Below are 72089 nucleotides of genomic sequence, written 5' to 3'. Positions count from 1 at the left end.
AACATCAAACTACAGTCAAAAGAACTAAAAGTGATAATGGACTTGACTTTTTAAGTAAAGACTTAGTTACTCATTTCAAGCCTTAGGTATTATTCATGAAACTTCTTACACTTACACACCACTACAAAATGGTATGGTTGAAAGGAAACACATACATATTCTTGAGATTGCTAGAGCCCTTAAATTTCAAGCTTCCTTATCTATTTCTTTTTGCATTATGCATTCTATCGCATATATATTATTAAATAGCCCACCTCTTTTTTTTGTAAAACAAAACTTTTTTGAATAACTTTATGGTCATCCACCTACTTTGTCCCATATGAAGGTCTTAAGTTGCTTGTACTATGCTACTATCACATAGTCATAAAGATAAGTTCACTCCTACAGCCACCAAGTGTATTTTCACAGGATATCCTCATACACAAAAAAAGGTATTTGTTATGTGATTTAGCTACTCATCATACATTTATTTTTAGAGATGTGATATTTCATGAAACCATTTTTCCATTTCAATATGTTTCTGCGTTATTTGAACTTATTCTTGCTATTTTTGTTGTTGATCCTGTTATTCTTGATGACCCTTTGTCTTATGCAATTCCATTTGATTCTATTATGCCTTCTAATAATTTTGCTGAATATTTTGTTTCTTCTGATTCTTTAGTTCATTCTCAGTTCAATGTATTAGAAAATAATTACATTATTTTGGAGTCATATTTGCCTTTAAGAAGGTCAATAAGAATCTCTAAACCTCCAACTTAGCTCAGTGACTATACTTGCAAACTGGTTGCTTCTCAATTTGCACAATTTTTGCCAAGTTCAGGTTCTAATTCTCTTTTCAATTCTCATTCTCATATTCCTTATTCTCTTTTTTCATTTTATACTTCAACCAATGTTAAACCTTCATATCAAGCCTTTCTCACGCATATTGACTCTGAAAAAGAACCAAGTACTTATGTCGAACCTATTTCTAATCCAAAATAGATTGAGGCAATGCAAGATGAACTTGCCACCTTGAAAAGAATGGACCCTGGACCTGGACTACCCTTCCACCTGATAAGATGGCTATAGGGTCTAAATGGGTCTACAAAATTAAGCATAGAAATGATGTGATTGTTGAGAGGTACAAGGCTCATTTAGTGGCCAAAGGTTACACATAGAAAGAAGGAATAGATTTTCATGAGACATTTTCTCCTGTTGCTAAAATGTCCACTGTTAGAACTTTGTTAGCTATTCCAGCTGTTAAAGGATTGCTCTTTCATTCAAATGGATGTGAATAATGCTTTCTTGAATGGAGATTTATATGAAGAAGTGTAAATGTCTTTACCTCCAGGCTCTTATTCAAACCATTCAGAGAAAGGGGCGAGGGGGGAATTAGTGTGCAAGTTGCAAAAATCTTCATATGGTTTGAAACATGCTAGTAGGCAGTGGTTTAAGAAGTTATCTGCAGCTATTTTAGCTGATGGTTTTGTGAAGTCCAAATGTGATTACTCTTTGTTCACAAAAAACACAAAATTAGGTCTTGTTGTTATCTCAACGTATGTAGATATCATTTTGGCAGGTGATAATATGATAGACATAAAAGAGTTAAAGCAATATTTGAAGTCCCAATTTTTTTTAAAAGATCAGGGAGATTTGAAATATTTTTTAGGCCAAGAGATAGCCAAGTCTTCTGTTAGAAAATGTATATCTCAGAGGAAGTACCCATTGGAGTTACTAGTAGACACAAGATTGATAATAGCCAAGCCAGCTCCTACACCTATGAAGCAGAATTTAAAACTTGATAATGAGAATGGTGATTTATTTGAAGATATTGCATAATTCAAAAGCTTGTGGGAAGGCTCATTTATCTCACAGTAACCAGGCTAGACATATCATTTGCAGTGCAAACCTTGAGCCAGTTCATGCATGCTCCAAGAAAATCTCATCTTGAAGTAGCATTCAGAGTACTGAAATATTTGAAAGGGACACTAGAACAAAGGGTGTTCATGTATCCAACAAATGAGCTAAAGTTAAAAGCTTGTTGTGATTCAGATTGGGCTAGTTGTCTAATGAGTTGTCTAATGACTAGAAGGTCCATAACTAGTTATTGTGTTTTCATTGGGAAATCTATGATTTCTTGGGAAAAAAAGAGATAAAACATTATATCCAAATCTTCAACAGAAGTAGAATATAGTTCTCTAGCAAATTTAACTTGTGAAATAATATGGCTGTAGAGATTAATTCAGGAACTTGAAGTTAAAGTTGTAATACTGACAAACATTCATTGTGATAATAAGGCTGCAATAAATATAGCTCATAATCCTATTTTTCATGAGTGTACAAAGCACATAGAACTTAATTGCCATATTATGAGGGATGAAACTCAAGAAGGTGTTATTAGAACAGAATTTGCTCCTTCAAAAGAACAAGTAGCATATTTACTAACTAAGGCTCTTAGTAGGTAACAGCTCCAGTACTTAGTCAGCAAGATAGGGTTTTTGAACTTGTTTAAAACCCATCTTGAGGGGGGTGTGTTAGAGTTTTTACTCTAGAAAATCTTTGCATATAAAGACATTTTTCTATATTCTTCATAAATCAATCAATGAGAAGATTCTTTTTCTCTCTTAAATCAGCTTTAACAAAAGCTAAATCTTTAAACAATCATTTCAATCTTCTTATTCCTTCATGACTAAAGGGTTGCCCTTCTTTTCCCTTCTTGTCTTGGTTTCTTTTCTCAAATCAATAAATTTTAGTTTACCATTTAGCTAAAATTCTCTTTTCTCATATAGGTAACACTTACTTTGATAAATATTTTATCCACATATCTTATTAGTTTTTAATAAAAATTTCTAGTCACTCATGCTCATTTTGACATTTTTAGAGGTAAGAAAGGGAGGAAAAAAAGAAGCCAAAAAAAGAAATTCCTTTATCTTTAAAATTAGTTGAAACCTAACTAAGACTTTCCCTCTTGCTTACTCCATTAGAGAATTAACACTCTATAACATAAATTGGGACTTTAAGAAAGTTTGAAGAAAAAGAAAGGGAAGAAAAGATGTAAGGGTTTGCTTACCTCTTTAATGGCTAAATACTATCTCTCTATTTATCTCATTTTGGCTAGCTTCAACACTTACACAAATGAATCTCCTTTAATTGCTCAAGAATGGGAAAAAGAATAAGGTTTAAAAATGGAAGCAAGAGAGGAGATAAAGTAGAGGCATGAATCTTTGGTTTTGGAAAGGGAAAGGCAGAGAAAGAGTCTTGAGAAAGCTTATAGAGATATGGAAAGGAGGAGAAGAAAAATAAGGGAAAAAGTGTGGAGAAAGTTGGCTAGCTCTCTCTCTCTCTCTCTCTCTCTCTCTCTCTCTCTCTCTCTCTTCTATAGAGAGAGACGAAAGGGGAAATTATAACTTAAGCCTTTTTTATTCTTTCTTTTATATGTTCACTCTTGGTTCTATCATTCATTTTGTATAACACCCTAAATTTTATATTTCCACCTTTAATTAGCCACCTATAGATCTTTAGAATTCACTGATATAACATTATTCAATCATGTATAATACATTAGGAATTTCAAGATGTAACTTAGAGATTATTATAAATCAATTTATCAAACTCATTTGTCCAATTTGTAGCTTAATCTAAGACTCTTTGATGTGGCTTTAACATTTTGGTTATGTACTGCCAAATGCTTTATATTTTTGCATGGCATGATGACCATCATCCTCCATGATATGGCTACCATCCTTGGTTTGATAGTCCATGGTAGAAGGACTAGCCATGCTTCAATTTTGAACACTCGTGATCATTTGAATCTACGCAAGGATGAAAAAAGCATCATGTGAACATACTTTTCTTGGATCAATAATTAGTTCAACCATGCATCAATATAACCTCCATCAAAAGAAAGAGCACACCACTTCTATTATATATCTCCTCTGCAGATATATGTTTGGTATTCCCCCTCTCATAGTCACCAATTCATATTCCAACCTAGTATGGTCTTTTGCTCTTGGAGAAGTTTATGACTTAGCCACACAAGTGCTTTCTCCTCTTTATCGAGGTATAGGAGAAAATGATGGTAGAGTAGCATTATAAGTAGGCTTTGAACCTTGTTTGCTTCCTCTTCTCTCACTATTTATAATTGTATTAAGCATTTTGTTCAAGCCATTCTATTTCAATGGCTTGGACATGTGGTGCCATAAACTAGAGATATTCTTTGACACATTCTTCATGATTACAGTATATTCTAATTCTGATCACCTAATTAAGTTACCTTTTTAAGATTGCTATTGTGGTCCCTTTTATTAACTTACGATGCTTTAGGTGCCTACATATATCTACCTTCTTGTGGTTACACACATTTTCAAATCAGAACCTAAGATTAAGTCTGTGATAGAGTGGTATGTTATGGTTATGTGTTATTCGTAAAGAAAGGATTTTCCCTCTAACATCGTTAAATATTGTTGATGTAGTAGAAAATTTACAAAAAAGTGGGTCCCGCTTAAAATTAAAATTTCAAATCAATTAAGGGCATTTACTTAAATTTGTGATAAATGAATACCTATGGTTTCATTCTATTAGCAAAATGAAACTTCTTCATTAACACTATTAAATTTTAATGATGTGGCATTTAATAAACATAAAGTATTTTTAATTATCATAGTGGGTCCCACTTAAACTTAAAATTTTAAAAATATAATTGAAAAAGGGGGAGGAACCGGCAAACCACCCCCTTGCTAACCCGTTTTCCGTTCCTCCTCTCTTCTTCCTTCCCTTTAGCAACCCTTCCCTCACTAACTTCAATGACATCCCAACCCTCCAAGCAATGGCTAGTAACCGTCAACAAGGCAAGATCAATGCAACAATGGTGGATCAATGAGAAATGAGAGGAGAGAGAGTGCTTGATAAAGAAACAAATCCACAGAGAATCACCGCCTCTAGCACCAAAAGCCCTAATACCCACCACTATAGCCTCCTCACCTTTTGTCACGACCCAACTCTATGGATCGAACTGGCACTAGAACTTAGGCTAGCATAAAGTCTTTGAAATCCATAGTAAACCCTACTGCTTGCAAACCCATGACTAACCCTAAATTCAAGGCCCAAAATATAAAATAAAATAAAATATTATAAATCAATTTGGACCAATTCAACCCAATAACCATATGAAATTTACAACTAGGTAAGTTCAGCTTAACCTTGATACCTAACATGCATAAACCATATAATACTATTAATTAATATCATATATTTATAAAATAGTGTCATAGTAGAGTTTTGGGAATAAAATAAATAATTAAATAAACTAATAAATAAATAAAAATTTCTAATTAACAGTATTGTACCCCGCGAGAAAAATTGCAGGTTAGACTCTGAAGAAAATTACTTATCCTAAAACTTAGAAAAAATTATTGAATAGGAGTAAGCATTTGACTCAGTGAGTTTAGATATTAGTTTTCCCTTCCTGCCGAATCTCATAATCCTCTTCCAAGGAGAAACTTTGAGGAAAACTCTGTCACCCACTGCATACTGAACATCTCTTCTCTTCAGATCAATGTACGACTTCTGACGGTCTGATGCAGTCTTAAGTCGACCTCTGATCACCCTGATCTTCTCCTCAGTCTGCTGAACAATTTCAGGTCCAATCATCTTTCTTTCACCCACGTCATCCCAACACAACGGGGTTCTACATTTTCTGCCATACAAAGCTTCATATGGAGGCATCCCAATGCTTGATTGGTAGCTGTTGTTGTAAGCAAACTCAATCAAAGGCAAGTGTGTATCCCAACTGCCCTCAAACTCAATCACACAAGCCCGTAGCATGTCCTTCAAGATCTGAATTACCCTCTCGATCGGCCATCCGTCATGCGTGGGTGGAATGTCGCATCGAAGTTCAATCTAGTTCCAAGGGCTCTCTGAAGACTACCCTAGAATCTAGAAGTGAACCTAGGATCTCTGTCTGACACGATAGATACTGGCACTCCATGCAGTCTCACAATCTCATCAATGTACAACCTGGCCAATCTGTCTAAACTATAGTCCATCCGGACTGGCAGAAAATGAGCAGACTTAGTCAGTCTGTCAACAATAACCCATACTGCATCATGACTCTTCTGTGTTCTCGGAAGTCCCATCACAAAATCCATTGTTATTCTTTCCCATTTCCATTCTGGCACTGGTAGTGGATGTAACAACCCAGTTGGCACTTGATGCTCTGCCTTTACTTGCTGACAAGTTAGGCATTTGGACACAAACTCTGCCACATCTCTCTTCATACCCATCCACCAGTAATGCTCCTTTAGCCCTCTATACGTTTTTGTACCACCAGGGTGCATGGAAAAAGGAGACTCATGTGCTTCCTTCAAAATGATTTGCCTCAAATCCACATCCTTAGGAACACATATTCTACCTTGGTGTAGCAGTAGACCATCATCTCTGATTGAGAATTCTGGTTTCTTACCCTGCCGGACTTCTTCTAACAGCTTCTGATACCTTTCATCATTCTGAGCAGCCATTCTGATCTGATCAATTAACACTAGCTGTACATGCCATGCAACTGCTGTCTGCCCCTCATCATTAATCTCTAAACTGGCATGTAATGATCTTAACTCATGTACCAAAGACAAAGGAGTAACCCATCGACTTGCGATAGTCTTGGGACTTAAGGCGCCACCACAACATTAGCTTTCCCAGGCAGATAGTCTGTCAGATAATTATAGTCTTCATCAACTCTAACCATCTCCTCTGTCTCAAATTCAACTCTTTTTGGGTGCCCAAATACTTCAAACTCTTATGATCTGTATAGATGTAGCACTTCTCCCCATACAAATAATGCCTCTAGATCTTAAGAGCAAACACAATAGCTGCAAGCTCCAAATCATGTGTTGGATAGTTCCTCTCATGCGGTTTCAGCTGGCGTGATGCATAGGCAATGACATTTCGATCTTGCATCAACACACAACCTAACCCATTGTGAGAAGCATCATTGTAAACTATATATTCTTTACCCGGTGTAGGTAAAGTCAGGACTGGAGCTTCAGTCAAACATCTCTTCAATTCATCAAAACTTTGCTGGCATTTGTCCGTCCACTGAAATTTCACATCCTTTCTAAGCAACTTGGTCAATGGAGATGCCAACATGGAGAATCCCTTCACAAATCTACGGTAGTATCCAGCTAAACCCAGAAAACTGCGAATTTCTGTGACATTTCTGGGTGGCCTCCAATTAAGGACAGCTTCAATCTTACTTGGATCTACTTTAATGCCCTCTTCTGATACTACATGCCCCAAAAAGGATATCTCCTTCAGCCAAAATTCACATTTCGACAATTTGGCGTATAGCTGTTTCTCCCTCAAAGTCTGCAGTACAATCCGCAGATGTCTGTCATGCTCTTCTGCATTCCTCGAATAGACCAATATATCATCGATAAATACCACAACAAACTGGTCGAGGTATGGTCTGAAGATAGTGTTCATCAGATCCATAAAAGCAGCCGGAGCATTAGTTAACCCGAATGGCATGACCAAGAACTCATAATGGCCATAGCGGGTTCTGAAGGCAGTTTTAGAAATACTCTGCTCTTGTACTTTCAGCTGATAATAACCTGATCTCAGGTCAATTTTGGAGAACACATTGCATCCTCAACTGATCAAACAAGTCATCAATACGGGGCAATGGATATCTGTTCTTTATTGTCACCTTATTCAACTGCCGATAATCAATACACAAGCGGAGAGTGCCATCCTTCTTCTTTACAAACAATACTGGCGCTCCCCAAGGTGACACACTAGGGCGAATAAAGCCCTTGTCAAGCAACTCTTGTAATTGTATTTTCAACTCTTTCAATTCTGCAGGTGCCATTCTATATGGCGTTATGGAAATTGGGTCCACACTAGGCATAACATCAATCTCAAATCGCACCTCTCTTTCGGAGGTAACTGCAATTCATCAGGAAACACATCCGGAAAATCACATACAGTAGGGATGTCCCTTAGTGCTGGACTCCCCACTTGGGTGTCTATAACATGTGCTAAGTATGCTTCACACCCCTTTCTGATCATTCTTACGGCTAGTGCAAATTAAATGATGTTTGATGGCGATAAATGCCTCTCCCGTGTATTACCACATCACCGTACAAAGGAGACCAAAAGTGGTATCTTCAATCTACAAATCAATCATGGCATGATGCCCGCTAACCAATCCATGCCCAAGATGATATCATACTCTCTGAAGGGCATTTCAATCAAGTCCGACGGAAAACATGTCCTTGGATCACCAAAGGACGCTTCTATAAATTCTGTTGACCTGCACTTCTTGTCCTAACGAACTAGTTACTAGCACTTCAAAATCCATTTGCACACATGGAACAACAAGTGAACTAACTATGCTAGCACTAACATATGAATGGGTTGAACCGGATCAAACAACACAAACACATCTTGATCGAGATAGAGAATGTACCACTACCACATCGAAGTCTCACCTCTTCTCGCTATCTCATAGTGTAGATTCTGGTGAAGCACTTCCTTGTCCCGATCGACCAATGCCTGTTTTGCTGAGCGGTGCTTCTACCTTTGCCTCTTCCTCTACCAACTGACCGTGAACCTCTGAGAGCAGGACTCTGAATAGATCCCTCGGCAGTAGTAGGAGCTGGACTATATCTCAGAGCACTAGTACAGTCTTTAGCTATATGGCCCTTGCCTCCGCAGTTAAAGCAGGCTCCAGTGGCCCAGTAACACTTCCCCCCATGAATCTTGCCACAAGTCTCACAGGGGCGGGCAGAATGTGAACCCTGCTTGACTGCTGACCAGACCTAGGGGGTCTCTGTCCGGAGAATCGGCCCCTAGCAAATCTTCCACCTCGACCCCTGCTGGGTCCACTAAACTTCTTTCTCTTTCTAGAGGTAGCACCAGAACTTTGTTCAACTGATTTTTCCCCCTTGTCTTTTTCTGAGTTCTCAGCTTTTTCTGATTTTTCTTTCCTTGGGGTTGCTTCTGATTCAATCCTCTCCAATTCAAGTGCTTGAGACATAAGTTCTGAGAAGTTGCTGTGTCGAAATCCCACAACTTGCATCCTTATACTGGGCTTCAAACCCGTCTCAAATCTCTTGCATCATGCCTTGCTGGTAGTAAGGAGACTCCCCGCATAGTGACTCAGGCGGGAGAACTCCCTCTCATACTCTGCCACCGATCGGTTCCCTTGTTTCAAACTCAAAAATTCTTGCAGTTTCTGGTCAACATATGCATCTGGGATGTATTTCTGTCTGAACTCTCTGATGAAGTCATCCCAGGTCAGCACTGGTGGTTCAGCTAAGCTGTGGGGGATGGTCTTCCACCAATCATATGCATCCCCTTGCAGTAGAGACACGAAATACTCAAACTTCAGCTCATCTTGGCAGTGCAGTTTCTTAAACACTCTGTCAATTCTTTCAAGCCATTGCTCTGCCTCTAAAGGGTCCACTATACCCTTAAATTCTGCAGCCCCATACTTCAATAACTTGTCGTACTGTCTGGCTGAAGGCAGTGGTTGTGCCACAGGTGGTTGGGGTGGAGCTTGAGCAGGCATACCCCCAGCCATTTGCTGAAACATCGCAGCCATCTGCTGTGCGAATTGTGCAGGGAACTGCGGCATTTGTGGGGTGTCACGACCCACTAACATTCGGTAAAGTCGGGCTTCCTTGTGCCTCGGCTTCAGATCGCTTCAATCGAGCGATCCCCTTCTTCCATTTCAGTCTGAAGTTAGGGTATCTCCTGAACAAGTAACACATGGAGATTTCCCTCCGTTAGTTCATATTTATGATGTAATGCACGGTATGTAACAAATATGGACATTGAGCAGTTGTACTTAACAAAGAAGGACACAAATTTATATTTAAAACATACTTCAAAAATTTTGCTCTGATACCACTAAAACATGTCACACCTTACCCCTCTGTAAGGCATAACATGATCCCGTAGAATACCTAATGAATTACCGAACTTCACCTACCGATAACTCATTAACTACCCTACAAAGGATTTTAAATCAATTTTCTTACTTTTGTTAAGTGGTGTGCATTGTCTAATAGGCATTTAAAACATTTAGTTAAAATTAAAACTAGTTAATATTTTTGGTCCATTTTAGTTTTCCGCAAATTCTATAAAAATTTTGACAGAGTTTCCTCTGTATTTTGAGAAAACCGTTCTTCAAATACCTGTAAAAAGCACTTCTAAAAGTTTTCCTCAACCACTACTTCGGTTTCACAATCAAACTCAATCAATTTCACAATCATTTCAATAAATTTCTCAAGTTCAAAATTCAATAGTCCTCAAGGTACAGTCAATCAATTTCATACATTCATATTTCTTTAAAGATAAACAATTTATATATTCATCATACAAAAATTTACATTAAGAAAATCCAAACTAAAATTTATTACAAATTTTATACAGATTTTGTACAAGCTGCTCAAAACCCATCTTCACATGTCCATACATTTCTGTGCATTACATACATCAAAATAAATATTTATGATCAGGGTATAAATTATACCCGATAGCTTCAAAGCAGAACGATCCTCAATCCTCGCAGCTCGCCATCGCTCCTCTAGTCTCTATCCGCAATAAAGAATAGAAGCTATCGCTGAGTACTAGGACTCAGTGGTGCACAACATACTAAAATAATCTTTATGCAAAACTTAAATCATATTTATTCAAAAATTTGACTAAACATGAGCATTAAACACAAAACATAAATTATGAGATTTTAATGCAAACCAAGTTCATTTCAAAGTATCAAAACACATTTCATAAAACCCATAGTTAGATCATGCCATTCGAAACAAATAGAATCTCGATAGCCAGAGGCTAAAGAGAAATCACATCACAAGGCTAGCTAGCTCAAATATATGGATATCCATTCACATCCTCTTCTACTGGCACACCTCAACACTTCTCCAGAGAAGGAATCAAAATTCGAAACTAATTACCCCCACTAGTCGTGCTAGTGAGGTGTTCAAATATATGGTCATGACACTGTGGTTTCAAAACTTATCTTAACAATTTACTAAACATTGTCATTTCAAATATACACAATAACTTCCAACAATTTAAGTCAAAACATCATAACTATTGTCACAAATAAATTCTCAATAAGTCAAAGCAAATGTAAAATACATATTTCATTCACTTTATCAACACATTTTAAAGCATAGTGATGTTGTGCACAAACCTCAAACGAGTCGTCCCTTAGCCTCGACTCGGTTCCTCGGGTTCCTTCCCGATATTCTTTTCAACTGAAAAACACAATTTTACAATGTTTCAGTACTAGAACTTAACACAGATCCAAAATAAATTTAGCTTTACAATTACCTAGCTCTAACGACGTTCTTTAAATTTTGTGTTTTGGGTTACTATTCACTGCACTATTCAAGTCAAATAGTTGACTTGAATAAGACTTAATAGGTATGGGAACTCCAACTTCACCCACATACCACATTTTGGTCACTAAACTTGTTGGTTTTGGTCATTTTCTCAAAGCTTAGGTCATTTTGGCAAAATTGCCAATTTTCGGTTTTGGTGCTCCGAAGTTGCACTATTTCATTGGTCGGTCTACTGTTAGAATTTGACAAAACTTCCTTCATAGAAAATGTTCCTTATTGTCTTAAGTGTATTCTCATTTTTGGATCACCTCAATCGGAGTTTTGTAGCTCAAGTTATGGCCAAAATAAGTTTACTGTTCACGTGTACTATTCATACTGGTATTTTGGGTTCTGGCAGATTTTGATCCAACTTTGGTCAGTAATTTGATTAAGTTAAGTTCATAATTTGGTCTGACTTTCTTCATATGAAATGTTCTACTATGTCTTAGGTTTCCATCGGTTCAAGAATCGCCTAAATCTGAATTTTCTAGAGAAAGTTATAGCCATCCAAACATTACTGTTCAACTGAAAATCTGCAGAGTTGCAGGTTTGGTAACTCAACTTTGCTCAATTATTTGAATGGGTTAATGGAATAATTTGGGGTGATGTTCTTCATGAAAGTTTTAGGTCTATATGCCCTCTAACCCCTGGCCAAATTTCAGGTCAATTTGACCTGTCTAACTCGAGTTATGACCAACTGTTCATTTGGTCAGTTTGGTGCAGTGGCAGCCTGCTATCATTTCACTTTGGTCAATTGTTTCACCAAGTTTTGGTCAGTTTTTGGCCATGGTTCCTTAATGAGAATTGTGCTCTTTTATGTCTATTTTCATCTCCAATTGGTGGCATATCAATTGGACTTGTAAAATTTGAGTTTTGGTCCTTCAAAGTGGGTTTGGTCATGCTGCCAGCAGCATGACCATTAACCTACGAATTTGGTTTAATTTCCTAACATTCCCACACAATCCATTTGGTCATAATTGACCATTATTTCACTTCACAATAGGTCAAACATGCCATTTATGCATTTCTCCAAATTTTGGTTCACTAACCCTAACATTCAAACCCTAATCTCACTAATTCATTGTGTTTAACTACTTTTAAAGCCTTAAACCATAATAACTCAACTGCTTAAGGTTCATATACTCATTTAAGTCAATCAAACCATGAAACAATACCCTCATACCCATGTTGGCTGAAATATTTATGATCCCTTATCTTAACATTTTGTTTTAACTTTCATCAAATTCCAACTTAATACAAATAGTTAATCATTAATATAAAGAAAAATTTAAGGGATAAACACTAACCTTGCTTGGAGGGTTTCTAGGCTTTACTTCCTTCAAGTGTTTCTTCTTCTTTTTACTCTCTAATGCTTCCTCAACATGTTAAGAGAATTTTTTAATGTTGGGACTTTGTGAATTTATGGAAGTAAGTAAGGAAATTCAAGCTTTCTAGTCCTTAAAAATGGTGGAACAAGTGAGTGAGAATGAAAGGGAGAGATGGGGCGGCACAAGGGTGAGGAAGATGACTTTTTCTCTTTTTTTTTTTCTTTTCCTTTATCTAATTTAATTTATGGAAGACCACAAAAAAAATCCTAATTAAATAATTCAATTTATTAATTTAGTTATGGCATCATCCATGATGTCATAACTTTTGACTTTTTCATTTTCATCTCTTTTTCTTTTTTTTTTAGTTTTTTAATTTAATTCTCAATTCCGAAATTTTCTTTTCTCCGATTTTATTTGACAGTTAGGTCAGGAGTCAGCTCTCGGGGTCAATTGACCAAATTGCCCCTCACCGGTTCATCCCGATTTGCAAATAATTCTATATTTCTTCCGGCTCCCTGACCTAATTATTTGACTGGCTTAACAGTTCTTTTTCGTGATTTTCTTTTGTCCACTGTGTTCATAAGGGTCCTAAGGACCGCAGCTACTTTTTACGGTTTGAAATTTGAGTTTAAAACGACTTGCGATGTTCAGGAGGTCACTCATCGCTGTGACTCTCGGCTCGTTTAACTTCTTATGTTCTGTTTTTCTTATTTATAGTCAACTAATTAAACATTACTAATTATTTGTGTTTATGGCTTCTTAAGTTGTCTTAAGTGTGGTCCTAATCCCCTTAATTATCCGGACCGACACCGGTCACCGGAACAGTGAAATCTACCAGGCTATGCAACCGGGAGTGTTACAGGCTAAAAGCCATGAAATCACAGAATGGCATAATGCCATGTGCAATACTGCTAACTGAACCCTTTTGGCATGCCAAACTATCCAAACCAATCTTGTTAGGTATACTAGGGCATTTGTCACTTTGGAATCTTTCAATTTTTGAATTTCAAATTTTGGTGTTACTATTCCTTTCATTAGTCGACAAAAATGTTGACTTTTGTATAGAAAATAGGTACATTGGTTTTAACACTCCCAACATACCACATTTTGCATTCAAAATTTGTTGGTATTGATTACCAATACCATTTCTAAGCTTACAATTAATGGAGTAGAATTTTTAGTTTTTATACCCTATCTTTAATGTTCCATTAGTTACTGTTGCAGTGGGAATTTGAGAAAATGATAAACATGAAAGTTGTTCCTTATTTTGTCTAGTTGAATTTTTTTTTTTTTTGAATCACTCCATTTGGAGTTTTGTAGCTCAAGTTATGGTCCAAAAACCACAACTGGCCGGATTAAAAAATTTCAGAACTGACCATATCTACAGTGCAGTAAACAGTAACTCCATCTAACTTAGTGCATAATTTGGGGTAGGTTCCTTCATGAAAGTTGTTGGTCTATATCTCAGCTTGTTGCTGGTAAAATTTCAGGTCAATTGGACCATTCTACACTGAGTTATGGCCAAATGAACAATCACTGTTCATTTGGTCATTCTCAGCCAGTTGCGAGACACCGGGTTTAGGCAAGTTTTTGGTCCACTTGGTTTGGTCTTTTGGGCATGGTTTCTTCACCAAAGTTGTGCCATTATGTGTCTAGTTTCATATCCAATTGGCAAAATACCAATTTAACCTACACAACCCAAGTTGTGACTGTCCAAACAGGCTGGACTTACATCCAAACCTGCTGCTCTCACTAGGCAACATACCAAATCAGTTTTCTAATGCTATAATTCACTCCAAGTTATGGTCAATTTCCCTCAAATGGTCACTAATTGACCATTAGAATGTTCATTCAACATTACATAAACAAAGTCCAAATTTCTCTCCAAAACCCTAATTCGCCATTCCAATTCACACAACATGCATTAGTTAAACACACTAATTCATTATCAATATGTATATACACTTCAAACACCATTTCTATTCCACTCTAAGCCCATCAAAACAATCAAATCCCCACTCCCAATAGGCTGCCGAAATTTACCTCTACCCTAGCATGCATAATTCCCTTCAAATCCCACAATTTCTTAGCCTAACTTAGTGCCTTAACATGATTATCCAAAGAAAGAAAAAGAAAGATGGCACTAACCTTGTTGGAGCTAACTCCCAAGCTTGCAAAAACTTTCTTTTCCTTCTTCTTTTTGCTGGTTAGAGAGAGTTTAAGGTGCAAGGAAGAATTTTTGTGAAGTGATTAAGTGAGTTTATAGTGAAACTTAGTGGGGTGTGAAGCTTGATGAAGTTTTAATGGAGGTTTGGGTTAAGGGTAAGAATTCGACTGGTTTGAGGGAGAAGAAGGTAGATGGTGTTTTGATTTTTTTTTATCTCAATTTTCTCTTTTTATTAGTTAATTAAGTGGTTGTTTAAATGTAATTGGTGGAAATTTTTAAATGACATCATAATGATGTCATAATTTGCAATATATTTTATTTTATTTTCTTTTCTTTTCTTTTCTACTAACTTCAAATTGATTTTTCATCAACATTAATTCATATTTTATGTCATATAATTTATGTACTTAATTGGACAAGTTGGTCAAAAATCACCTCTGAAGGCGAAATGACCAAAATACCCCCCGTTTGGCTTAACGGGCCAAAATTGTCTGTACCGATTGAAAAATTTTTCTATGTATTTTCTTGGCATTCTAATGCCATAGGAACCTCAATGACCCTTCTCTGGAGTCCCAAAAATTATTTTATTATTTTTCCCCTAGGTCTAGGGCTCCTAGTTGCGAGAACCGCAACTTCTCACTAGGTTACCCATCGCTAGGGCACCGGCTCATTTAACTTGGTTGTATTTTATTTCTAAAATTTTTTTCTAAGTTTTTCTTATTAATATTTGAGTTAATTTTAGTTTCTCACTTTAGTTTAAATATTTTTCCGGACGTTCTAGCTGTCCGGATCGACACTGGTCACCGGAATAGTAGAATGTACGGAGTTGCTACCGGGAGAGTGTTACAACAAGATTCTAGCCTAAGTTCAATCATCCAAACTCTAGCTTGGGTCCCTAACTCCTTTGAAGTCCAAACAATTATTTCTAGTACTTCAAAAATTATAAAAATATTCATGGAGGTCCTCTACCTCATCCTTGTATTAACTAAATTCATTTTACTTAATTTTATTCAACTAAGAATATTTTACAGATTCAACCAGCTAACTTAATTAAGGCAAAAACTCTACAACTTGAGTTAGAAACTACCTTTGCAGATTCTGCTACTTGGAACGTGTTCAGAACATTTGAAAACGCTGGAAATGACTATAAACATGATCACCTTCTAAGATAGCCTGTCAAGCGGTCAGCCTAACCCAAAAACTTAGTCTTGAGTGCTAGTGAGCTATAGCCAATCTGATCACACCTAAACGAAGTCCATAAATTGTTAATAATTATTATATAATTATATTAAATTTATGGGCATCGAAAAAGCTCAAAAATCTCACTAAGAGATTTAGACTGTCTAATGATTGCCTTTTTTAAATGGTGTCCGATCAGAACGGAGTTGGTCCCATCTCGAAGGTTTTATTTGAGTCCATCGGTAGTCTCATATCGTCGATCCAATGGTCAAATTGGTTGAAATCGACCATAGAAGTTTGTGTATCTCTCTCCTCGATTTGTTATATTCCAATGATGATGGAGAGTAGGGTTGGTTGGATTTGGTAACCTAGAGAAAGAGGAGTTGAACTTTGGTGGTTTGGCTTCAATCCGACATTAGAATCCCCAGAAAATAGTAAAAAACCATTTGGCTTCCCTTGCTCATTTCATCAAAAAAGCACGTCGGCTGCCACTGTTCATTGCCTAATGAGCTTGCGCCTGTGCTGCTAATGGTCGCTGGAGGGTCGCCAGCCACTAGGTCTGGCCAAAGGATAGTGAACGGAGAGAGAGAGAGAGAGAGAGAGAGAGAGAGAGAGAGATGCAGGAGGAAGAGAGAAGGAGATTTTGGGGATGAGGGGGTTGTTGGTGGTTTTCAAAATTCAAGGCTATTTTTTAAAAAACTTTTAATTATCTTTTAATCCTGAACTTTTCATAGTTTTACAATCAAGTCCAAAATACTTTTCGATTAAGTCCATCCTATTTAAATTCCTTTAAAACAATATTTTAAATAAAACAACACTAATAATAATCTAATTCACAACATCTAACATTTATTCTTTTTAATAATAATAATAATAATAATAATAATAATAATAATAATAATAATGAATATAAAATTTAACTTTAGAAAATAATCATTTAATTTAAAATTAAAGATTTGAATTAATTTTTATAAAATATGTTTAAAAGAAATAAAAAAAATATTAAAATAATTATTTATGCAATTTATTAAAATTTAAAAATTGTCAGGGCATTACACCTTTGGATGAGCTTATGAGTTTCAACAGCTCATGGATTGGTGTTGATTTAAGGGTGACCAAACTAGACCCATGAACTTTACCCGCCTTTCTTTTAATTGCCACCAACTATCGAAGGCCAGGACCCGCTACGCAGCCTTTCCACCTTTAGACGAGCTCGTAGATGTCAATAACTCACTCATTAGCATTGATTTGAGGGTGACCTGAATCAGACTTGCCTTTCTTTTATATTTTATTTTTAATTTTATTTTCAATGGAACTCCTATTATAATTAAAAATGATTTTAAATGATATTTAATGCCACATTATCAAAATATAACAGTGTTAATGAAAAAGTTACATTGCCAACAATAAAAATTTAAGGTCTTTTTTCTCACAAAATTAAATTAAAGCCCTTTTTTGAAAATAAAAAGCGAAACTACATGACAGTATTTGTAATTTTTTCTCATTTTTAATTAAATATTAATATCACATAATCAAAATTTAACGTTGTTAATAGAAAAAACTCACTTTGCTAATAGTAAAAAAGTCCTATTTGCCATAAAATTAGTTTAAAACCTCAGTTGTAAGACGTGCAAAACTACAAAACACTTTTTTTTTTCCTCTATAGATCATATTGTAGCTTTTATATTTTGAGCAATCCTTAGGATAATTTTTTTGGTGTAAACAAAATTTAATAACCATAATAAAAAAAAAATTTCAATAACAATCACAAACAAAAATTAGTGCCTTGTTTGGGATTGCGTTTAGAGGGTTGAAACTATTTTACTGAATAAAAATATCATTTTAGAAGCTATTGAAAAAAAACAGTTTGAGAAAAGTTATTTTATTATTTTAGTTTTTTTATTACTAAAACTTATATAATTTAATTTTAAATTATTTTTTAATACTCTCTAATTATATATTTAAAAAAAAATAATTTTCTCAACAACAGTTTTGACAATAATGCCAAACAGGCTCTTAAATAACATTTAGTATCTAATGCTACTTCATTTTTATTATGAAAAGATAAATATTTTCAGCAAAAATTTTAGTGTTAATGCTACATCGTCAATCATTAATTTTTTTTTTTAAAAAAATTATGTATTTAATGTGTCCTTAGTTAAATATTCCTATTCGGGTGTTTATAGAATATAATATTTTGTAAATTTTATTTGTTTAACATAAAAATTGAAAATATAATTAAATGTTAAAAGGTATGGCTGTTAGAATTGGAATGGACTGATCAATCAGATTAATTTAATAGAAAATTAAATTCAATGAAACCCTCTTATTTTGTCGATTAGAATTGATCTGAACCGATAACTAATGAACAATTCTATAAATTAGAATTAATAGAATTATCGGCCCAAACTTAATTTAGTGGTCAAGACATCGCTCATCTTTTATTAATTGTGTTATAAATTTTTATTTATCAATTTTTTTATTGATACAAATAACTTTATTATTACGAAAATTTTATTTTAAGTTTTTTATTATAAAATATTATTATTTAAATTTAAAGCTTCAGTTAAAAAATTCAAACTATTTTTAAAAAAATACATTTTAAAATACAACTAATTTAATTTTATTATTTATTTATAAAATATATAAATTAATTATAATGATACATTATTATTTTTTTGAGAGATTATTAATTTTAAAATATATAATTAACATTTATTTGATAATATAACGATTAAATTTGGGTTGGATGTAAAATTAAACCTTAAAACTTTAATTCTTTATATTTATCAGTTGAATAATTAGGTCATGTCTAAAAATTTTGGTAAAATATAAGTTAATCTAAAAGAAAATAGAATAATTTATAATTAAATTTAAGGTATAGTAAAATCCATAATCAATCCATGATATGTTTTTTAATAACAACTTGGTCCTTAAATTTTAATTTTATTAACAAATTAGTTCCTACTTTTTAAATTGACTGTTAATTGTATTTAAATTTAAAATAATATCATTTCTAAAGTTTTATTTTTTTAATAAAATATTCCTGAAAGTTTTATTTTATAAGAAAAGTAGTGCCTACATCTAAATTTATATTTAAATAATTATTTATTTAATATTTAAATAATTATATATCTAAATTTTATATAACTATTTAAATAAAAATAAATAAATATTTAAACATAAAATTTAAATATAAAAATTATTTTATTAATAAAATAAAATTTTAAAATCAAATTAGTTTAAAGTGAAAAGCAATAGATGATATAGAGTAATTTGTTAATAGAATTAATTTTTGAAGATTAAAACTATTACTTATTATAGATTTTACTATACTTTAAGGACTTAATTGTAAAATATCATAAAAAATGCTATCTGAAATTCAACGGGGGAGAGTTATTATCACCTGCCGCAGAGACTTTCTAAAATAGTTGTGAGCCTATATGAACAGTTGCTACTTGCTACTAAATGGTCTTGAATCCGTCGAGGAAGGAAGAGCGAGAAGGGGAAATTAAAAACCTCCAGTGCTGAAACGTTTGTTTCTCTCTGTGTTCCAGAAATGGAGAGTTTTAAGTCTCACAAGGCGGAGATGATAAGCATCGCCGTCGCACTCTTGGCCATCGGTGCGGGAACCGCCTACTATTTCTATATCACCACCAAGAAACCTAAAGGTATAAACTTTTCCATCTCTTTTGCTCTCTCTCTCTCTCCGTATGTATATAGTAAACATTTGTGTTTGCATATACGTTTGAAGCTTTTGGTTCTTGGGGTCTAATGATAGCTAATACTGAAGAAAATTTCCATTTATGGTTTTTTCTTTTTATATAATTAATTTGGATAGGAAAATTGACTTTTATGTGTTTTACGGATTGTAGGTTCTTCCCTTTTGGAGATTAGTTATGTAAATCATATGTTTTAATTTCTGCTAAATTATGCTTATAAGTTAATTGGATGCTAATTTATGAGATGTATGAAACTAGAAGAATGGGACCAAAATTTGTTGGGATTTTGTTATAAGATGATATGAGTTGAGTAAGAATATATGTGCTTATGTTGAGGCTTAGGGATAAACATTGATATTAATCAAAGAATGAACATTTGTGTTGAATCGTAAGATGAGAGAAAGGTATGGAATGTAGCCCATGGGATGTGAATATGGATGATGAGTTTTTAAGGGTGAACTTAAATTACAAATGGAACTAGTTCTTATTATATTGTCTTTCTAAGGTACGTTAGTCAACCACATCTAGACTTGTTAGCTTTGTTTTCAAGTGGAAGTCATACATTTCTTCAAATGATAATATTGGTACACTCACTTAGGCAAAGTCCAAATGCAGTGAAATGGATTATGTATTTCTTGTGCTTAAGCTCAAAATATGCGAAACTTGTCATATCATAAAAGTAAAAAAGAAATTGTTATGTTCTGGGAAAAAAGGTCTATTTTCAGAGGATGTGAATATTATTTTCCCTATCATCTACTTGGGCAGCTTACAAGAAGAATATGCAGCATCTATAACATTAATGCTATAGGTCTTGATCAAATGAAATATGACAATTATATAGTTTAAATGAATTGAAGAGGAAAAACAAAAACTATTATTATAAATGGATTTGTATGCATGAAACTAGCAAAGTACAAGGAAAAAGCAAAGGAAAATAAGTTATGACTGCAGTAATCATTAGAAAGAAACCCTGACATATGTTTTATTACAAGAGAACCATTTGGTTCCATAAGGATGGTTTTATCTTAGAGAAAAGGTGCTATCCCTCAGTCCATTTAAGAAAAGTCAATTACTTAAAACTATGTCTAATCTTGATTTTATGCAACCAAAAGATTTGTTTGATTTTGTACAGTTTGATCTGCATTTTTTGTTGGTTGCTTTTCATTCTATAATTGAGGTCTTATTTATAGAACTAGGTATCTCAATCATATTACGATTTAAGAACTCTAATTTAATCTTTATTAGGAATACTAAATGAGATAAATTAAGAAATAATAGACCTAATAATAATACAATTTCTAATAATAAAAACTCTTTAAATTTCCTAATTCTATAATAATTAAAATTCCTAAATAAAATTTTAAGTTTCCTATTCTGCATTAATAATCTTTCCAATATACAGCAGAAGTTATGTCTATTTGTTTGGCTGCGTCTGAAACTTCACTAACCAACTTCACAAGTTGATAGGTTGCTTGGACCCTGAAAACTTCAAGGAATTCAAACTTGTTAAGCGCACCCAACTCAGTCATAATGTAGCTAAGTTTAAATTTGCTCTTCCCACACCAACTTCGGTATTGGGACTACCAATTGGACAACATATGAGTTGCAGGTTTGTTTTGTGATTCACTTTGTTTTGTACTTATCTATAGCTGATGCCTTTGTTTCTATCATGCTAAAAAAAGTTATTTTCTCAACAGAGGAAAAGACAGTCTTGGTGAAGAAGTTATCAAGCCATATACTCCCACAACTTTGGACTCTGATCTTGGTTACTTTGAACTAGTTATAAAGGTCAACAAATACTACAGTTTATCGTTTTATATTTCATTTTGTTGTCACTCAATTCCTTTTGCCATCCTCATTTTATTGTTTCATATACATAGATGTATCCACAAGGAAGGATGTCCCACCATTTTCGAGAGATGTGTGAAGGTGATTACTTGGCTGTGAAGGGACCCAAGGTAAAACTATTTCCTTTCTTGAGTCATGCGTTGATGCCATTGGATTTTCCATTTATTCTATTTGACTTTTTGCCTTAATGAATTCAATTTTGAACTTGCTCAAGCAATTTCTCAGTGCTATAAAAAATGTGGTTCCCGCTTCTCAGCAGAGATTTTTTGTGAATATGTTTATTTTTTCCCCGCAAACAAATAGTCACAAAGCTCATCCATTCTGAGTAAAGCTGCATCACATTTTAATTTCTCATCAATAAGACAAAAGTTAAAACTTTTGAATCTAACAGTTATGTCATGCTAGCTTGATCAAGTAGGAAGCAAAGCAATCAAGCGATTCAAGCCAGCTAAAAGATTTTCTCTATATATCAGCATATGTCTATATAAAACTAGAAACAGTTGATTCATTCCATTAATGCTAAATACATTGGCTGAAAGATCATGCAACTTAAACATTTAAAGTAACTAAAAGCAACTATGTTAGACAAAAACCAGAATATAAATTTATAGGACTATTTTTACCATATGTATATCTATAGTAAGATTGTAGCCTTGGCTATAAATCTTATTGATCTTAGCCCTTGAAATTTCTTGAAGGCCTTAACCATTGGCGTGGCCTTTGTGGGAGAAATGGAAAAATTGAACTGCATAACTTTTTCATAATATGAAAGGATGAAGGAAAACTGTAATGAAGAAAGACAACTAAATAGTAAATACATATGATATTTTCAAAGAAAGGAACTTTCATTATAAATTGATGAAAAGAAATGCTACGTAATTTGTTAACCCAAGAATCACGCTTGAACTGTATCTGATATTTTGTGGGTATGCCAACGCATATGTAAGGTGAATCTAAGGAGGTATGTTGTAATGTGGAGGAATATAATTGTGAGATGCTGGCATACTTATATGCTACATCCATCTGTAGGGGGTTAAAAAAAAAAAGGAAAGAAACTGAAAAGGAAAAGATACACTTAAATATCCACTGCTAAACAAACATTAACAGTCAACTAAGGATGAGTGGTAACCAATACAGTAAAACTTAGCTTATTGGTTGATGAATAATTAATATAACCTTCTAGTGGAATTGTAAATTAAAATAATAAAATTTCACATAAGCAACATAATTCCTAGATAGATATGTTCACATAAGCTATATGATTTTCTTGTTTCCTGCATATTCTATTTTGTCCAGGATTTAAAATTGGGCTCCTAGCTAGAATCGACTTACTAGTGTTATTTTAAAACCTGAAAGCTCTGTTGATTCAAGACGGGGGACTGATTGATTTCTTGTCTTAACAATGGTTGACAATGAAGTTGTTTGAGTTATGGCATCACAAGTAAAATAATATTGAAATGTGTGGAAAGTATGGTAAATTCGTAGGGCTTTGATGAATAATCATGATTATTTTTCTTTAGTGGCTAGCTTTTATTATTAGTAGGGTTTGAATTCATAAATAGGCCTGCAACCGTTTTGTCTGATGGTAAAGAAATTAATATATAGAAGTGCAACTACTTATTGCAAATGGACAAGAGAGGATTTTTATTGTTTTTCATATTGCAAAAATCCTGTAGGCTTTTATCTGCTATAATTTTTCCCAAATGCACTTTGTTCAATATTAAAATTTATTGTTGAGGCCAATATTAACCTATATAAAATATTACTATAAAATACTATTACATATGCTTTAAGATTTCTTGATCCCATATGAAATAAATATTGTGCTTCATCAATATAAAATGAGCTTATAATTTCTTTTAATATTTTTAATTTTGAGAGATATGCATAAACATAATGTAAGAAAAATAAAATTTTAATCAGCTATTGCTTAAATCTTCTTATCTGCTCATGTTAAATCATTTTTGTGTGAAAAAAAAAAATCATGATTTTCTGAAAATATTAATTATGAAAGAAATTATCATTTTGTGAGATTTTCTAATTGGTTACAACACTTTTTGATAACAATTTGATCTTAGTTTTTATTAATTTCATGTAGTTACCAACAACATTTTAATATTTATTTTAAATAAATTTGTTAAAATATTAAAAAAAAAATTCCCTGAAAAACTTTTGTGTTTTTTTGCTTGGTAGAAGTATTTATGGGTTAATTATAACATTTGACACATGAAATCTGGCTAGTATTGAATAGGATCATGAATTGACATTTATTTGAAGGTCATAATTGCTTAATTCTCTCTCTGTCTCCATATCTTTTTATTCCATGTGTTATTATTTGATAATGTTCGTTTGACCCTCAAATTTATTCTCAAACCCTAAGACTCCAGCTTAATGGCTTTATCACTCCTTTTTCTTCTGAAGATTGCTAATAATCTTTTGAGTTGTGGAGCTTGTTTCTCGTCATTTGCAGAAAGTCTTTCAGACAAGTTCTATGAATCCACTCTAAACCTCAAAACTTTATAATTTTGTTACCATAACTGTAAGATTGATCTTAACAGTTCCAATTCATTTATCTTTCCTTCCATTTTTGTTTTTCTTCAGTAGTGCATTGATTGGAAAAATTAAAACTTGACATTTAGTTTATCCAACATTCTTAACTGTTCATGTCTGATTTACTTTGGTCAAATTTATGCCGAGTTGAATTTTTTCAAATCTCTGAATGGTCACTTTCTTTTTAGAAAAAATTTAAATTCATAATTTATCAATCCTTTAAAAAAACTCGTGTAAAGATTGACATATTTATGTGATGCTTCTAGGGGCGCTTCAAGTATCAACCTAACCAAGTTAGAGCTTTTGGGATGCTTGCTGGGGGTACTGGAATAACTCCAATGTTCCAAGTATGTGATTAGAAATGGCCTTTCTATTTTCCAGTTGTAAAAATCATCATTTTTTACTTAACAAACACTTTTATTTCTCTTTTTGGTTCCCATAGGTTACTAGGGCCATAGTGGAAAATCCCAATGACAAGACCAATGTACATCTTATTTATGCCAATGTCACATACGAGGACATTCTTTTAAAGGTAAATCTATCCCTCTCTCCCTCTTTCTCATAAGAATTATTCATGAATGCCAAATCTGTTAACTAAAGGCATACCATGGCTTTTTTGTTTTCAAATATAGATGTATACCTACTAATCTAAAATATTGTGTGTGTGTGTGCATGCCATATACGTATGAGACAATATTTAAATGTAACATGTCAAGAATATTACACCATAAGAGTCGGAACAACAACGAATTTCTATATAAGAAGAGAAGGGGCAAAAGTAATTAAAGTTCATGAGATGGAGACATATGCATTGGGTAAAATGTGAGAAAAAGCGACTAGGCGTGGTTTCATACATGCATAAAAGAGCAATTACTCCACCAGTAAGCCTAGGAAAGTGAATATTCGAAAGAGTACTACAGTGATGAGGAAAAGTGATGCTGCTAGCACTAGCAGAAAGCTCTGCTGGATATAGTATCCTAAATAAGTGTATAAAGACATGTTTCATTATTAAACATTTAAGGGAGATTGGATAGGGCAAAATTGGTTGTGTATAGTCACATATATAGCTGTGATGAATCTTTGTTAACATATGTCATGTAGGCAAGGATGAGTTGAATCAGGTCCAATTGTCAATGTGCCTTGTTTTGGAATCCTTAAGAGCAGTGATTGTAATGATTATGTCTTGGTCTGGAATCTTTATTATTATATATATTCTTTATCATATAAATTTATATAATGGAGATTAAATATCAATTTTTTTTATTTTAACTATATTATTTAAATTATTTTATCATTTTATGCCTCTCTTCTTTATAATTACCCTATTTATTCTTCTAGATGCAATAAATTATGTTTAATTTTTTAACATTTTATTTGACCACTATATATATAGTAAAAAAAAAAAAAACTATTGTCAATCATAATTATTTAACATTTAATGCTATAAAATTAACTTGTGATATTATTATTATTATTGTTATTATTATTATTATTATTATTATTATTATTAAAAAAAAGCAGATATTATCCCCTGCGCATCACACTGATACCAGACTAGTTAGATTTAAGAACAAGAGAGGGAACATTTAAGGCAGAGCAAACTTGGGAAAACAGCTGTGATGAATATTCTAGGACTCAAAAGGTCTCAAATAAATTATCGCATAACTTCGTTTTGATTTTATATTTGTAGGAAGAGCTGGATGACCTTGCAAACAATTTTCCTAACCGCTTCAGAGTCTACTATGTTCTGAATCAGGTATATGTATTTTAATTTCTATTAAGCTCTTAGTTTCCCTTTTCTTTTGTATTCTCAATTTCTTGTGATGCATTTTGTTCTCCTAAATTTGTTAAAATGGTTATGGCAGTTGTATAAGCTTTTGAAGTCTTTTTAGAACTTCTAGTGCTCCAGTAGGGGGTATAAACTAGGTAAACCTAACTTAACGAATACAGTAGAAATTCAGGATTGGGTGAGTGCTGTCTATATGGACTATGGAGGGATGCTGCTAGGACTGTCATGCAATTGTTGTCATTCTCTCTTCCCTTTTACTCTTACTCTCTCTCTCTCTCTCTCTCTCTCTCTCCCCCCTCCCTCCCCCCCCTCCCAACCCACCTCTCCTTTTTTTTTTTTTTTGGTTCTTCTTTGGGTTTGATTGGAAATTCTAGCTCATCCTCAAATTTCTCCTGCATAGGAGAGATTCAGTTGATCAGAAGAATTATCTAATTATCTCCAATAAGATTACTAATTTTATGTAGTGAATCACTATTTTCAGTCTCCAACGAGTGAATTCAGGAGTTTACTTCCTAAAATTGCTTATGTAATGGCTTTTTCTTTTTTTCCATTAAGCATAAATTTAAAGGGAAGCTGTACCATCCTTTATCCACTCAACAGCTTCCTAAATGAAAACATGTATTGGGATGATTAGTGCATTATTATGTTTTATAACATATTTTGTATGACCTTTAGGCCTTCCAACTTACTCAATAGTTTTTTGGTCTAATTTGTAATTAATTAATTAAGTTTGGAATAGACTTAGGCTATGGACATGTTAGTGCCGTCGACATCCTGGGTTGAAGGCAGGTATTCTGTATTGAATACAATTGATTGAGCTCAGAGTTGAGTTTTGACCCAATTCACAATGCTGGGTGCATGCTTAGCCCAAAGCTTATGTGGTCTTAGCGAGTTAACATTGGCCCATTTTGTTAGGATCTCTTTCGCTCTGTCTTTCAACTACTTTTCTCGTGAAACCCACTTTTACTTGAACGCATTTTCTTAGATTGATTCTCTTATATGGAATGTGACAATTTTACTATAAATGCCTTATTACATCAAATATACTTACAAAGTATCATATTATGAAATATTATAAATTATCTAATTATCAGGCACTACAAAGAAGTGACGTTATAGTTAAACTTAACATAATACTAAGTAGGTATTTGGTACGAGGTTAACAAGGGATTATTATTACTTTTATGACTTTTAATCCCTCATTAATATTATTTGGATACTTAAAGAGATTAGATTAACTTTTTACATCACTAATATTTATGCATTATTAAGAGGTTAGATGTTAACCTTGGGGGAACAAAGATAATACTTAGCCTCTTTAAAAGTTAAAACTTACAAGAATGATATTTAACCCTTAATTTTTTAACTTTCTATCAAACGTATCTTAAGCATAACATATATATGAATAAGATGTTTAAAAAAAATATAAAAAATTATAAAAAAAAAAACTGGCTAAAAGACCATTTTGCTTTAGTGAAAGAACGAACCTGTGTTTATAACTAAATTTTTATGTTTATTCACGTTTTTTAAATATTCTTTCATCTATAATTATATTATTATTAAAATATATGATATTAGAATTAAAAAATTATTAGCATAATATTAGGACCAAGGTAGGTCGAGCTTGTCCTGTCGGTGCTGCACTTGCCTAAGCTTGAGCTCTTATCTGGTCTATATTTGTTGGTCTGGAGTCAGCCCAACTACAGCTCATATAAAGATCATCATTTGTTGTCTGCTATTCATAAAATGGCCAAGGAATATTTGTGTAAAAAAAAAATCCGATGAAAACTACATTGATTTTTAATATTCAGGCAGTAATAACATGTTCCTAAAAGCATATATCGCAATATTCTTGTTGTCCTTAAAGGTTTTATTTATTCTATTATTATGAAATTAATTACAAAATGTTATCTTCAGCCTCCTCAAGGATGGGATGGTGGCATGGGGTTTGTATCCAAGGAAATGATTCAAACCCACTGCCCACCACCAGCAGCAGATGTTCAGGTAACTTTCAGAATGCATAATCCCCTTCGTTCTTCCTCATATTTATTGAAAACAAGTAAGACAAACCTTTTCCCCCCCTTCTTTTAGATACTAAGGTGTGGTCCTCCACCAATGAACAAGGCCATGGCTGCTCACCTAGAGGCTCTTGGATACACTTCCCAAATGCAGTTCCAGTTTTAGGCATGTTGTGGAGCATTGTCATTCTCTAACCATTGTGGTGTTAGTTTCAGACAATAAGGACACAACAAAATTCAGGTTCTTCTTATAGGTTGAAGAGGTCTTCCTAATTTTCAATTCATCATAGTTGTGATTGATAAGAAATGAATGTTTACCATTGAAATTGCAGGTGACAGGCACCCTTCCTTCTTTATTGTTATTTAAGACATTGTTGCCCCCTTTGCTTTCTTACTCCATTTTCCCAACAGAAATGATTGCACATGTCCTTTAAATTAAAATCAAACAATTTAATTTATGAAATTTTATTTTAAAATTATCGAGGCAAAGTTTTCGTTTATCTTATAATTAATTGAAAAGAATTTAAGTTTGAAGATTAGCTTGTAATAAACATGCAGTATATAGCTTAATTTTATAGCAAGTTAGAATTTAGATTGATTTTATGCTCATCTCCTTTTTCTTTTTGTTACTTTAACGAGTTATCAATTAAAACAAGTTGCATTGTTATGATTTTGCATTTTGACTAATGCTTAAATTGAGCACAACTTTCTCCGGGAAATAAAAATAATAACAATAATAATTTTATATTTCCAGGGCACGATACCATTCGTCTATGCCCGGCATTTATAGCTAGTGAAACGGTAATCCTTCTAGTTTAGAGTTGCCATCGGTACTCGTAGGGTCCGCCACTGGCTGATTTTATTTGAAATCAACTCAAAATCGATGGTTTTGATTCACTAGAGTATGTCTGAACTAGCCCCTAAAGATCTTCCTCAGTTTTTCTGGCTCAGCTCAATTCAATACGATTTTTATCAAACCTAATGTTCTCAACTTTTTCGAAATTTTTATTTTTAAAATTAAAAAATGCAATTTTGATCGGAACTGAGTCAGCCAATCCGATCACTTGAATTCTAATCGAGTTCCAGCCCAATTTAAATTGGTCCGATTCTAATTTTATTTTAACGGAGACCCTAGCCAAAAAAGAAAAAGCAGCACCTGCATTTCAAAAAGTTACCAATCAACAAAACTTCTGACATCGAATTACAAGGCCACTTCGGCTCCTAAGTTGGAAAGGCAGATGGAAGAAATCTAATTCGAGTGATGTTACTGTGAATGCAACTGAAATCAAGGGGAGAAAATTTGAAAAGATGCTCGTTAACAAGTATAGTAATAATTCCAATAAATTATATCCAGTAAGCTCATCGCCTTCGCATTCCCCGTCCACGACCACGAAAACGCCCTCCACGCCCTCTACCACCCATAGCACTTGCAGCAGCTTCCCTGAGCACTTTCAGACTGCACATTCAAGCAAGATGAGAAATCAATGCTTTAATATTTGGGACTTTTCTTAGTTACAGGATGGGCTAAGGTAATTTAATATGTATTATGTTGCAGCATATTTCATCATTACAATGAATAATAAGTTAACTGTGTATATGATGTGGATCAGATGAAGAGCTTGGGAAGCTTGAAAGTTTACAGGAGAAGCCAAGAAGGCCCAAGAGAGCTGAAAGAGAGGAGCTAAAAGAAGGTTCCAGAAGAAACGAGGTGGCAGAAATTTCTAGAAGGAATGTGGGATGCTGGCAGAGTGAAACAGAATGGCACGTGGAGGGAAATTTATGAATAAAGAAGAAGAGAAGGAAAAGGGGAAGAAGATTTCTACTGAAAGTTTAGGCTGACAGCTGGGGCCAAGCGAATTTGCCAAATTCCTTGGATGGTAATTTTCTTTTCTTCGTTTGTTATTGTGGTTTGGGAGAGAGTTGTATTAGAGAGTCATTGTATTGAATCTCTTAATTGCTCTAAATTTGCTGTACTCTTGAAGAGAGCAAATATCAATGCAATTTCATTCCATATTTTCTCAGTTCATTCTATGGTTCCCAACTCTATCAGTATATTTCCTCATAACAGTTTTTTTTTAACAAATAATAATAGGAGGCTAGCAGCAAGATCAAACAAAACACCATCTATAGTGCATGTGCTGCTCATGAATAGCTAGGGTTTAACTGGTTAAAGAGATTGACGTGGCTTTTTCAGTTTACCTAGTAAGTCGAGTTTAAAATTATTTTTGCAGCATATCATTCAATTAGACAAATAAGAAATGCTTGATCAAAGGAATCAAAATAAAGGTAATGCATCTATAGAAAACACCGTTGTATGATCCTAACTGATTTCTCAAGTAGATCAATTATAAGAGCTTCAATTACTTAAAATCATCAGTAAAGATTGTTACTAATTGAATAGAATATCAAGACATTCACTTGATAACTCCCTTCTCACATTATTCAGTGTAATGACAGAGAAATGCAAAGGCATGAGCCTTTTCATGCAATGTTCACCAAAAACTTACTACATTAACATTCAATTGCTTTAGTCTGTATTTCATTTACTGTCTAGTGTCTAGTCCTAATATTTTTATGCTCTAGTACTAGTGGCACAGTGAAACCAAGAAACCAGGCAGGACAGCTACATGCACTGAATTCAGAGTAAAAAATATATAACACTTTCAGATAAAAGCATTTATGCATTATACTAGGTAGCCTGAAAATGAGCAGCTAAATATAACTTCCAATATAAGCAGCTAAATTTAACATGCTATTCACTTTACCTTAGGGTTCTTAACTGTCTCATCCACACTCAATACAAGACATGCAGCCTCAGTAGCAGCATTTATAGCATTGATCTGTTACAAGATTTCAATCACCAAAGGGACCATTATATAAATACAAATACAAAAGATAAATAATGTATCCAGTATCAGCATAAATGACTGAAGAATTAAAGAAAGACACCTTCACAACAGCTGGCTCCCAAACAAAATTGGCAAATGAATCTGCAATTCCACCAGTGTTGATATCCACTCCAAAAGGTGCACCCTCACCTGTTAAAAAGCTCAAAATATTATGCAATGATCGACCTGAAATTCATTCTGGAAATAACCATTGAAACTGAATTTGCTATGCCATCAATAGAAGCCCTATACTCAGGAAAGATGCCAGCTCATCAAAAGGACAAGGGCAATGGGCCAGTATATCAATATATCAAAGCTTCCTTCAACCATGGCCAAATAGCAAACTTTTTTTTCCAAATGGTAACTAAAATGGAGACCTACCAGATGGAAGTGCATGCTTCTGTCTTAATTTGTTCAGCACATCAGTTGCATCAAACCCAGCATTATCACATAGCTGCCGTGGGATAACCTGCAATACAAGAGGGGTAAATCTCATGAACCTTCTTCCAATATAAATCTGTTGTGAGTATGAGATATTTTCTGTACACGGAAGACCAGTTACAAAGAATCTCTGACTCTACCAGTAAATGCATTATTCAGCAATAGCAAGGTATTTGGTCCAGCACTTCTATCAAGAGTTATTCATGGTTTAAAAAAATGAATGTGAGATTTGAGAATGAACTAAAAAAGATATCAAACAAATTGTTTCAAGATTGAAAATTACCTGCTTAAACTTTCTTTGTAATTAAAAAAAAAAAAAAAGGAGCTAATATTACATTCAGTGCCAAGAGTTTACACCTCAATCTAATAAATATAACACGTAACAACATTTTATAAATAGCTGTAATATTAGAATTACCAATTTTAGGAAAAAATTATCATGCATATTTTCCCTCATAACGCAATGGAAATTTCAGACATTGCAAAACGCCATATAAATTCTAAAATCAAAATTTGATTTCAAGATAACTGTAAAAACTTCTACCAATTAACTACCTAGCAAGGAGGTTAAAATCATAATAAAATTAAGCAATACTACTTTTGTATGCTAGACCAGAAGGGCATTTCATCCAAAATATCACATAAACTATGTACCTCAAGGGCTTTTGCATAAGAGTTAATAAATAGCTGAGACTTCCCAGCTATTGTGCGAGCATGCTGCCTCAAATATCGGCTTATTTCCATCTGTCATAAAACAGCATTGTCTTTATTACCAAAGCTTAAAATAAATAAATAAATACACACACACGCACACATAATCATGATATAATTAGCTGTGATTAACTCATACATCGATTGCGCCACCACCAGCAACAACAGTTGAGTTTTTCAAAGCTCTTCTAACAATCATGATTGCATCATGTAAACTCCGCTCAGCTTCCTCAATGAACTGACATTAGTGTTACAAGAAAACACATAAAAACCCTAATTAAAATTAATTTATAATAATCATTTATAATTTCAATCAAAATAAACTAGCAAACCTGATCTGCTCCGCCACGAAGAACGATAGTGGCAGTTCTTCCAGAAGGGCATCCGCTGAATATGTTAAACCTCTCATTTCCAACTTGCTTTTCCTCAAAAATCTCACAAGTTCCAAGAACCTAAAGGCAAAACAACACAATAATTTCAATTGATCACAAAGAGAAGAAAGTTTTACATCAAAACATAAAATAACAAAGGATTCTGTATTTTTTATAAATAGATGTTTTAACCTCATCAATTATGTTGTTGACAGTTGTTTGCACGGTTCCACCACTTGCAGCTGCAACCCTTAGCAAATCTTCTTCAGCTACACGTCCAGCACAGAAAATATCTCGATCTGCAAAATACTGTTGCCAACAAAACATTCAATCAATATATCAACAATAGCACAAAAAAATTACAAAGAACACATGTTCTGTTAGTAACACTGGATATTATATTCACACAATTTATTACTCAATCACCATTGACCGCAAAAAGGAAAAAGGAATCTATAGCAAAATGAAAATGTAATCTATTAGGGCACAAAAATCAAAATTTTAACCACATTCTCTTCCAGCAAAACTCATGCAGAATTACGAGCATTCATATAGGAAGAATCAACAGAATATATACACATTTCTTCTTTTTTCTTTGAACAGATTTTGATGAAACATCAAAAACAGAAAATATCCAGAATAGTAACTGAAAGGTACTTCTGCAGCTGAATCTAATTATTGAAAGTCAAACAAATTAAAAATACTTTCATGAACACAAAAATGGAAGTGCAAATGCTTCTGCCAGGGCAATAAATGTCTCAAAAAAGGACAAAAATGTGCCATAAATCATTCAACTTCCATTCCGAATTTTTAAATTAAGTCATATGCATTCAGGAATAGAAGAAAACCAACCTGAGTTGCCAAATCTCCAATAGCCAGACGTGAAAGAACCACTTTGGCCCCACTCTGTACACATTTATCCAACTTTTCATAAATGATATTCCATTCTGCATCAACAATTGACTGATACTGTGAAGGGTCTGACAGCCTGCAGTGAGAAAACAGCAGCATGGACTTCAGCATCTATCTCTTAAATTGAAAATAAATCAATACAATCCAACCTTATCTCTGCATTTTCTTTCTCAGATTTCAATTCCAATTCAATGTTGAGTAGAAGTATCTTTGGATTTAAAAACTTCTTTGGTTGTTGTTCAAACCCTGCATATGAAAATGTCTTTTTAAAGGCAACACCATTCACTAGAAATGAATCTCGCATGTTGCCACCAGGCACCTGCAAGAAAACATGCATATAGATTATATAAAAAATAAAAATCTTTCATTGTAATAGTTTCAAAAATTCAAGACAGCTCCAAACTTCCATCCAAAAGAATGGCAGAAGCAATGCTAATTAGACAATAATGGGCCATGACAGAACTACACAACACACAAGAATGCTCAAGCAATTCATAAAGTTGATAAATTAAATTAATAACTTGATGGCCAAAATCTGAACAATCTAATAAAACATAATTCACCAAGGAGTTGCTTTGATACTCGAGCATACTACCGAAAACTTGTATATGATGGCAAGGAAGTGTTAAGAGCAATAACAGAATTCAAAATAACTTGTTTGGCAAAACATAAAAAAGTGAGATTCTCTATACACAGCCCCATTGAATATTCCAGAAAGAATATATATATATATATGACTCTGATACCAAAACGACGCAGGATCGAAGGGGATATCCAACAAGGATAGAATTAATATAAAGAAGAAGAAGAAAGAACAATAAATAATAAGAAGAATATGCAATAAATCAACAATTTATAATAGCATAAAAATATGGGCGGTAGAACCAGCCACAGATATGAATATAAAGAATAAAACAAGAAGTTATAAAAGCATAAAAATATGGGCGGTAGAACAAATCACAGATATAGATATAAAGAATAAAACAACTAAAGATTGTAAGAAGATAGTTTTACTGAAGCTCTGATATCAGACACATACAAGGAGATAGAATAGGGGAAAAGGAGAGGTATCCGAAAGGAAAACTTGAAAAATGAAGTAGAGAGCCTCTTCCTTTTATAGATGAAGGAAAGAGGTTTACAATGATTATAAGTTACTATTACACATGTGAAAGTTAAAAAGATATATAAGTGGAGTGGAAAATGCCGAAAGTTGTTGCAAGTGGAATTCCTGTAGCCATGTGATGACCAAAGTTGTCTTGATGATAGCCAGAAAAGTTGACCATGAACTGTAGGCATGTGAAGAGTTATTGGTGCTTTAAGGCAGATAATATTCCAAAGCAGTCATCCTCGTTATCATTACCGAGATTGACGACATCAGAAGATGAGCTAGCTTGGCTTGGAGTTTTCGAAGTGGAGGACCTATTACTCAGCAGTTGTTGCATGATAGTAAAATATTCTTCTTCAGACTTGGCCTGGGCCAAGAGGGCTTGAGCATTTGATTTTTGGGCCAAAAAAGTCGTAGGGTTTTGGGCAGAAGTTGAAGGAAGTTGTCTTTGTTCCTTAAGCTGTTGGAGTAACCATTGTTCCACAACTTCTAAGGAGGTTTTTTGATGTTTTTGAAATTTGGACCACCATCTAATTTTGAACTTGCAAATTAGAACTGGCCCTTGGAGAAGTTGATCAGTTTTGTAACCATAGTCCCATGAAAGAACCCATGGCACAAAGAACTTTGAAGCAAATAGTATGAGGGGATGAAATATGTCTTCTTCAGTTGCAGGCTTATAGCGAGCCTTGAAAGCTGTATACCCTTGATTGATTTCAGAAGACAATATTTCAGGGATGGCTCCCATCCAGTTCCACCATTGGGCGAACCATCTAGGAAAGTGAAATTTGGAGACGGTCTAGAAGAAAAATAGCCAAGTGTGACAGTTACTGGGGTTTTGGATTAGGAAAGCATTTATCCAAGCTTGGTGGTAATCCCAATATGTGAAAGTTGTTATAGAAAGGAGGCTTTGGCCAAATCTAGCTTGAAATTTCTTTAGGGCAGACAAGTCTTGTCCCCAATTGACAGGGTGGATAACTTTGAGTATAGTGCAAGTGGAATAGTTTGGGACAGGGAAGTTTTCTGGGAAATGTTTAATTTTGACTGACCCAGTTTCAATCAAGATACTTTGGTAGTAAGCTAGATCTTTAGACTTATCCCACAGCTTGTAGTGCCAAGAACCAAAGAACTTAGCTGCACATAAACGAGGGTTAGAATCATAAAATCCATCCTCAATAGTTAAAATACTTTGATAAGAATCCTTTAAAATCCAATTAAATGCTGAACTAGAGTTTTGAGAAAAGTTTTGTAAAACCACTGGTTCGTTTGATTTTAAAGTCAAATCCGTTGAAGGAACAAGTTTAGGAGTTGAAACAGTTTGAGAAAGTTGTTTTTGAGAGAGTTTTTTGATTTTGAACAATAATCTCTCTCTCAGCTTCTTGAGAGCATGCTTGAGTTAAAAGTTTTTTAGGTTGTCCTTCTGGGAGCGAATCTCTGAGGGACTAGCAAAATTGCGGGTGATTAATGAGGCCTGCAAGCCAAACTTACAAGTCATTTGGAGAAAGTTGTTCTGGAGGAGTTTGGGAAATTGAAGATTGGTCAAGTTGATCTATTTCTTTCTGGAATAAAGCATTCCATGAGACAATAGGGCTTTAGGAAGTCATCTTAGGTTGACTTAGCGTAAGTTGTTGAGAGGAAGCTTGGGGTTTGGGTGAAGTTTTCTTTGAGGTAGAAGCTGAAGATTTTTCTTTTGTTGATTCTTCAGTCTTCTTTCTTGGGATCATTGTGAGGAGTCCACAAGAATTCACGAGTTAGAAAGTCAGGGATAAAATTCATATCTCCTCTAATATACTCGATATCAAAGTCAAAAATACTTAAAATAGCTTGCCATCGAGCAAAGATTTGTTTGGAAGCAATATTTTGAACATCCTTTTTCAAAACCTCTTTTGCAGATTTGCAGTCGATTCGAATCAAAAACTTTTGATTAAGCAAATCACTTTGAAATTTTTGAATGTAAATGACTATAGACAAAATTTCTTTTTTAATAGTGGAATAATTATTCTAAGTTTCATCCCAGTGCTCAGAAACATACTAAACTATAACTTCTTTGTTATTTTTAAGTTGCTTTAGAATTCCTCCATATCTAAGATCAGAGGCATCAGTTTCAACAATTTTAAAAGCAAATGGATCAGCAAAATGTAAGCAAGGAATTTGCTTTATTTGGGTTTTGATTTTCTGAACAAGGGAAGTGTGTTTCTGTGTCCAGGGCTTACGATTCTTTTTGAGTCTTTCATGAAGTGGTTGAAGCAATCTATTTAAGTTTGGAAAGAAATCTAAGACATAGTTTAAACATCCTAGAAATCTTTGAAGTTGAGTTTTCTCAATAATTTTGTGAGGGAATTTATTAGTGAAAACAAATGACCTTTCTATTAGTGAGATTGTACCATTGGAGATGTGTCCTAAGAACCTAATTCTAGTATGGAAAAGACTAATTTTGGACTTAGAAACTACTAATCCATTTCTTTTGGCAACAAGGATAAAAGTTCTTATATGCTTAAAATGTTGCTCAATAGAAGATGAAAAGATTAAGACATCATCAACGTAAACAATGCAAAATGTGGAGTATAGATTAAAAATGTCATTCATGATGCGTTGAAATTCAGATTAGGCATTTTTCAAACCAAATGGCATGCCATTCCATTCATATTTGCCAAACGGGACGGTGAAAGCAGTTTTGTAACGATCTTTGGGAGCTATCTGTATTTGCCAAAAGCCAGATATCATGTCAAACTTTGAAAAGATTTTTGCAGCAAAAAGTTTTTGAAGAAGATCTTTTTTGTTGGGAATCAGGTAACGAATCAATTTCAAAGCTTTATTAAGAGGCTTAAAGTTAATAACAAGTCGAGAGACTCCTCTTTCAATTTCGGAAGATTTGTTAACATAAAAAGCAGCACAACTCCAGGGGGACATGGAAGCAGAAATTAAATTTTTAGAAAGCAAATCTTTAATTTCATTTCTAAAGGGGTCTTCAAGTTCTTTATTCATTTGAATTGGTTGGGCTTTAGAAGGAATTTGAGATTCTTGAAAATCATTTTCGCAGGGGAGATCAACAATATGTTGTTTTCTTTCCCAAAAAGCATTCGGAAGATCAGAACAAACAGTATTTTCTATTTGTCGTTGAAGAAGAGAAATCTTTTTTTTCTAAACAGGATGTTGAAGTTGATTTTGAATCCTTCGGATTAAAACAGTTTTTCTAAGGTTTTGAAATTCTATTTCTTTTGACAAAATCAGACAGTTGAGTTGATTTTCATAAACAGAGCAGGCTTTAATAATATGCAAGTTACGAGTTTGGGGTTTTTCAATAAAAGGGAAAACAATCTTCTTTCCTTTAAGTTTAGCAGAAATATGATCATAATTAACAGCATAAGGAGTAATAAGATTTATGAATGGAGTGCCAAGTATGACCGTATGATGAATGTTATGCACAAGAAAAATGAAGTTTTGATTTGCAAACCGTTGTTCAAAACGTATGCATCAGTTTTTGAATCAATTTTGAGATAAGAGTTGTTGGCAGCCTTGAGCTTTTCAGTAGTTGCTTCTCTAAATCCATTTGGAATTATTTTTTTCTTAATACAATTAAGGTCAGCACCTGTATCAAAGAGAGCAATAGTATCCAATCGAAAATCATCAAAAATTTTTAAAGTTATTTTAACCAAATATTTTTGGGAAGTGACTTGTTTTAAAATTGAAAGAAAATTATCTAGAACATCTTGTAGATTGGCTAGTTGTGGTGTTTCAGTTTCAGGTTCTGGATCATCTTCTTCTTCGGAAAATTTCTTAAGAAGAAGTTGAATGACTACAGAGTATTCCTTCTGTTTGGTTTGGAGTTGCTTGAGTTCAAACTTGATGGTTTTGATTTCAGTCTGAAGTTCTTGAATAGCAGAAGCAGAGGTTTTTGTTTTGAAAATTTTGGCCTTTTGTAAGATGGCTGTGAGGTCATATGGGTTATTAACTTTAGATGGCACAGATGTAGAAGGGGTTTCAGAAGATGATGCTTCAAAAGAGTGTTGAAGCTTAGTGAGATATTCTTTCTGAAGTTGAGGGTCTTAAATTTGTTAAATAACATCAAGCATAAACTTTTGATCTTTGGTAAGCATATTCAGTTACTTTTCGGATTTATCAGAAGTAGAAGAGTCGGAGAGGACCTATCAAGCTGAAGGGCCTGATTATCTTCTGAAGAAATTGAAACAGTTTCTTCAAAATCAGAGGACTCAAGCAAAAGGGCTTCAAGTTTGTACAAAGTTTCTTCTTCAAGTTGGAGCTCATGGATTCTCCTGTTGAGCTTGCAATATTTTGCAATGTGACCTTTCTTGCCACATCTATAGCAAGTAACATTTTCTGGGAGTAGAGTTGGGATCATAGGCTTTTGAGAAGGTTTTTGGTACTTTCTAATGTAAGACTTTCCTTTGGAAGGTCTGTCTTAGTAGTAAGTGGTTTTATGTTTGGAAAAGTTTTTTTTGTGCTTGCGGTGTCTTCTGGTTTGACAGTCTGTGCATGGTTTGAAAGTTGAAGAGGAAGATGACTTTTGATAGGAAATATCAAATTGTTGGCAGAAGGTTCCAAGTTCTTTTTTGGTTTTATGGAGCTCCCATTTGAGTTGTTTCTGTAGCTTAAGATCTTGGCAAATCTTCAAGCCTTCTTTTTGGGTGAGGCTGATAAGTTCTCCATAAGTGAGCTGATCATAAGGAATTTTTTCATGGTTATGCTCCTTGATCTTATTTCGAACCTTTTCACCAAAGAGAGGAGAGAGGCCAGCGAGGAATTTCTCCTTCCAAAATGGTAGATTAGAGTCTTCCCGAAGCATAACTCTGGTAAGGAAAGTATCCTTATACCATTTGAAGTCACTAAGCTTTTTGCAACGAATATTTGAAAGAAGCTCGGCATTCTTATCTTTGAGATGCGAAGGATCTCCGACAAAGTGAAGTGTCAGGGCTAAGATGAGGGTGGCAACAGCATTCTGAATTGGTCTGCCATTTTCATCAAGTATTGAATCTTAATCTTCATCGAGTTCAACAAACTTTAGATACTCAAGTTTTTGCTGGGGAGTGAGATAATAATCCCACCATTCTTTCAGTTGACCTGAGAATCCTGCTATAAGAAGTTTTGCAATAGCCTGATCAGTGGTGCCTGTCTGGGCTCGATAGGCATTTGCTGCCATCGTCATTTGTTGGAAGATGTTGAGAACATTGTATTCTGACATTCCATCTATGTTCCATTCATAGACGGAAGAAGTATTGTAGCGGCTTTAGGAGAGGGCACTCGGCTTATCTTCCATATTGATATCTGGAGCAGTGGCTCGTGGATAGTAAAGCTGTTGAGGATTCTGCCAATGAACTTTATATATTCTTGAAAGAGCTTCTTCTTGGAAGGCATTCTCATCGTTAGAGGGTTGTTCCATTACATTGACAGAGGCTTAAGGAGTGTCTAGAATGACGACATTGGACTTTGAAGAAGTTGATAGAAATTGATTCAGACAATCCTGAATAGCTTGAAGAAATTCTTCTTTGCTCTTTTGTTGAAGTCTAGTGAGAGAGCTTTTTGAAACTTAAAAAGGCTTAAAGGCTGGAGCTTTCACCTTTGTTTATGTGGAGGAGATGATGGTAGTTGGGTGTTGAATCTACTTTTGTAGATCATTTAAATGTTTTCCAATAGTATGAAGATGACTATTGGTCCAGTTGCTCCGCTAGATGATATTTTCAAGATCTCTATCAGTGTTTTTCTCTCTCTTAAGTTTGAAAGGGGAAGTGTGGTTTTGAGGTGTTTGATTTGAAGTTCTCGAAGAGGTGGATGGACAGATTGAATCCATTCACCTTTTGAAGTTTGCCAGGAAGTTGTTTCAGAAAGTGGGTTTACAGTTTTAGAAGCAAAAGGATGTTCCAGATGATTTTTAGAAGCATAATTTTCAAACCAATCAAAGAAAAAAAATATGCGTTTGATGCCCATGAAGGAATGCATAAAATTTCTCTTGGATTTCCTGCCTATGATCCATGAAGTTTTGGAAAAACCAAAGCTTTTTCTCATGATTATGAGGGGCATAAAAATCTTTTTAAAGATAAGCTTTGGTAATCTGAAAATCTTTTTGAAGAACATTCAATTCAGATTCTATATTCTCGATCCACGAGAAAGAAGGTTGGAGATGTAGGTCTAGTTTGTTCTTCAGGAGTGGAATAGACAGGTCGTGGTATAGTAGTTGAAAAGTCAGCAGTTTGCATTGAAGTTTTTCTTGGTATGTCAAAAGTTGAGTGTCAAGGTAGATCTGGGATTCAAGTAAAGTGTTCTGTAGTTGTTGGATAATTAACCACAGAGGGTGTTCTGGTTAGAGGTAGATCTATGACAGTAGGTAGTTGTGAGATTCTTCCTAGGTCTATAGTTCCAGAGGAAGAGGTAGCATCAAAAGATCTTCTGAAAGTTGGGGGTTTTCTAGCAAAAGAGAGTTTTACTTTTCTGTCAGGGAACTGGGCGATTTCTTTACGCTGTGTATTTGGGCTAGGTGGAGGCAGCGGTTGTGGTCTTGTGGCTCCTTCTAGGATCCAGTCTTCAGATAGTGAGACTTCATTCCATTTGATGGCTTTGGGAATAACAAAGATTGCTCGTAAGATCAGTTTGAAGGAGGAGGGTTTCTCCTTTCTGACTGTGAATTAGAACTTTAGAAGCAAAAGCAATCATCATGGCTTTGTAATAAACTTTAAAAATCAAAGTAACAGGAATAGATCCAGGAAGCATTTTATAATTATGAGTTTTAATTTGCAAAAAAAGACTATCAAGTAAATTTCTATCATTTAAAGAAACAATTAAGTTTGGATAACATTCAAAAGAAATTGGACCAGCGCAAAGACTAGACTCAACAGAACTAAACAAAGAATTTTGGAAGTCATAGAAGCGAGCGTCTCTAAGAACAGCTAAAATGGAAGTGTTTAGACCTTTTGTTAAGGGCTTGATCCCTACCTGAACTATTCCTATACGGACATAGTTGTAACCTTTGGCTTTGTGTTTGTTTAAGAAGCAGAAGTTAAAAGCTTGATGATTTCAAAAGGCTTTGTGATTGGAATATCTCTTTTCTCAGTTTTGATGGTATAATCAGTTTTGGTAAGGAAGTTAAACTTGCTTTGTTTATAGATCTGATCTTTCTGGACTTTAGGAAGTTCCCAATTATCTATTGCTTTTTTAAAGTCTTCAATAACTAATTCTTCACTGTTGACTATCCTCTCTCCAGTTCCAGAAGTAGAAGAACTGAAAATAAATTGATTTCTGCAAAATATATCCATGAGTTGAATAGTCTAATTAATATTATCCAAAGAAATTTCAAGCTAGATTTGGCCAAAGCCTCCCTTCTATTACAACTTTCTCATACTAGGATTACCACCAAGTTTGGATAAATGCTTTCCTAATCCAAAACCCCAGCAACTGTCACACTTGGCTATTTTTCTTCCAGAGCGTCTTCAAATTTCACTTTCTCAGATGGTTTGCCCAATGATGGAATTGGATGGGAGCCATCCCTGAAATATTGCCCTCTAAAATCAATCAAGGGTATACAACTTTCAAGGCTCGCTACAAGCCTACAACTGAAGAAGACATATTTCATCCCCTCATACTATTTGCTTCAAAGTTCTTTGTGCCATGGGTTCTTTCATGGGACTATGGTTACAAAACTGATAAACTTCTCCAAGGGCCAGTTCTAATTCGCAAGTTCAAAATTAAATAGTGGTCCAAATTTCAAAAACATCAAAAGGCCTCCTTAGAAGCTGTGGAACAATGGTTACTCAAACAGCCTAAAGAACAAAGACAACTTCCTTTAACTTCTGCCCAAAACACTATGACTTTTTTGGCTCAAAAATCAAATGCTCAAGCCCTCTTAGCCCAGGCCAAGTCTGAAGAAGAATATTTTACTATCATGTAACAACTGCTGAATAGCAGGTCCCCCACTTCGAAAACTCCAAGCCAAGCTAGCTCATCTTTTAATGTCGTCAGTCTCAGTAATGATAACGAAGATAACTACTTTGGAATATCATCTGCCTTAAAGCACCAATAACTCTTCACATGCCTACAATTCAAGGTCAACTTTTCTGGCTATCATCAAGGCAACTTTGGTCATCACATAGCTATAGGAACTCCACTTGCAACAACTTTCGGCATTTTCCACTCCACTTATATATCTTTTTAACTTTCACATGTGTAATAGTAACTTATAATCATTGTAAACCTCTTTCCTTCATCTATAGAAGGAAGAGGCTCTCTACTTCATTTTTCAAGTTTTCCTTTCGGATACCTCTACCTTTCCCCTATTCTATCTCCTTGTAAGTGTCCGATATCAGAGCTTTAATAAAACTATCTTCTTACAATCTTTAGTTGTTTTATTCTTTATATCTATATCTGTGGCTGGTTCTACTGCCCATATTTTTATGCTTTTATAACTTGTTGATTTATTGCATCTTCTTATTATTTATTGTTCTTTCTTCTTCTTCTTTATATTAATTCTATCCTTGTTGGATATCCCCTTCGATCCTACATCGCTTTGGTATCAGAGCCATATATATATATAGTGTTAAATCCAAGCTACATCATAATTTCAACCAAGGTCCAGCAACCCCTCACTAAATAAGTCAGCCATGTCTACATTACAACTGAAATTGTGCAACAATCAAGATATGTAATCGTCCAGCTTTTTTAACAATGAAACCATGTTATTGGTGATTTAATTTCCTGCTAGAAGCAGCAACTGAGTTTATTACTTCTATGTAGCAAATGAGTCAAGTTGGGCTAGCTTGGATTCATGGGGTTCCTCAGTTCTATCGGTTTGCGTCCAACCCTACAAAGGATATACAAAGCATTTCATTCTGTATTCTGAATCTCACACTATGAAAGGTTGTGGAACATATATTAAATGTTGCAACACCTATGTAGTCCTTTCTTTGTTGATTTCAGTTTAATTGGGTGAATTCAATCTAACACCTAATGTGATAAAGAAATTTACAGAAAATAAATCAAGAATAAAGCTCTATCTTGCAGATTATCATGTTGCCAAAGTTCCTTATCAATTTATATCTTGAAAAGACAAGTCAAGCTTATAGCCAACTTGATTATGCCATTATATAATGCCAACCAAAAACTCAATACAAAACCAGAATTGAATCTAACACCTAACGTGATACAGAAATTTACAGTAAATAAATCAAGAATAAAGCTCTATCTTGCAGATTATAATGTTGCCAAAGTTCCTTATCAATTTATATCTTGAAATAACATGTCTACCAATGCAGTTACTTCCACATGTCATACTCTATGATTTGTTCAATTATGCCCACACATCCAAAACTGTATGATTTCCTAATATGCACTGCACCAAAGTTATTAGTGAAAGAGTGACAATTGCTAAAATGGCAATTTGAATAGCAAGACAACAATATATAAAAAGTCTAATTGATCAAATTAAATTACCTTCTTTATTCCAATCATATTTAGTCTATCATCATTCCCAATTGCAATAACAGCATCCACAACCATCTGTGCAAAGAACTCTTTCTCCCCACCGATAAGTTTTGAAGAGAGAGTTGTGGCAGCACATTTAGCAAGTAAGCTTTTTTTTTCTTCTAGACTTTTGCCTTCTATGCTTATAGCTAGTTCTTTGATTTTCTCAATTGCCTGCAACATCATGTACAGCACTTAAGAAACGAGACGTGAAGATCAGGCCCAAAATATCAACAATACATCAAAAAAGAGAAAATATATATAAGTACCAAATAGCATGCAGTCCTATAACTCCGTATCAAATTTTGAGGGTGGACTCCATCCTCTACAAAAGGTTTGGCTTCCTTCAAAAACTCTGCTGCAAGCAATACTACTGTAGTGGTTCCATCACCAACCTGTAACACAGCAAAACCTGTAATTTCCCAGAATGCATAGCCAACATATTTAAAAATCATCATTGAAGCTTTTCAAAAAATAAATATCAGACACAGAGACAAACTGGATAAGAAAATCTCATTTCTTTAACAAATGCTAAAAGACATCAAAAAGTGCATACTTCCCCGTATCAAAAGCTAAGCAGTTCTTGTGATGAATAGCATTTACAATTAATTAATGCTTGATGTTGATAGCAGAAAAATTCTGTCACTTCTCCAAACCAGTCTAAGATTCTGGACTAAAGCATCAGTTGCTTCAGCCCAACTAACTTTCCAAGATCATATTTGAAGAAAATCTGATGCCTCATATGTAAGGTTTCTTCAAGTAATAGCATTTTGCTTGCGCAAGTAACTATGTTCTGGTTTTTCATTTCTAAATTTTTTTAACACAAAATTGAATTTTGTATGAAATAAATTAACTAATGAATAATTATCTTACAATATTAAAAAAAATACCTCCAAATTATCATTTACTTATATTCCCCACTCCAGCCTCACCTACATGAATTCGAAAATGAAACCAATACCTCAGAGTCCTGAGACTTAGCGATGTCGACAAGGATCTTAGCAGCCGGATGGACAATATCGAGCAACTTCATAATGGTAGCTCCGTCGTTGGAAATGGTAACAGTGCCTTTGTCATCGTGGATGAGCTTGTCCATACCCCTGGGTCCCAGCGTTGTCCTGACTACGTCGGCCACCGCGGTGCAAGCGTTGATGTTGCTAACCAACTGAGCCTTCCCTTGCGACGTGTCCGTCCCTTCCTTTAAGAGTATGATCTGCGGTTGCTGCTCATCGTTTCGGCCAATTTCACAGCCATTTCCACAAGCACCAACACAGAGTTAGATCATATAACAAATTATATAATAGAGAGAATGTGTGCTAGTGTAACTCACCAGCATGGCTGCCATTGTTGAAGATTTGCAGAAATGACGAAGATTAGATGAGAGAAAGAGGGGTTAGAGAGTAGGGAGCAGATTTTTAGTAAGGAGAGAGGACGCTAGGGTTTTGTTTTTCAGCGAGTTTTCGAGAGGGTTCACCGGATGACGTGGGATTGCAGTGCGTTATACTCCGTCCGCCTAAGCTTTGATTTTAAAAATTTTTTTTATCGCATTATTTGTCATTTAAAAAATTAAAAAAAGAATTAATTATTTTTTTATTATCATTATTATTATTATACATTACTAAAAAAATATAATACGGTTATCGTAACAGTAAAAATATAATTTTATTTTTTTATTTATTATTATTATTATTATACATATATATTATAAAGTAGAGTTACACTTTACTATTCTTATGAACAATAAAAGTGTCATATTTTGGTTCCCTGCAGATGGAAAATCAGCTTTTCTTCATTATTTATATATTACTATGTATTTAGATTAACGTGAGGCAACACGTAAATGTGTAACCAGACAAGATTTGAAAATAACTTTTTTATTTTTATTAATTCATAAAAAAATAATTATTAACCACAAATTTTAAAATTAAATAAAATAAATTATATGACACAAAATATATTAAAAAGTTACGTTCCACTTTAATCCTTATCAATAATACTAATTCAAGTCTCACAAAAACATATTATTATTATTATTATTATTATTATTATTATTAAAAGGGAAGGTATATGAAAAGCGCTATTTTACCTTGACCCTTTTTTTTCTTATTTTATTTCAATCCTTTCTTTTTTTAATTTTTCATATAATTAAATTTATTTAATATTTACATAAATAAATATTATCTAAATATTTTCATATAATTTAAATAAATTTAATTAAATTGTAAAAATGCTATAGTACTCTTTAGCTTTTTTATCTTGCATTTTTTATTTTTTTCTTTTTCAATAGTAATGAAAGTGTAATTATGCTTTCCGTATAAATATAACATCATAAATTTTTAAATAATTATTTTATATGTAAATTATAATATTTTAATATATTAAATATTATATTATTTAATTTAAATTTTTTGAGTTTTCAAAATAAAATTTTTATTTTTTAAGATAATTAATTTTAATAATTTTTAAAAAAATTAATTTAAAAACCATGTGATAAGTTTAAAAATATATTTGAGTTGTCTGTAATTTTTTTGAAATTTGTAAGTCTCGTTTTGGGTCTCAGAGCAAAGCAAAAATTAAATTTTGAGTGTCTTGAGTCAAACTGATCGAATCAAACCAGATTAGATCAAACCGATCGAATCAGACTGACCTTCCTTTTTCCTCCTCCTCTTCCCGTGCACGACACACCTCTCCCTTCTCTCTTCTTTTTTTCCTCTCTCCTCCCTCCCCCAACACTAGCTGACCCCCCCTCCCTTGCTCGTCCACTCACTGGCGCCCCTCCAGCCGACCTCCCCTGCCATCACCGCCCCTCCAGTTGGCTGGAAAAACCCTAAAAACTTTTCCTCCCTTTAATGCTCCTTTTCATCTTTCTTGGCCGATTCCAACTAATCTGGCTACCAATCGAATCGGGTCCAGTTCCTTTCATATTCTACTTCTCGAGAGCTTTCCATAGACACTAATTTTCTCAATTTTTATTAGATGGTTTGTGTGGATCAAGCCTAGGAAGTTTTAACCTATTTTGACTTTTGAGCTAAATTTCTCTCAAACTGTGAACCCCACTGAGATTCTAAGACCACTAACACGCTCTACTCGTCGAGAGTTTCGTAATAACACCAATTTAGAATTTTTCTAACACAGAAAATTCAGTGGATCCTACAAGCTTGTCAGTGATTTTTCGGGTTTTAAATGAGTCTATTTAATTAAATAAAAATTATATTTTAACTCCTAGTATTGTGGGCTTCGCGTAAGTGTTCTCGTTTCTAGGAGATTCCACCGATGACTAGGTATACATTTTTGAGCTGGACAGACAGACTACGGACCTACTTCAGAAATAGGTTAATATTACAATGCTTCCCACTATTTTTAAATACCCCGGATGTGTTCTAGGTGTCAAAATTGGCATAGGTAAACTCGAACTCCAAACTGCCTTTTTGGTCTAATGTTAAGTTTAGAATAAAATTCATAAAATATTCGTGGATAGTAAAAAAATTGTAATTCTTTTTGTAATAGTATAATAGCATTGTTAAAGACTACGGGGCATGATTATAGAATTTTTGGGATTAGTTTGGATAGTTTTTGCAAATTGTTAATTTTAAGCTTAATAACTGAAGTGTGCAATTATATGATTTTTGACTGGTTTGGCAGGCCCAGAAGGGGCAGTATGATGTTGTTATAATGTAGGCCTAAGGCCATTGAATTAAGAAGTATTGTTTGAGTTACTTTGCAGGTTAGGTAAATCTTAGGTACAAGAAAAATTATGTCGGATTTCTAGCATAAATTTAAGATGTCTTTGACTCTTTAAATTCTTATTTTATTTTAATATTGATAAAATCATCTATATAAATGTTTAGGTGATCTAAGTCAACCTTCTTCCTTTACCCAGCCACCTCAGTGATCTTTGAGTGATAAGTGAATAGATATTAATTTTATTTATAATTTCAATATTATTATTATTATTCAATGCATGCTCATGCATTCACTTATAAATAAATATAAATAAATAAATATATATATATATATATATTTTTTATTTATTTATAAGTGAATGCATAAATGCTAGGCATGCTCTTGTATTGCATATTTTATTGATGAAATTATTGTGAATGTCGCCTTAAAGTAATTTGGAACTGTGTGTGTATGTTGGCGTGCGTGTGGTGTGGATATGGATATGGGTAGGACAGATAGTTACGGCTGAAGCTTGATTCGCTAAGACCCGATCCTTATATGTGGATAAGTCGGAGTGAGTACAGCTTTGAGATAATCTCACTGACCGCCGCACTTGGATTGTTAAGAGAAAGTTTAGCTTGAATTGACCTCGCTGATAGGTATTGGAATTAAGAGAGCTATGTAAGAGATCAGCTCCCATATGTATATATATATATATTAATGTGACACACGGGTGTGTGAGTACTCCAAATTATTTTTTGTGGGAATATTATTTGAATTATTTAAAATTATGTGTGTATATTGTATTTTATACATAGGAATGCATTAGGTTTAGATAATTATAGAAATTATATTTAAAATCAATAACTTACTCTGTGAGTCGAACGCTTACTCCTGTTCAACTATTTTTCCTCAGGTTACAGGTGGACTTGTTGAAAATAACCTGCTTTCTTTTCTCGCAGATTAAACTAGAAAAGTTCAGTTTTACTTTTATTATCTTTGTTCAATTCTAGAATTCTGTATGTACCAATAGTGTATTATCCTCATATGAGGGTGTAATAACTAAACTTTTGGAGTTGTAAACTTATTAATGTGGAAATGTTTGGATGCATGAGATATTTATTTCTTTGGATGAGGGACCTGAACTCCCATTTGATTATTTATTTGTTTGAGGATTGTGAGGGTAAACTAAGCTCCTCAGATTTTGATATTTTGAGTTTACAGGTCCGGTGAGTTAATGCTCCCCATTGAAAGTCCAATTTATGGCCAGACTCTACCTATTTATTTCCTTGAAATTGGACTATATTTATGGGCTTTATGATTAGACTAAAAATAGTTAGACTTATTACGGGTTTCGAGAGTCTCATACTAACCCAAGTCTTAGTGCTGGTCCGCCCAGAAATTGGGTAGTGACAATAAATGCAAGTCCATCTTAATTCTAGCAAGTCTCATAAGTGAATAACTGTATTATTAATGTTATAATAAATATAATTAATTACATGATAAAAAATCATAATACAAGATAAATTACAAGTTGTCAAAAAATTGAAAAAATAAAGATTTTACATTTTAAAATAATAATTAAATTTAACAAAAATCTAATGAAATAACTATTTAATATTTTTTATATAAAAAAATGCTTATCCTAAATATATTTGCATTAGTGAAACAATTTATATTTGATATGTTTAATCAATTTTATATTTAATAACAAAATAAGTAATGAACAAATTCCTAACAATATATTTGAATGTTAACTAACATGAGCCGCTAAATGTAATTGACTCCAAATTTAACAAAATTAGTCACCATCATTTAATCAAATTTTTATTATTTTTTCCCTTACTTTTTTAAAGAACGTTCTTATTATCATTACTAACTATAAATATAGATATACACATTATTTTATTTACATATAAAATATAATAATATGTTTAAATTTTTAAGACATAAATAATAAACAAATCATAACAAAATATATATTTTATTAATTTTATTATGATATTTTTATGATGTAAATATATATGAATCATTAAATACTATATATAATTAATTGAAAAAAATATTATGTTAACTCTGGGAAGCCACGAGTAATTATGCTTGTTTTACATTGTAAAGGTATTATCAGAATATTTTAATTAATTATTAATTTTTTTATAAAAATACAGATATCTAATATTTTTTAATTTCTATTTAAAAAGGCATTTGAAATGAAATAAAGAGCATGATTTAGCAATAGAGATGTTCCATGCTATGATGGTCCATATCCTCATGTATAATTGAGTTTAAAATGAATTTAAATTACAAAATATAATATATTAATATTTATTATTTCAATTGCATATACATTTTCGAGGATTTAACCCAAAATCATTTAGAATGGAGAAAGAGAATCCATATAGCCGACCCCAAATTCTTGGGATAGAGGTTTAGTTGAGTTGAGTTGAGTTTATTATTTCAATCCATTTATATAAATTAACTAAATATATTATGTATTTTATAATTCTAAATAGAATTTAAAGACATTATGGAACTATTAAAAATATAATTTTATAAAAATTATTATTTAAAATATATAAAACTTGATGGATTCCAATTGTATTTAGGTAATGATAATTAGATTGAAGTAAACCAAATTCGAGGCCGACTCAGGCCTTGAATCGAATTGGAATTAACTCAACTCACATCGGAACTGGGATTGGCCCTATTTAGACTTGTAATTAATTTAATATAATATTATGTAATTAATTTAACATAATACAATAAAAATTATGCAATTAAATGTTAAAAGTATTGTTTTTATATTATAATTTAATATATATATATATATATATAATTTAAAAAAAAGATAAAAGATATGAAGTGTCAGTGGCATGTAGCAGTGGAAATCCACTTCCACTGTCAGTTGCACGAATTTTTTTAAAAAAAAAAGGAAAAATGGAGAGACTTCTCCCACTTCCCCCACCCGCCCCCCCAAGCCACCCAATGTTGGCGAGCCTCCTCTATGGTGTCAGCAAGCACCGGCGACTGTTAAGGAGCAATGAACGATGGTCAGCAACTCCAATTGTGGCGGCAAAAGAGAAGAGAGAGAGAAGAGAGAGAAAGCTACGCTGGTCGTTCCAGCCATGGTCTAGCAACACCATCGGTCCCGATCAACTCCCTTCCACTTGGGGAAGCTTTCCCGACTAGCCTCACCTCCAGCAACCACCAGATTCATGCAAAACAAGGAGAGAGAAAATTAGTATTTTTCAAACTTTTCGGCCACTTTTTCAGTGATCTGACTGTCAAATCAAAAATACAAGACCACCGATGGACTCAGAGTGATGAGACCTTCGAGATGGAACTGACCCCGCTCCGATTAGACACCATTTGAAAAAGTGAATCATCGGATTATTCAAATCACTTAGTGAGATTTTCGACTTTTTGATGCTCGAAAATTAAATATAATTTTATGATAATTATTAATAATTTTTGGGCTTTATTTAGGTGTAATCTGATCGATGATAGCTCACCAGTGCCTGGGATCGAGTTTTTGGCCAGATCCGGCTGCCCAATGGCCCATCTCTGAACATAGTCAATATTACAATCGATCTTAACATTTTCAAATGTTTTAAACACATTCCAGGTGTCAGATTTGACATAGGTAAACCCAAACTCTAAGTTGTTTATTTTTGCCTAATATTCAGTTTAGAATAAAATAAAATATTCGTGGGTAGTCAGAAAATTGTTATTCCTTTTGCAATAGCCTTATAATATTATTAAGAACCACATGGCATAATTTTAGAATTTTTAAAGCTAGTTTGGATGATTTTTGCGGAATATTAGTTTTAAGGATTATAGTTGAATTATCTGAATGCTTGAGTTTGGTCTGGTTTGGAAGGCCCAAGAGGGGTCATGTGATGTTGTTAAAATGTGGACTTGAGGCTTGCAATATTAGAAGTGTTATTTGAACTATCTTGCAGGTTGGGTAGGTCTTAAGTACAGGGAAAATTCTGCTAGATTTTTGGCATAAATTAGGATCTCTTTTGCCTCTTTAAGTTCTTGATTTGAGTTAGCACTGATAAATTCATAATATAATTATTTAGGTGATCAAGGTCAGTCATGCTCCTCCACTTAGCCGCCACAGTAGTCTCCGATGTACTGTAAATAAATATTGATTTTATTTATAATTTCAATATTATAATACATATAAGGTATGCTCATGCATTCACTTATAATTATATGTATACAACTATTATAGGCACACTTTGTGTTGCATTATTATTTGATGAAATTGATGTGGGTGTCGCCTTAGGGTAATTTAGAGTTATGTGAGTGCGTCGACGTGCGTGAGGTGTAGTACTAGATATGGGTAGGATGGGCATATCGGCTTGAGAATAGTCTCACTTGGGGCTCGATTCTTTTTGTGATAAGTCGGAGTGAGTACGACTTTGGGTTGAATGTATTGATATATGTTGCATTTCATCCTTAGGGATGCATTAGCCCTAGATAGTTATAGAAATTGTATTTAAAATCAATATCTTACTCTATGAGTTGAACGCTTACTCTTGTTCACTCTATTTTTTCAGGCTACAGAAGAATTTCTTTTTCAGAATAACTTGCTCCCTTTTGCTTGTAGGTTTATCAGTGGCTACTCATTTGTATTATTATTTTCTTGATTTGTGATTTAGAGCTCTGCATGTGCTAGCAGTAGCATTGATCTTATCAGGGACTGAGTTAATTTAAGTTTTTGGTATTAATAAATGAAAAATTTTTAAGATATTTAAATAGTTTATAAATGATGGTATCAGAGTTGAGCTGAGCTCCCCTAACCTTAGTTTCTGATGGTTATCGGGTTGGGTTGACCCAAATAAAAATATGATATTTTATTTTATTTGCATGTTGGGCCTCAATTTTTACCCCTGGTTATGGATTTGGGAATAGTAAGGTTTACTACGGGCCTCGAGGGCTTTATGCTAGCCTTGGTCCTAGTGCCGATCAGGCTCATAGGATTGAGTCATAACAAAGTTAAAATCAGAGCTTAGGTGTATGTCTGGGATTTTAAAAAAAGTCTTTTAGGATATCACATGCGGAGTATAGGATCCTATTTCATCTTTTTCTGTAATTCCTTATTTCTAGATTCTGTATTATTCCTTGGGTAGTGTAAGAGTGCTTCAGTTTAGCGTCTCGATTTTCGTGGAATACATAGTGATATAAACTAGAGCAAACAGACATGTTGAGGTCTACTATGAGGGTACATACTTTAAGAATGTTGTGTTTCTATTAGTTTAGGGCTAAGTGGCGTGCCTATCTAGTGTAAGGAACAAGTACATAACGATGAGTTACGGTAGTGTGGCCACCCTAGATAGGGGTAAGCGTACCACTACTAGCAATCGTCAGTAGATAGCCTAGTCAGAGTAAGTTTATGATATCAATGGAGTTAAAAGAGATAAAAGATTAGGGAACCTAGTCTGTTGAGATGTATCGTAGTAACTATACAATATTCTTGATGTTTATACTATAAGTTGCAGATTACAGTACCGACGTGAGATTATTGTGTAAAGCTACATACTTCCCCGTGGTACACCATGATGAGGGTGGTTATAGACAGTATCTATTTTGCTATAGTTATGCCAGAATAGAATTTTATTTCTGCATAAGAGTTTAAAAATCCTAGTCAGGGATTTAAAACTCTTGAGCTAAAATATCAAAGGTTACAGTTGGGTAGTAACTAGAGTCAGTAGCTTAGTTACCCTAGCATGAACTAGAGTTATATCAGGGGTTATCATAAGATTAGAAGTTTCAATATAGTCTCAAGGTAGAGGTAACACCTACAGAGTGAGACATTTAGTCTTCGATATGGGGTCTTGGACAATATTGGTAGTATAATGGAACGTTTCACCTAAAGTTTAGTAAAATTAGTATTTTCTTCGTGTGGCAGCAAGGCGCAGAGTATGACTTTACTCCCTCAAAAGAAAACTGGATGCTATGAATATGTTCATAGCTTGTGAAATGATGCTTTAAGGGGTTTGCGATATGATAAGATTTGACATGGTGATGGCAAGGTGGTAGATGCAGTACATCTATTACAATCAATTGTGATATAGGGTATAATCTTATCCTTTCAGGAGAGACAGAAGGTTATTATTGTTAAGGGTAACCTACAGAATAGTGTCCCAAATGAGATTTATGGAGTGTGGTAAAGAATGGTTAGCTCAGGTATCCTGAAAAGGGTGCAAATTCCCTTATAGGAACCATAAGCTATTAGATTATGATGGATGAAAAGCTAGTGAATTGAATGAAGGGTTATGGTACCCAATATCATAAGTTTGACTAATAGAATAGATATTAAAAAAATAAAATCCCTGTAGATCCTCTCTTTGAGGTAGTAGGGGGTAGTATGTAGTCTAAAAGATAGGAACAGAGATCACACAATTAGTGCATGGCTATAATTCCTTGAGTCTCTTTTGGACTTCTTATTGCTCAGGATAAGAGTATACTCTAAATAGAATAATGTTAAGGTCAGTAAGTCAACAAAGATAAATTACAGAATATCAGTAAATAGAGGAAGTATAGAAATGAAAATTTGAACAGTTGGTTACAGGTGCAGTATAGCCCAAAATGCTAGTGGAAGTACTAACTAGAGTAGTTAGGGAACCAATTCTGGGTAACATTGAGGTGTAGATGACTTATTAGAGACAGTGAAAGGGTACAAGTTTTTGAAATGATAATCGGGTCAAGAAAGGTAATAGAGCTAAAGAACAAAATATTCAAGTTCAGTTTTGGGTAAGATAAAAGGATTTAGCTAAAGAAAAAACTAAAAAGCCCATATTAGGATAAGATTAGGAAGAATAGAGTCAAAATACCAAGGAGGCAAAATGCAACTCTAGGAAAGGCAAACGAGGTAAATAGAAAAGTAAGGATAGAGAGTTTAGAAAATGACGACATTAAGGAGGACATTTATCACAGTATAGGACCCAAAAGTGCAGAGTTCAGAGCAGGTCATAGTTGATATAGTGTTAGGAGCTAGAACATGGAGCTCAAAGTTATAAGATCTAGAATAGACTTTGTTTATTTATTTTTCCCAAGGTAGAATAAGAGGCGATGGAACAAGGGCCTTTCGAGTGTTAATGGCATGAGGGAAGCTAGGGAGGTAAGTAATCAAAGTAGATAGTAACCTGAGGGTGTGCAATGGCAACCCGAATGGTCTTGTCAAATAAAGAAGTGAAGTCAGTAGATAGTAAGTTGAACAAAAGTCAACCTAATGGATTCAGATATGCATGATGAGAGAATAGAATGAGGGATTATGGCACAAAGACTTGATGTTAGAATTATGAATGGCGAGACAGTAGTCATAGAATCTGCAATCAGAAGTTAGGCAAGTATTTTCAATATGACCAACATGTTAAATTTATAAGGAAACATGAGTAACAGTTTGATAATATGTAATAGAACACTAGTAGAAGACCATATAGGATAGGTACAAATGTTACTCATAAGTTATTAAGAAGTACAAAGATCAAGGTAATGAATGTAGGTAAGACTGTAGCTAGTTCTAAAAGAATCTCTCAGTGCTTTATCCTCTAAGAGGCAACAAAGTATAAGGGGCACTAGACAAAAGATTATAAGTATAAAGGACAATTGGAGAATGAGAAGAGATTATAAATTCTAAAATGATATGTCAGATGGGACAACTATACAACAAAGGGTAGGTACAGCTGATATCTTATAATAGAGCACAATAATTACAAGGAAATAATGGGATTGAAAAGGAAGACTAAGGGGTATGAACTAAACATTATTTATCAAACATGATACATGCATTTTGTATAGTTATTTAGGTTTAATTTCATGGCCATTTTATTTAATTGTTAGTCACTTTTAGCCAATTTTATTAGTTATTTAGATAGTTTTTCATGATTGTCAATTTTTGGATTAATTTGTAATTTTACTTTGTTTTGTAGGAAAAATGGTGTTTTTGAGGGACTAAAAAAGAAATTTTGCCAATGAGGAGTGATTTCTACAGCCAAAGATGTCAAAAACAAGTTTCAAAGTTGAAGTATGCATTGGCCAAATTGGGCATAACTTGCCGCATAAGTTGTGCAGTTCTGCACAGGGAGAAGAAGAAGTTTTCCAAACCTGCAGAAATCTGCATAAGTTACCGCATAACTTATGCAGATTCATGCCCTGCTTATGCAACTTCATGGAAAACTGCATAACTTATGCAGTCTCGCACCCTGCTTATGCAGCTTCACACAGAGGGCCCAGAAACCTGCCGAAAACTGCATAAGGGACTGCATAACTTATGCAGTCCACTTATGCAGTTTTATAGAGTCTTCATAATGAGCTGGCAGAAGATTCCCACATGAAAACACACCTCAAACACACCATTTTAGGGCTACTTGTTAAAAAAAGATATAAATAGGCCCTTATCTCATTTTAGAAAAGGGGGAAGACAGAAAAAGGGGCAGAAAAACAGAGGAGTAGTTGACTTTCATTCTTAGGGAGCAAAATCTAGCTTCTTCTTCTCTTCTTCACCATTTTTTACATTTCTCTTATCGGGTTTCTTTAGTTTTACTTTATTTTCATGATTTATTTCCTCTTTTACTTAGAATTTCTTGTGTTAAACATGGATTGTGAGTAGTTTTCTTTGATTCTGGAGTAAGGGATGTAATATTTTAGTTATTTTTGTGGATTTGAACTAGTTTAGTCCCAATTTAATGAAATTTATGAGGTTTAATCCATTTTTTTGTGTGCTTATTCACATGCTTAATGAAGAGCCCCATTAAGTTATGTTCTTAATCCTTGATTGAAGCACCAAAAGGAGAAAACCAAGTGATAGTTAATCAAGAAATTGGACTTAATTAACTTAGATCTAGAAATAGACTAAGGGTTAAGAGGGTTTTAATAGATTGATTAAAGAATCTAATGGGTCTTGGTTAATTTTAACTCCACGAGAGTAGGATTAAGTTAATTAAGGCACTATTTGTCTCACTCGAAAGAGTTTTCAAAGAATTTTAGAATTAATCTCCTTTAAACCTATAAATTTCATGGATTGGGCTAGCTAGGGAAAATCACAAAATGACTTAAATATAAACCCTTAACTACAGAATCGTCTTTTATCAATTATTGCTTTGAATTTTACTTTTGAGTGTTTAGTTTATCTCATTTTATTAATTTTCATTATTAATATTATTAATTTCTTTATTTTGCGAATTATTAAATTAGTCATTGTTTAAATTTAGTTTTGCATTTTCATACCTTATGCTTCAAATTCCTAAATTTCTTTTATTAATTTGATTAAAATGCAATTTTAACATATTTTATTTTACATTAAAAATTCAATTGAAAACACAACTCTCCGTGGGAACGATATCTTTTTCTATACTACTTGAACGACCCGTACACTTGCGGTTGGGACACATCAAGTTTTTGGCGCCATTGCCAGGGAGTTGTTTGTTTAAGATTGAATTCTTGATTATTTTAGTTGTTTATAATTTTATCTTTGTTATCTTTTCATTTTGTGTTTGTTTGTTTTTTAGGTACTCTTAATCTTTTATGAGAAGAGCTAGAAGCACAAGTGACACATCCTTATTGTTTAATCCTGAAATTGATAAATTTTGTAGAGCCAATAAGAAAGAAACCAGAGAAAGGAAAGAAGCCTTGAGAGCAACTAAAATTGAAACAGACATGGCTGATGAAAGAATTAGAATTGGTGGTGGTAATGTTGGAAATAATTGAAATAATGAAAATGCAGCCCAAGGTGAAGAGGTTATAAATGCTAATGTGCCTAGGGGAAGTATGATGGATCATGCATTTCCTCGTTTTGATGACTTGAGAGAGAGTATAGCAAGACCAAGAATTGATGCACATAGCTACAAGATGGATTTTGGGGTTCTTCAAATGATTCAAAATTCCCAATTCGGGGGACATCCTTCTGAAAATCCACACAGACATCTAAAGAAGTTTGCTATGATTTGTGATATGCAAAAACAACCTGGAGTATCTGATGATGCAGCAAGATTGAAGCTATTCCCATTCTCTTTGAAGGATAAAGCATTGGACTGGCTTGATTCTTTACCTCATAACTCTATCACAAATTGGGAGCAACTCACTGATGCATTTCTTGCCCAATACTTTCCACTTGGAAAAACTCAAGAGTTGAGGAATCAAATGATTGCTTTTAGACCAAGAGAAGATGAGACTCTTTATGAGTCATGGATGAGATGGAAGGAGTTGGAGAGACAATGTCCACATCATGCCATTCCTAAATGGATGATAAACCAGAATTTTTACACAAATGTCACTCCTGCTATCAGAGAAATCATTGATGCTCAAACTGGAGGGGAATTCATCATTAAGCATGAAGATGAAGCTTATGAGTTGTTAGAGAAAATAGCAAATAATAGTCATCTATGGAGTAGTCCAAGAGGGTCAACTCCAACTTAAAAAAGGCAAGTTGCTGGAATGTATGAGCTTGATCCATTCAACATGATCAATACCAAATTTGATGCACTCACTAATGTCCTTGCTAAGAAAATGGAGGATTTAAGTATGCTAGTCAGTTCATCATCATGCTCTGGAAGTTCTTAACAAGTTGCTTATGCAGAAGGAACAATGAGCTATGGAGTAGATTATCCTTCATATGCTTGGAGGAATCATCCCAATTTTTTATGAGGGAATCAACAAAATCAAGCTTCAACTCAAAACTTTCCACCACAACAACAAGGGCATCAATACCAACAACCTAGGCAACCACCACCTAGTTTTCAGCAAAAGAATGCAATTACTGCACCTCTACCAAAACAGCAAGAACAAAGTTCTACCACAGAAGCTTTATTGCAATAAATTCTTACTAACCAAACTAAGCATGATGAAGAGATGAGAGAGATGAAAGCAAGGCTGGAACAAATGCCAACACACAATAGGATGCTGGAAAATCAAATTGCACAACAAGCATGCTCATCAAGTACTAAATCTATGGGGAAACTTCCTAGTCAAATAGAAAATCCAAGGGAGCAATGTCATGCCATCACACTGAGGAGTGGTAAAATAGTGCATACTGAAAAGAGTGAAAAAGTTGAGAAGAGAGAAAATGAGAAAGATGTTGAGAGAGATGAAAAATAAAAGAGTGAAAAAGGGAGTGCAAGAAAAGGTAAAGAGGAGGTTGGAGAGAAAGAAGAGAAATATATACCTCCAGAGCCTTACATGCCACAGCTTCCCTTTCCACAGAGATTTCAAAAAGCCAAGCTTGATAAGCAATTTGGGAAGTTCTTAGAGGTTTTAAAGAAGCCATATATATAAATGTGCCTTTTATTGATGCTCTTTCCCAAATGCCTTCTTATGCTAAGTTTTTGAAAGAAATTCTCTCAAACAAAATAAGACTTGAAGATTATGAGACTGTAGCCTTAATTGAGGAATGCAGTGCTATCCTCCAAAGGAAACTTCCTCCAAAGCTTAAGGATCCAGGGAGTTTTTCAATTCCATGCCACATTGGGGAATTATGTTCTATAAAAGCTTTATGTGATTTAGGGGCTAGTGTAAGCCTTATGCCTCTCTCCATCTATGAGAAGCTTAACATGGGAGATCTTAAGCCAACCCACATTTCTCTTCAGTTGGCAGACAGACCAATTAAGTATCCAGAAGGGATCTTGGAAAATATGCCACTGAAGGTTGGAAAATTTTACATCCCAGTTGACTTTGTCATTTTGGACATGGAAGAGGATTCTCATATGCCAATCATTTTAGGGAGGCCTTTCCTGGCTACAGCTGGTGCTTTGATTGACGTGAAAGGTGAAAAGCTTACTCTTAGAGTCGAAGAGGATCAGTTAGTCTTCAATATTGGCAATGACAAGAAGAAGCAACATGAAGATGTAAATTGTTAATTGTTAGTCACTTTTAGCCAATTTTATTAGTTATTTAGATAATTTTTCATGATTGTCAATTTTTGGATTAATTTGTAATTTTACTTTGTTTTGTAGGAAAAATTGTGTTTTTGAGGGACTAAAAAAGAAATTTTGCCAATGAGGAGTGATTTCTACAACCAAAGATGTCAAAAACAAGTTTCAAAGTTGAAGTATGCATTGGCCAAATTGCGCATAACTTGCCGCATAAGTTGTGCAGTTCTGCACAGGGAGAAGAAGAAATTTTCCAAACCTGCAGAAATCTGCATAAGTTACCGCATAACTTATGCAGATTCATGCCTTGCTTATGCAACTTCATGGAAAACTGTGTAACTTATGCAATCTCACACCCTGCTTATGCAACTTCACATAGAGGGCCTAGAAACCTGCCGAAAACTGCATAAGGGACTGTATAACTTATGCAGTCCACTTATGCAGTTTTATAGAGTCTTAATAATGAGCTAGCAGAAGATTCTCACATGAAAACACACCTCAAACACACCATTTTAGGGCTCCTTGTCAAAAAAAGATATAAATAGGCCCTTATCTCATTTTAAAAAAGGGGGAAGAAAGGGAGGAAGACAGAAAAAGGGTTAGAAAAACAGAAGAGTAGTCGACTTCCATTCTTGGGGAGTAGAATCTAGCTTCTTCTTCTCTTCTTCACCATTTTCTACATTTCTCCTATCTGGTTTCTTTAGTTTTAGTTTATTTTCATGATTTATTTCCTCTTTTACTTAGAATTTCTTGTGTTAAACATGGATTGTGAGTAGTTTTCTTTGATTCTGGAGTAAGGGATGTAATATTTTAGTTATTTTTGTGGATTTGAACTGGGTTAGTCCCAATTTAATGAAATTTATGAGGTTTAATCCATTTCTTGTGTGCTTATTCACATGTTTAATGAAGGGCCCCATTAAGTTATGTTCTTAATCCTTGGTTGAAGCACCGAAAGGAGAAAACTAAGTGATAGTTAATCAAGAAATTAGACTTAATTAATTTAGATCTAGAAATAGACTAAGGGTTAAGAGGGTTTTAATAGATTGATTAAAAAACCTAATGGGTCTTGGTTAATTTTAACTCCACGAAAGTAGGATTAAGTTAAGTAAGGCACTATTTGTCTCACTCGAAAGTGTTTTCAAAGGATTTTAGAATTAATCTCCTTTAAACCTATAAATTTCATGGATTGGGCTAGCTAGGGAAAATCCCAAAATGACTTAAATATGAACCCTTAACTCCAGAATCGTCTTTTATCAATTATTGCTTGGAATTTTACTTTTGAGTGTTTAGTTTATCTCATTTTATTAATTTTCATTATTAATATTATCAATTTCTTTATTTTGTGAATTATTAAATTAGTCATTGTTTGAATTTAGTTTTGCATTTTCATACCTTATGCTTCAAATTCCTAAATTTCTTTTATTAATTTGATTAAAATACAATTTTAATATATTTTATTTTACATCAAAAATTCAATTGAAAACACAACTCTTCGTGGGAACGATATCTTTTTCTATACTACTTGAACGACCCGTGCACTTGCGGTTGGGACATATCAAAACACTAGTTTAATATAAATTGTAGGAGAAGATTTCTCCTTCTTTTCACATTTGCTCGTATTTCAATTCTAAGAGATTGTGTTAGGAAGGAAGGCTGTGTCAACGTGACCCAATTAATTGAGAATTTGATGGGCACTAGTACGTACCCAATCTTCTTAGGCAAAATTAATGGTAAGTGCATATGTAATGTCAAGAATAAAAGAGGATCAAGAGACGTGGCTATATCAAGGACGAGTAATGCGCAAAGTATCTTGTTTAGGATTGTGGTGCAACACACATTTCTCACTGATATGATAGTTTAGGTAGAACTTATAGGTTCAAGGATATCTATCTAACCATGGAGGGCAATTTCTTACAAAGGATAGTAAAGAACGATAATGTTTTGATAATCATGTTAGGAAAAAGGTACAGGAAGAATCATCCATGGTGAATTGCATGAGTTCCCTAATATAAGTAGTAGGTTAGTACTATAGTAAGATATTATATGGTAGATGTATTGGTGGGAACCAATCACAGAGTTAGAATTTTGGAAGTAATGGAATTAGCAATCAAGCTAGAATTAAGAAATAATAAAAAGGTTAAAGTTGACATTGATGGGATGATTATCTTCAAAGGAAAAGGCACAAGGTGAGAAAATACAGAAAGGAATGGTATGAGAGGAACACTAAGGGATGTTTAGAACAAGTTATGGTAAATTGGCAGGTTGACGGAGCGGTGGGGCCTTGATTCAAGTGCCAATGTGTCATGAAGTACGTCAAATAGTAAGAAGTTTCAAACAGAAGTCAAGGAGCTCCCTTCTCAGGAAAGGACGGGGATATGATAAGTTATGTTAACTAGGTGGCTCAAGAATACACAAACTTTTTTCATGTCAGAAGAGAGACCCAGGTCACTTCCAATGTTGATAGATGGTGTAAGGAATATTTGGCATTTGGATGGAACTCTGCATAGCATATTACATATAAGATAGGTAGGAGTTGGTACAAAGACCTTGTTAGTGGCACGAAGTAAGTGGCAAGTTCACAATATCATGGAATTAAGAATTGCAGGTGCTTTTAGCACAAAGAAAGTATTTTTAAAGCTTCAATAGCCAATAGAATCAGCAATGACCTCAGGTAAGGTACATGTAAAAGTAGTTATTTCAGAAGGGCACTTCATGAGACTTTATAAAGCAGATAGTATGAGTCACATCTTTGCAGCACAGAGAATTGAAATAGAATGGAACAAAGACTAATATTACAAGTTATTACACTAAAGTGTAGAGGAGGCATAGAGGTTACTAGAGATGTTAGAAAAAGGTCAACGAGTAATAAAGGTAAGTGTTTCGCTACGAAATGATGATGACAGCTAGGACACTACAGCAAAGTCAGAAAGCAGTAGAATGTGATCTATAGCATATGAAGAGTTTGAAGAATAAAGTGTTTTAACCATCTTTGCATAGCTAGAGGAGTAAAGGCTCATACCTGTCCCAATAACCTTCTTTTCTTAATCCCTTATTTATTTGAAAATTTGGGGAATAATTTTTCTTAAGAGGGGAAGATCGTAATACCCTAATTTTTTTTTGAAAATAAAATTCTTTTATAAATATTGATATTATTTAGTTATTTTAATATATTTTATAAGATTATTTTGAAGTCTTAAATTTAATCTTTTGGAATATTAAATTTTGATAATAATTTTATGTTTTGACTTTTTTTAAAAAAATTTAATACAATTACTACTATTACTATTACTAAAATTGTTATGTTTAATTAATTTATTAAGTAAGAGTTCATTATAAATACTAATAATATTTTAATTATATTTATATTTTGATTAGAACTTAATAAAGATGTTTAATAAATATTATGTAATTAAATGTTAAAAGTATTGTTTTTATATTATAATTTAATATATATATATAATTTAATAAAAAGAAAAAAAAAGATAAAAGATATGAAGTGACAGTGGCGTGTAGCAGTGGAAATCCACTTCCACTGTTAGCTGCAAGATTTAAAAAAAAAAAAAAAAGGAAAAATCGGGAGACTTCTCCCCCCCCCCCCTCACCACCACCTTTCCTCTCTCTATCTCTCACTTTCCTTCTCTTTTTCTTTCTTTCTCCGACAAGCCACCCAACGCTGGAGAGCCAACTCCATGGTGTCAGTGTAACATCCTCCCGGTAGCAATTCCGCACAGTCTACTGTTTCGGTGACCGGTGTCGGTCCGGACAACTAGAACGTCCGGAAAAATATTTAAACTAAAGTGAGGGACCATAATTAACTCAAATGTTAATAAGAAAAATTTAGTAAAAATTTTAGAAATAAAATACAACCAAGTTAAATGAGCCGGTGCCCAAGCGAGGGGTAACTCAGAGGGAAGTTGCGGTTCTCGCAACGAGGAGCCCTAGACCCGGGGAAAAATTCATAAAATAATTTTTGGGACTCCAGAGAAGGGTTATTGAGGTTCCTATGGCATTAGAATGCCAAGAAAATATTTAGAAAAATGTTTCAATCGGTACAGCCAATTTTGACCCGTTAAGCCAAACGGAGGGCATTTTGGTCATTTCGCCTTCAGAGGTGATTTTTGGCCGACTTGTCCAGTTGAGTAAATAATTATTATGACATAAAATATGAATTAATATTGATGAAAAATTAATTTGAAGCCAATAGAAAAGAAAAGAAAAAGAAAATACAATAAAATGCCAAATATGACATATTATGATGTCACTCACTTACTCCCAACCAATCACAATTAAATAACAATTTAAGTAACTAATAAAAGAGACAAATTGAGACCAAAATAAATCAAAAAGCCAGCAGCCCTTTTCTTCTTCTCCAAAACGTTTTACACCTCCTCCCTCACTCCTCCATTAACAAGCTTTCTAAAGCTTCAATTTCCATGCTTTCCTCACCTCAAATCCCCTAAGTCCTTTCATTAAAACTTGTCCACTCATCTTGGGGAAGTGTTTGGCAGCCTAGAAAGGGAAAGAAAGTGAAGTTTTAGCTTGGGAAAATCTGCCCTACAAGAGGTTAGTGCCTATTATGCATACATCTTTCTCTTTCCATGATTAGAGACCTAAAATAAGCAAGAATTTGTGAATTAAATGAATGGAATTTATATGTATGTATACAATGAATTTTGGCAGCCCTAGGGAGGAACAAGATTAAGTGTTTTTAATGGACTTAGAGTGGACTAAAGATGATGTTTAAGGTATATATATATATGTATGATGAATTGGTGTGCTAACTAAGGTAATTGGTGTAATCCTTGAAAATGAGCTAGGGTTTGGGAGTGAAGCATGGATTTAGCTTATGAAATTGTGAAAGAACATTTTAATGGTCAATTATTGACCATTTGAGGCAAGTTCACCATAATTTGAAGAGATTTAGAGTGATGCAAAGTGAATGTGTAGGCTGCCTAGGGACAATGAGGTAGTGAAATTTCAGTCCACTTGGACAGCCATAACTTTGGCTGTGTAAGTTCAATTGGTGTTTGGCCAATTGGACATGAAACTAGGCTTATAATGGCACATTTTTTCTGAAGAAACCATGCCCAAAAGACCAAAGCAAGAGGACCGAAAGTTGGCCCCAATCTGGATACCCTGCAACAGCACCTGCAGAAATGACCAAATGAACAGTAACTGTTCATTTGGCCATAACTCACTGTAGATATGGTCAATTGACCTGAATTTTTACAGCAACAAGATAAGATATAAACAAACAACTTTCATGAAGAAACCTACCCCAAATTATGCCATTAACCCATTCAAATTATTGAGCAAAGTTAAGTTATCAAAACTGCAACTCTGCAGATTTTCATTTGAGCAGTAATGTTTGGATGACTAGAACTCTCTCTAGAAAACTCGGATTTAGGCGATTCTTGAACCGATGAAAACCTCTTGAACCGATGAAAACCTAAGGCATAGTAGAACATTTCATATGAAGAAAGTTAGGCTAAATTATGAACTTAAAATTGGACCAAAATCTGCCAAAACCCAAAAGTGCAGCATGAATAGTGCACGTGAACAGTAAACTTATTTTGGCCATAACTTGAGCTACAAAACTCCAAATGGAGTGATTCAAAAAAGGAAATTCAACTAGATAAAATAAGGAACAACTTTCATGTTTACCATTTCCTCAAATTCCCACTGCAACAGGGCTTAATGGAACAGTAAAGTTAAGCTTCAAAAACTGAAAATTCTGCCCTTTTGGTTTTAAGCATAGAAATGGTAATGGCAATCAATTCCAACAAGTTTTAAATACAAAATGTGGTATGTTTGGGGTGTTAAAACCAATACACCTATTTTCTATCCAAAAGTCAACATTTTTGTTGACCAATGAGGTGAATAGTGACACCAAAACTTGAAATTCAAAATTTCAAATTAGAAATGCATCTAGGGGACTTTAAATTGCAATTGGCAATTGATACTAGCAAATGTAAAACTCAAAATGTGGGATCTTGGTGTAATTAGAATTAACATATCCCTTAAGTATGAAAAAGTCAACATTTTGGTTGACTAGTAAGGTGAATAGTAATCAAAATGAGTAACAAACTAAGATGAAGACCTAGAACCATTTCTAAGCTTAAATGCTTAGAATTGTATGACAAATGTGGACTATGCATCCTAGTCAAAATTGTTAAAAAGAAATTAATGCCATAAATTTGAAATCCATGAAATATTCATGGATTACTTGAAACATGAAAAATAAGTCACCTAATTGATGTGAATAGATAGTTAGGGCTTATATGCCCATCACAAATGGAATTCATAAAATATTAATAACTCAACTTGAAATATAAAATTGTAACTACATAAGTAGATTCTTAAATGTATAAATGAGAAAGGAAAATATTTTGAATACAATGGTACATGTGAACCATTGTTTAGAATTGTGATCAATATGAATAACATAATGAATGAATAAATGAACTATATTAATGTATGAATGAGACATTAGTTCTCATTATTATAGAAAGGAGAAGTATTTTGAGTACAATGGTATAAAAGGATAATTGATGTGAATTGTGATCATAAAAAAATGATCAAATGAATGTATGAATTATAATTGAAATTTATCATGAAATAATGAATTCATAAACACAATATATTAATATTTAATGATATTATGTGCCCTTGTATTGCCTAGACACGTGTGTCAAATTGGATAGATTAGCATGCCAATAGGGTATTGTTTTAGCAGTACTGCGAAAGGCTTTATGCCTGTATTCATGGCTTTATGCCAACATTCATGGCTTTTACGCCCGTTTATGTGATATCATGGCTTTTTAGCCATATTGACTGCATACATGGTTGACGTTTTGCGTCTCATGGTATGACGGCCCGAGGCACCGCGGTGTCCAGTGCCAACGACCCGTTATCCAGTTTAGTCAGCCTGTCGTAGGTTACTTGGGCAGTGTAATTTATTGAGATAAGTTCAGAATATTAGCAATTAAAAATATTAGAAACTAAATAAAATAAATGAGTAAGATGACCTAAAATAAATTAGGATAGTTATTTATTAGAAAGAATCGAAATGAACTGGACAGATGTCAAAATTTACTTATTATGAAATAATCTGAGACAACCTAGCAAGTATAGAGAAAATGCTAAAAGATTAGCAAAGAAAATTATAACATAAATGAATATTGCAAACGTGCTTATATAACAATATAAGCATAAATTTATTATTTTCAAATCATTTTTCTTTGTACATCATTACTGTACATTGGCAAATAAACACTTTCAAAGAAGACTAAATTAGGATTAAACATATTAAATTCCATATGAATATAAATTGAGTATTTTTATAAATTCTGTATATTGTACATTATCACTGTGAATTTCGAAATTTAATGCTTCCAAAGCGAAACAAATGAGAACAAAAGATAATTAATATTAGACACATTGTATTAAATTAAATTGATTCTTAAATATTCAAATTATGCTTCGTTCTTTCTTTATATGTATATTTTATTTCCTTGTTATATTATTGCACCACTAAGCAGCAATGCTTAGCGCGATGGAATTGTTTCCTCGCGCAGGTACTGAAGGTAAAGCTCAGATAAAAATATTAAACAGAGATTTTGGAGTTCTGATCTGCAGAAGTGCCTGGAGTATTCAAGGTTGTCACCTCCTCAGCAATGCATGTAGATAGGGCCCATATAGATCATATTTTGTATTTAGTATAAAATGCTAGATATTGTATTATAATGTAGATTATGAGCAAGTAATTAATAGAAATGTAATGTAATTTAATAAATTAGCTTTTTCATATGTAATTAATTTATATATCATGTAAATTATGAAATTTTGTAATTATTTTGTAAATTATGTAAATTAAGAAAATTTGAAAATTTTGCTTATGTAATCTGAGAATGTTTACATATGAATTGAGTATGAATGGAAATGTATGGAAATGATTATGAAATTGAAATGTATGGATGAGATTTGAAATATGAGAAAATTATGAGAATGATTGATGAGATCATTATGATTAGCAAGGATAAGATTTTATTTTGAAAATATTATTGAATTTCAAACAGGTGAATATTGAAATACGCCAAACGATAATAAAATAGGGGAAACTCTGTTGGTTTCTCCATCGAAAAATAATTGATATTAAAAATATAACAAGATCAAATTATTAAAATAATAAAGTAAGACATGATAGGGTACTCCGGCACCAAGTGTGACACACTTTGCTCGGCTACACTGTAGTCGGGTGAGGGGTGTCACATTTAGTGGTATCAGAGCGCGGTTTAGGCATTTCTGGACCTAGATAGATTGCATATCATGCATTGCATTCATAAGAGTCGAGGTGACACTATTGCAGATCTGTATTTCCTGTTTATTTTAGGTTAAGGTATGGAATAAGAGAGTGAAGAGACAATGAGATAGCGAATAGAGATGAGAAGGAGACTATATTTAAGATGAAAAAGGATGAGTACATAACTGTTTGAGGATAGGATTGAGACTAAGGAGAAAGTGAAGTAGGATAATACGGAAAGGTGAAGAAATAAAGAGGTATTAGCTCCTTGGCTATTTACATTGGGTAAATTTCGAGGACGAAATTTAAATAAGAGGGGAAGAGTTTTAAAATCCTCCAGGTAGCAATTCCTGATCTCTTTATTCGGTGACGGTGTCGTCGGACAGCTAGAACGTCTAGAAAAATATTTAAACTAAAGTGAGGGACCATAATTAACTCAAATGTTAATAAGAAAAATTTAGTAAAAATTTTAGAAATAAAATACAACTAAGTTAAATGAGCCGGTGCCCAAGCGAGGGGTAACTTAGAGGGAAGTTGCGGTTCTCGCAACGAGGAGCCCTAGACCAGGGGAAAAATTCATAAAATAATTTTTGAGACTCCAGAGAAGGGTTATTGAGGTTCCTATGGCATTAGAATGCCAAGAAAATATTTAGAAAATTTTTTCAATCGGTACAGCCAATTTTGACCCGTTAAGCCAAACGGAGGGCATTTTGGTCATTTCGCCTTCAGAGGTGATTTTTGGCCGACTTGTCCAATTGAGTAAATAATTATTATGACATAAAATATGAATTAATATTGATGAAAAATTAATTTGAAGCTAGTAGAAAAGAAAAGAAAAAGAAAATACAATAAAATGCCAAATATGACATATTATGATGTCACTCACTTACTCCCAACCAATCACAATTAAATAACCATTTAAGTAACTAATAAAAGAGACAAATTGAGACCAAAATAAATCAAAAAGCCAGCAGCCCTTTTCTTCTTCTCCAAAACGTTTTACACCTCCTCCCTCACTCCTCCATTAACAAGCTTTCTAAAGCTTCAATTTCCATGCTTTCCTCACCTCAAATCCCCTAAGTCCTTTCATTAAAACTTGTCCACTCATCTTGGGGAAGTGTTTGGCAGCCTAGAAAGGGAAAGAAAGTGAAGTTTTAGCTTGGGAAAATCTTCCCTACAAGAGCTTAGTGCCTATTATGCATACATCTTTCTCTTTCCATGATTAGAGACCTAAAATAAGCAAGAATTTGTGAATTAAATGAATGGAATTTATGTGTATGTATACAATGAATTTTGGCAGCCCTAGGGAGGAACAAGATTAAGTGTTTTTGATGGACTTAGAGTGGACTAAAGATGATGTTTAAGGTATATATATATATATGTATGATGAATTGGTGTGCTAACTAAGGTAATTGGTGTAATCCTTGAAAATGAGCTAGGGTTTGGGAGTGAAACATGGATTTAGCTTATGAAATTGTGAAAGAACATTTTAATGGTCAATTATTGACCATTTGAGGCAAGTTCACCATAATTTGAAGAGATTTAGAGTGATGCAAAGTGAATGTGTAGGCTGCCTAGGGACAGCGGGGTGGATGAAATTTCAGTCCACTTGGACAGCCATAACTTTGGCTGTGTAAGTTCAATTGGTGTTTGGCCAATTGGACATGAAACTAGGCTTATAATAGCACATTTTTTCTGAAGAAACCATGCCCAAAAGACCAAAGCAAGAGGACCAAAAGTTGGCCCCAATCCGGATACCCTACAACAGCACCTGCAGAAATGACCAAATGAATAGTAACTGTTCATTTGGCCATAACTCACTGTAGATATGGTCAATTGACCTGAAATTTTTACAGCAACAAGATAAGATATAAAAAAACAAATTTCATGAAGAAACCTACCCCAAATTATGCCATTAACCCATTCAAATTATTGAGCAAAGTTAAGTTATCAAACCTGCAACTCTGCAGATTTTCATTTGAGCAGTAATGTTTGGATGACTAGAACTCTCTCTAGAAAACTCGGATTTAGGCGATTCTTGAACCAATGAAAACCTAAGGCATAGTAGAACATTTCATATGAAGAAATTTAGGCCAAATTATGAACTTAACTTGATCAAATTGGACCAAAATCTGCCAAAACACAAAAGTGCAGCATGAACAGTGCACGTGAACAGTAAACTTATTTTGGCCATAACTTGAGCTACAAAACTCCAAATGGAGTGATTCAAAAAAGGAAATTCAACTAGATAAAATAAGGAACAACTTTCATGTTTACCATTTCCTCAAATTCCCACTGCAACAGGGCTTAATGGAATAGTAAAGTTAAGCTTCAAAAACTGAAAATTCTGCCCTTTTGGTTTTAAGCATAGAAATGGTAATGGCAATCAATTCCAACAAGTTTTAAATACAAAATGTGGTATGTTTGGGGTGTTAAAACCAATACACCTATTTTCTATCCAAAAGTCAACATTTTTGTTGACCAATGAGGTGAATAGTGACACCAAAACTTGAAATTCAAAATTGTAACTACATAAGTAGATTCTTAAATGTATAAATGAGAAAGGAAAATATTTTGAATACAATGGTATATGTGAACCATTGTTTAGAATTGTGATCAATATGAATAACATAATGAATGAATAAATGAACTATATTAATGTATGAATGAGACATTAGTTCTCATTATTATAGAAAGGAGAAGTATTTTGAGTACAATGGTATAAAAGGATAATTGATGTGAATTGTGATTATAAAAAAATAATCAAATGAATGTATGAATTATAATTGAAATTTATCATGAAATAATGAATTCATAAACACAATATATTAATATTTAATGATATTATGTGCCCTTGTATTGCCTAGACACGTGTGTCAAATTGGATAGATTGGCATGCCAATAGGGTATTGTTTTAGCAGTACTGCGAAAGGCTTTATGCCTGTATTCATGGCTTTATGCCCGTATTCATGGCTTTATGCCAACATTCATGGCTTTTACGCCCGTTTATGTGATATCATGGCTTTTTAGCCATATTGACTGCATACATGGTTGACGTTTTGCGTCTCATGGTATGACGGCCCGAGGCACCGTGGTGTCCAGTGCCAACGACCCGTTATCCAGTTTAGTCAGCCTGTCGTAGGTTACTTGGGCAGTTTAATTTATTGAGATAAGTTCAGAATATTAGCAATTAAAAATATTAGAAACTAAATAAAATAAATGAGTAAGATGACCTAAAATAAATTAGGATAGTTATTTATTAGAAAGAATCGAAATGAACTGGACAGATGTCAAAATTTACTTATTATGAAATAATCTGAGACAACCTAGCATGCATAGAGAAAATGCTAAAAGATTAGCAAAGAATATTATAACATAAATGAATATTGCAAACGTGCTTATATAACAATATAAGCATAAATTTATAATTTTCAAATCATTTTTCTTTGTACATCATTACTGTACATTGGCAAATAAACACTTTCAAAGAAGACTAAATTATGATTAAACATATTAAATTCCATATGAATATAAATTGAGTATTTTTATAAATTCTGTATATTGTACATTATCACTGTGAATTTCGAAATTTAACGCTTCCAAAGCGAAACAAATGAGAACAAAAGATAATTAATATTAGACACATTGTATTAAATTAAATTGATTCTTAAATATTCAAATTATGCTTCGTTCTTTCTTTATATGTATATTTTATTTCCTTGTTATATTATTGCACCACTAAGCAGCAATGCTTAGCGCGATGGAATTGTTTCCTCGCGCAGGTACTGAAGGTAAAGCTCAGATAAAAATATTAAACAGAGATTTTGGAGTTCTGATCTGCAGAAGTGCCTGGAGTATTCAAGGTTGTCACCTCCTCAGCAATGCATGTAGATAGGGCCCATATAGATCATATTTTGTATTTAGTATAAAATGCTAGATATTGTATTATAATGTAGATTATGAGCAAGTAATTAATAGAAATGTAATGTAATTTAATAAATTAGCTTTTTCATATGTAATTAATTTATATATCATGTAAATTATGAAATTTTGTAATTATTTTGTAAATTATGTAAATTAAGAAAATTTGAAAATTTTGCTTATGTAATCTGAGAATGTTTACATATGAATTGAGTATGAATGGAAATGTATGGAAATGATTATGAAATTGAAATGTATGGATGAGATTTGAAATATGAGAAAATTATGAGAATGATTGATGAGATCATTATGATTAGCAAGGATAAGATTTTATTTTGAAAATATTATTGAATTTCAAATAGGTGAATATTGAAATACGCCAAACGATAATAAAATAGGGGAAACTCCGTTGGTTTCTCCATCGAAAAATAATTGATATTAAAAATATAACAAGATCA

The 72089-nt window shown here is 33.6% G+C and overlaps 2 protein-coding genes and 1 non-coding gene across 5 annotated transcripts; 1 reads left to right on the top strand and 2 right to left on the bottom strand.

Annotated features, from left to right (window-relative positions):
• Window positions 1-19471: 19471 nt before the first annotated feature.
• On the top strand, window positions 19472-28373 carry LOC110633151 (NADH--cytochrome b5 reductase 1). 2 transcript variants are annotated; one of them, XR_002490773.2, is made up of 10 exons: window positions 19485-19723; window positions 21242-21383; window positions 21472-21562; window positions 21655-21732; window positions 24439-24519; window positions 24615-24704; window positions 25863-25928; window positions 27879-27965; window positions 28053-28220; window positions 28312-28373. XR_002490773.2 is itself a non-coding variant. In XM_021781658.2 (9 exons), the coding sequence occupies exons 1-9, from the start codon at window positions 19612-19614 to the stop codon at window positions 28143-28145; spliced, it is 840 nt and encodes a 279-aa protein (XP_021637350.2). In that variant the 5' UTR covers window positions 19472-19611; the 3' UTR covers window positions 28146-28373. The 2 variants fall into 2 exon arrangements, 1 of the variants encoding a protein (XP_021637350.2); XM_021781658.2 differs by having other exon boundaries at window positions 19472-19723; window positions 28053-28373.
• A 1017-nt stretch (window positions 28374-29390) lies between these two features.
• LOC110633150 (T-complex protein 1 subunit eta) lies at window positions 29391-45369 on the bottom strand. 2 transcript variants are annotated; one of them, XM_021781657.2, is made up of 14 exons: window positions 45200-45369; window positions 44831-45091; window positions 44139-44264; window positions 43840-44043; window positions 33452-33621; window positions 33243-33378; window positions 32583-32699; window positions 32352-32471; window positions 32159-32257; window positions 31963-32052; window positions 31249-31336; window positions 30929-31017; window positions 30745-30819; window positions 29391-29435 (listed from the first exon to the last, which is right to left on the bottom strand). In XM_021781657.2, exons 1-14 carry the CDS (start codon window positions 45212-45214, stop codon window positions 29391-29393), a joined length of 1635 nt encoding a protein of 544 aa, XP_021637349.2. In that variant the 5' UTR covers window positions 45215-45369. The 2 variants fall into 2 exon arrangements, with proteins under 2 accessions (XP_021637349.2, XP_058000217.1); XM_058144234.1 differs by lacking the exon at window positions 29391-29435 and adding an exon at window positions 30588-30611.
• A 12299-nt stretch (window positions 45370-57668) lies between these two features.
• LOC131169793 (small nucleolar RNA R71) lies at window positions 57669-57776 on the bottom strand. Its single transcript, XR_009140704.1, has one exon. It is a non-coding gene; the product is annotated as a small nucleolar RNA R71 (small nucleolar RNA).
• Window positions 57777-72089: the final 14313 nt, after the last annotated feature.

Source organism: Hevea brasiliensis, chromosome 1, assembly GCF_030052815.1.
Source record: "Hevea brasiliensis isolate MT/VB/25A 57/8 chromosome 1, ASM3005281v1, whole genome shotgun sequence".
Taxonomy (NCBI): Eukaryota; Viridiplantae; Streptophyta; class Magnoliopsida; order Malpighiales; family Euphorbiaceae; genus Hevea; species Hevea brasiliensis.
This window is presented reverse-complemented; position numbering and strand designations above follow the sequence as displayed.

Coding starts and splice junctions, on each gene's coding strand:
- LOC110633151 (XM_021781658.2), top strand. CDS start 19,612: ATGGAGAGTTTTAAGTCTCACAAGGCGGAGATGATAAGCATCGCCGTC. Junction 21,733..24,438: donor TGGCTGTGAAGGGACCCAAG/GTAAAACTATTT, acceptor TGATGCTTCTAG/GGGCGCTTCAAGTATCAACC. Junction 24,520..24,614: donor GAATAACTCCAATGTTCCAA/GTATGTGATTAG, acceptor TGGTTCCCATAG/GTTACTAGGGCCATAGTGGA.
- LOC110633150 (XM_021781657.2), bottom strand. Junction 33,622..43,839: donor ATATGATTGGAATAAAGAAG/GTAATTTAATTT, acceptor GTTTTCTTGCAG/GTGCCTGGTGGCAACATGCG. Junction 32,472..32,582: donor TCAACAACATAATTGATGAG/GTTAAAACATCT, acceptor TTTTGCCTTTAG/GTTCTTGGAACTTGTGAGAT.